This window comes from Sylvia atricapilla, chromosome 5, assembly GCF_009819655.1.
Source record: "Sylvia atricapilla isolate bSylAtr1 chromosome 5, bSylAtr1.pri, whole genome shotgun sequence".
In the NCBI taxonomy this organism is placed as follows: domain Eukaryota; kingdom Metazoa; phylum Chordata; class Aves; order Passeriformes; family Sylviidae; genus Sylvia; species Sylvia atricapilla.
Genome location: NC_089144.1, coordinates 19,747,545 through 19,803,101, shown reverse-complemented (window position 1 = coordinate 19,803,101; position 55,557 = coordinate 19,747,545). Strand labels below are relative to the sequence as shown.

General features: G+C 44.5%; 1 protein-coding gene and 1 long non-coding RNA gene across 2 annotated transcripts in view; one reads left to right on the top strand and one right to left on the bottom strand.

The window, feature by feature from the left end:
• Positions 1-1,109: 1,109 nt before the first annotated feature.
• ITIH5 (inter-alpha-trypsin inhibitor heavy chain 5) lies at positions 1,110-47,249 on the bottom strand. The gene is made up of 14 exons (XM_066318851.1): positions 47,049-47,249; positions 43,375-43,419; positions 38,670-38,833; positions 37,802-37,909; positions 35,382-35,632; positions 28,002-28,171; positions 26,866-26,982; positions 13,191-13,362; positions 10,368-10,677; positions 7,124-7,677; positions 6,705-6,755; positions 5,573-5,689; positions 3,871-4,248; positions 1,110-2,850 (listed from the first exon to the last, which is right to left on the bottom strand). Exons 1-14 carry the CDS (start codon positions 47,166-47,168, stop codon positions 2,552-2,554), a joined length of 2,856 nt encoding a protein of 951 aa, XP_066174948.1. The 5' UTR covers positions 47,169-47,249; the 3' UTR covers positions 1,110-2,551.
• A 7,024-nt stretch (positions 47,250-54,273) lies between these two features.
• Positions 54,274-55,557, top strand: part of LOC136361991 (uncharacterized) — a 6,833-nt gene continuing 5,549 nt past the window's right edge. The window contains exon 1 of the long non-coding RNA XR_010743715.1: positions 54,274-54,320. This is a non-coding gene — a long non-coding RNA (uncharacterized lncRNA). The remainder of the gene's footprint in view (positions 54,321-55,557) is intronic.

Sequence of the window (55,557 nt, the reverse complement as noted above, 5' to 3'; positions counted from 1 at the left end):
TGCTCTTGCCTCCTACCAAGTGTATAGAGACTAAAGAACATCAGTGACCTTTAATTTTGCACTGAAATTACTTTGGTTCCCAATTATTGTTAACTCATGAGTGGTTCTTTCAGTCATCTGGTAACATGAGCCTGTCCAGCAGCATAAAACACACACAACCTTAGCTTCAAAGCTTGTTTTATCTTTGCCAAATGAAAGCCTCACTGCAGCATTTACTGTAAGATATTTATTGTGAAATGGATAACTGGAGCCTTAAGGAGACCTTGAGTATATTGCTCCAGGTGCTTCATATGGCTGAGAAGTTGGACTTGATCATTGTTATCTTCAGGCCCCGAAAGAAATTTGTTTCCTTGGCTGGAGAGGGAGAAAGAGGAGCAATGATGCACCCGAATTATTAGCAGTAAGTGTGTGTCTATATATATTATATACATACCTATATACAGAGGAGATTAGGGGAGAGCCTAAGCCAATCACTCCCCTTAGCAATACACATGGACAGCACAATGTGGGAGGAGAGGGAAGGTTTCAGGAAGGACAATATGGAAATGCCTGCCAAACCCTGGGGTGTCTAGAAATCCACTGCCACTTCCCTGTTCTCTCTGTGCGGGGGAAAATGTTGGCTGTGGGTGATCTCCTTGGGCAGAGAAGTCAACTTCACAGCTGTTCTTCCTCACCTCTTTCTGGCCCACAAGCAAACTGCAGAGGATTAAACGTCTGTTATTATTGCACACTCAGGACTGTGCTGAAGGTCTTGCCTTCATGTCTCCCTCACAGGAGAGCTGTTTCTCAAGACAGCAGGGCCCAAAGCAGTAGTTTCTTCTTGACGTTCTGTTCCAAAGTACGAGTCTTGGCCTGAGTTTTGTGCTAATTGAGCTCTCTGTAAGGATCTTCCAGAGTGCAGTTAAATCTTGCTGGTTGCTTTTGGCTGTTTCAGGCAGCAGCACATGGTGTGAGTGAAGAAACCATGCATGTCACCTGCTCTGCTGCCACGGTGCTTGCAGCCCTAATGAGCTGATCAAGCAACTGGAAAATCACCACCTCAGCCCCAGCAGCTGGAGCTCCAACAGCAACAATATGATTTAAATGTAAAATATGGAGGGGGAAAAAAAAAAAAAAAAAAAAAAAAAAAAAAGCAAGATTTAACCTATTTCTGTAGGTCTCTGGCAACTGTTTTCTCTTAACACATGGAGATAATTTAATTCCTGGAGATGCTTCCACACCCAGCCTCCCTCCTTTTCAATTCTGGAAAGGCAGAGTATTCATGAGCTCAGTCTGGCTTTGCCATGTAAATGTCTTTGTGGTTGTCAAGTCCCCTTTGGACAAGTTGTCTGCTAAAACTCCCCTGTGGCTGATCTATAGCATTACTCAGTGATGCCTCACTTTAAAATACACCACAGCCTTTAAGTTTTGGGTTTGGAGCAGCACCTGCAGAGGGGGTGGCTGGCAGACCCTTCTGTAACCTCCTGCTGCCAAATTCCTGCTGCGCACAAATTCCTGCAGTGTAAGGAAGGAGAAGAAGCCAGGGGAAACCAGGATGAAATTTTTTTGACAATTTGGAATAAATAAAGACTTCCTCCGTGATTACAAAAGCAGCTAGAAATGTCTAGTCAAAATTCAAGAGGCTGCTTTTTAGGCTCACAGGCTGTGGTGGGTTCTGATTTGTCAATTAGGAAACTTTAATCTTTTCTGAGCAGAAGGGGTGTGATGCTCAAGGACATCAAGCCAGGTCTGTTGGAAGCTCATGGTGGAAGTTTGTTTCTGAGAGAGTTGAGACTTAGGAAATCACTATCCCTGCAATGTTATTTAAATTGAATTTTGTTGAATCAACTGCTCAATGGAATGGGAGCCTGCACCACTCCTGTTGCTGCTGAGGACAAGAGGTGCTTTTTAAGCACACAGCCCCTGCACCAAGACAGCAATAAACCCCAGCAAAGTTTTCACCACTGTTTTAAGGGTTTGTAGTGATTCAGGGAACATCATGTTTAGTGGCAAATCCAGACCTCATCCCACTAACTAGGAAAGCAATACCCTCCTGTGGCCTGTTGATTCAAGGTTTTGATTTTGTTTGATGCTAATGGGTCGCTGCAGATGAATATCCACTTGCCCTTCCTCTTTCTTTCTTTCCTTTCCCCACGGACCAAGGTTTGAGCAGGAGCTCCAAGTCACTTCTTTGCAAAGCCTATCACCTCAACAGGCACTGGGCTGTATGATCTGCCTTTTGTGGGGTGACTCACCAGCCCCAGGGGGTATTGCACAGATCCCTGCATGGGTTTATTTTAAGGCCAGCAGCCTCTGCACTGTTCACTGGCTTATTTCTCCCTCCCTTCCCACTGGGAGAGCATCAATAATGCTTTCAACCACGTCCTTTCCCCCAGCCTTCTTTTTCTTCATGAATTTGATGAACATTCATTTAGCATGAAAGAGAGACACTGATTTCCAAGGACAAAATCCTTGGTTTCTTTGGCACCAAAAATTAAGAAAATATTCATAAATTGCTTCAGAGGGGACCTGCTGTCACACGTGCTGCCACAACACATCATTGTGATGGGTCTTAAAGGCTGTTAATTGTTCCAAAGGTGCTCCCTGTGTCGAAAGGGTGAGAGGCCAAATAGTCCTTATAGCTCCCATCGATCAGTTTGTCTGCGTTGTTTTTGGCAAACCAGCAGTCGACTTCCTGCTGGCCATTGAAGATCCTCCTCTGCTTCCACACCACAGGAATGAGCCTCCCCTTCACCTGCAGGGTGTTTGTAGGGTTTGCCTTCAATGCCTCGGTTTTGTTCTGCCTGACCTCCTGACCACTTGTGTTTAGGGATTCCTGGAGAAGCTTAACTTCATGGCTCAGGAACTGACCTGCAAGGCAAGATAAAATAAGAGTCCGTGACTGGCTGATTTGTGCCTGTTTATAAATTTTTGTGGTTTGCTGGTTTGTTTGGTTTTGGTTTTTTTTTGGTAGGATGGATTTGAGGATTCTCAGGTTATGGATCTGTAAAGGGCTTCTCTGCAAGAGCAGGATGAATCTTGCTCCTGTGATTCATTTCTAAATCACACAAACATTGAGGTTAGAATAAAACCCTGTTTTTTTCCCCATGGGTCACTAGAGAGCTAAAGAGGTTTTTCAGCCTCCAGTAGTAAGTTCTCTTCTGTAGGACATGGTTACTAGAGGTTAATAACCCACACAATGTCCATCAGCAAGCAAAAAGTCCTATGCCTGATGATTCAAGTTCTGATCCCTTGCCTTCTTGGGAGAAAGTTCTTCTAGGCCAAACCTAAGTGTGGATTTAGAGGTTTGTCCATGAGAATGGCCTGAATCCAAACCCCCACTCCTAAGGGATGATCTCCTGCTTCACCTGGGGGCATCTGGGTGGCATAGAAACTATGGCAGAAGTTTTGGAGTTCTGCACCTGTACATGACCAAAAACATCAATACTTCTCATTGGCTGAAAGAACACAACCATCTGGTCATTAGCTGAGCCTACCTAAAGCCTCATTCCTTCAAAAGGTAGGGGTTGCTCTTCTTTCATTTCACATTTTAAAGAAAGGGGGCTGAAAAAGATCTCGTGGAATATTTGGTTTCTGTCTCTGTACTGGGAGCACCAAGCACGTGTATTCTAATAGTAACTGTACTGAACAATCATTATAAGAGTGGAAATGTGAAAACCAGGCACAGCTGGAACAGGAAGAGACAGCTCCTACAGGAGAAGAGAGGAGAGGAGTTGGAAGTGCTAGAAACAGAGAAGTTGTTTGAGAGAGGATGTGAAAGTCTCACCTGGGAACCTAATCCCCACCTGCCTTCTTCCTTCCCTCTTGTCTCTGCTCAGAAATATAATTTTGTCTGATTTACAGCTCTGAACCTGATAACCCGCCACCTACCCAGTAGCCCGTGGGAGTCAGAAGAGAGGCCTTTGCTGTTGGAGATGTAGAACCCCAGGTGATTCCTCTGGTATGGGGCTGGCTTCTTGTAGTGGTGGATGAGGATGACAAAGCTGATGGAGTCCCGGATGGTCACAGTGATGTTGGAGTAGGCAGAGATGGACACTTCAAGGCTCCTGCTTCTCACGACAGCACTCCTGCCACAGGACAAGACAAGCCTTTCCCCATCATCCAGGATGACCCTCTTGGGTGTGATCTCCAGGTAAGACCTCTCTGGTTTATTGCTGAGGATGGTGATGGTGCTGAAGTAAGTCCGATGCTTCTTGTGGCCGTTGGGGGGTGCGGGAGCTCCAATTAACTGCCCATTCACGGTTACACCTTGCAGGAAAACAATCAGTAAATGCAAGCTGGAACCCAGGATCACAGAATCACAGAGCAGTCTGAGTTGGAAGAGGCTCAGCAGGAACAGGTCTATTGTCTCAATGACACCAGCCTTGTGACTGAGAACATGCAGGCTCGCCACCTCGTGCTCAATTATTTCACTTAGCAGCATTCAAATGAGTACAATCAGTCTGTTATAAAATTACTACCTCATACAGAGCACATAAATTTACCCAAGCTCAGAAATACTGGCCCTCTCTGCAGGCAGGTGCCCCCAGCCCCATTAATCCTAACACAAGGTATGCAGTGCCACAAAAAAAACACCTACTTTTGAGTGTTCTAAGGTGCAGATCCCACTGAGTCAATTAAAGCCTAAATATCCACAGTAAGATTCCCAGTCATTTTAATAGTTTTTGTGACCTATTGTCCATAAGACAGTGACTCACTTCCCACAAGCCTCTGAACACCCACTGCAGAGCGACAATTAAGGAGGAGGCTTATTGCTAACCCAAGGTAATCCCAAGCCATTAACACTGAGATGAAATGTCTCTATATCCCATTATTCCTGATGGGATCTCTCACTTCTGTCTTCAAAGAGTCAGGGTTCTAGTGCTACAGAGTCTGTTTTCCTCAAGCTCATTCTGCATTTGAGCCACAAAATCATTCAAGCAGTAGCACAGTCTGTGAAAGAAGTGGAAGTGACACATTGCACGGAGCTGTATCTTACTAAGGCAGACATGAACACAGAAATAGGGGGGCTAGACCACTGCCACACAGAACAGAAACCTTACAACATTATTGTGGGGTTTTGTAAAACAAGCCTGTGAATTGTCTCTGGTTTTGACACCCCTTTCTCCCACTGTTGACCTGAGCAGGACATAATCTGCTTATTAGCAGCCCTGCTTAGAATTCCAGATTGGATCAGACCACACTTTGAGGCCCTGAGGCTCAGATTGGCTTGGGTAAAGCAGATCCTGGATCATGTGGGTTTTCTCAAGACTGTCATGACTCTCTAGCCAGTTTGGTGGTTTCTTGACTAAAAGAGCCGTGGTGCTTGGTGCATCTGTTTGGGTACTTTGCTCTGTCCTAAACCAAACAGTGCTGTGAGTAGAGAGGGAAATTCCCACAGCAGAGCAACTTTGGTGAGTCCGAACCTTTCATTTGCAAGCTGTGAGTTTGTGACTGAATGAAGCTGAACCATAGAAGAAACTTTTTCTAATTTCTTATCACTTTCTTGCCTGTGAGGCACCTTGGTGCTTGGTCTGTTGCAGGGCTGGCCTTACACTTTGATTTTCTTCTTCTACTTGACTTGGATGCTCACCAGATTCCTTGTGATCAGACACCAGCCTGAGAATGTCCCCTGGTTCTCCATCGATGTTGAAGCAGACAGAGAACTTGCTGGAGGGAAAATCAATGACGAAGTGAGGGTCCCCATCCGCTGGGAAGACATGGAAAAGAGGATAAATGTGAGAGGCTCACACAAAACTGCAGCGTCCAAGATTGCAACAAAACTGCTGTTTGTCCCTGTTTTTTTCTAAGTCCTCCTGGTTTGTTGTTTTTAGAGGGTCAGATGGAGTTTGCCAGGAAATGCCAAGTTTTGCTTTGTTTTTCTCAAAGATTGTTTTGTTTTTCTCACAGAAGAGGTTGCGTTTTCAATGAAAACTCAAGCCCCAAAACAGTCCAGATGAAAATCAGGACATTTTCTTCCCAGAATATAATTTTGGTGATTTATGGGAATTATCATGTAGGTGTTTTGAACTCCTCCATTCTTTCTTGGCAAGCTACATCCCTTACAGCACAGAGAAATGTACTTTCTGACCAAGGGCTGCTACATGGGTCCACCTCACACTGACCCCTCCTGGCCCTCAGTATGAGATCAGAACAGTCAGCAGCAGCTGTTGATCCCACAGTCGACAATCCTTGACCTATCATCAACTATCAGACCGCTGCCATTAATAAGGCACGCCAACAATGCTAGTTTCTAGGGTAAAATGGAGAGAAATTCAAGTCAGAATTCTTGATCTGGACTTATTCTTCAGTGTTTAATGTATGAAAGGTTAAGTAAAGGTGCAGGACCAACAGGAAAATTGTAAAATGCTATAGAGTTTTCTCTTTTTCCATCTTCAACAACTTTTTTATATTTTGGCCTTATTATTTATAAAAGGTTTTCTCATTATTTCTAGTACAGAATATGTTTCTCTTCTCTAACCTGCAGAAATCTCAAACATGATGATCAAGTGTTGCAGATCATCTGCTTTGCTCACATTCCTTCTCATTACTGATCCTCTCTGTATTTGGGTTCTGTTTTCATTTTCCTCCCTACTCTGTAGGTCTGACAAACAGAATTTCGGCTGGTCACTTGGATGGTTATTACCAAATGATATGCATCTGAGGGTTCCATAAATCAGCCACTATTATTTTGCATTATTAAAGTAATGAAAACAGGCACTGACCTGAAGTTTTGGAGACTTTAATTCTCTGTTTATCTTGCCCTCTGCGTATACCTAGAAGTGGGGAAGGAAGGCTGTTACAATTACTTACTGAGCAGCAGAAAGAGACATATTATAATAATGTTCCCCAGATATTATTCAGAGAGATTATGGAATATATTCCTGCAGCCACTTTAAGTTTCATGTAGAACACAAAGTTTTCTCCAATGGTTTCTACAGAGCAGTAAGTGCTCCAAGGGGGTGAGTGAGGGGCCTGAAAGGTTTGCTAAAGGTTACCCAGCCCACAATTAGCAAAAGTGGTATGAAAATCTCAGCTTTACCCCTCAGTTCACTGTCTAGATTGCCCCTGTGCCAAAGTCAGCCATGAGACGTTGCCCATGCAGGAAGATTTTTTGCCAGAACAGGTTATTCTTCTCTCGTACCTGGTGGGCCCTTGTGCCCCTGCAGGCTCTGCACCTTCTCCCCAATGCCATCAGTAGAAGGGCTGATAAACTCCTCCTGAGGTGGCTCTGAGTGGAGTCCAGCCTCTTTCATCTTCAGAACAGTGAAGGGGGTAACAAAATTATAAGCCAGGGCCATGGACTTGGCTTTTTCCATCAAATTGTCCTTTTCCTGGCTGTCATCACTCTTCAGCCGAGAGTTGAGCAATTCCTTGATGGTGAGGTAACTCCACGCCCTCTCGATGTAATTATTGTCACCTTTGCCATCCTCCAGGCCAGGGATACCTCTGATGTCATTCCTGCTGGGCAGGTCAATAGCCACATCTGTTTTGAGGAGTATGTACTTCTTGGAATTGCTGGCAGTCACCTCCACGTGGAGTTTATCCGAGGTGCGGTTGATGAGTTTGCCTGCTATGATAATTTCAGAGCCATTGAAGTAGTTGGGGAAGAAGTTCTGGGTGACCTGCTCCACATCATCCTCAGGGTAATCAACACGGATGTCAGAGAGAAGGGGTGTGCCTATTTCATCATAGAACCTTAAAGCAAGACACATTTTCCACCGTTAGCACTGTGTGAATGCACTCTTGCACTTGGACACCAACAAGGACACAGTCAGGTTATTCAAAATGGCTCCTAAGTCATCCAGGGCCAGTTTGAGCCATCAGGAACCAAACTGAACTACCATGTCCACTCAAACTTGGCCGAGAAAAACAGCTGAGTGGACAAAGCCCTGACAAACCTCACCTAAACTTGAAGTTAGCTCTTCTCAGAGCAGGAGGTTGAATTACAGGAACTCCAGAGGTCTCTATCAACTAGAATAATTCTCTGCCTCATTTTAGTCTTCACTGTTCCTTAGGCATCTAAACAGAGTCTCTTAAGTGTATTCAGAACTATCCCAGCATGGCCTGACAGTCACCTCCCCTCCACTATGATTCCAGATCTCTGCAAGGAGATATTTGTGACCACTTAAAAGTAAATTATTGGCTCCTCAAGATTCACAGAAAGCACTCCAAGCTATTAAAAAATGTACTTAGATGAGATGCTGCTGCCCACAGGTTTCTAGTGGTGTTACACATGATATTCCAGAATCAGAAACTGTAAGTCCAAAATGTTAGGTCCACCAAAGCTGAAGAAGTTCCAAACCAAAGCTTCTGAATCTCTGAAAGACCCCTAGATTGGGTTAGTCAGTGTAGGATAGGCAGGAATACAGTTTTCTGAGGGCCAGCAGAGAAAAAAAATGAAGAAGGAATCTCACCACGCCTCCCATAAATGATGGGCATTTCCAAGGAATGGAGGAACTCTATATAGAATTATGTATATAGGAGCTGCTGTATACAGGCACCCTGATACAAGAGAACTCCCTTCCTCATGGCTGATTTTCTGTTGGAGCAAGGCATGGCTTTGCTTTCATGGAATCAGGGAATTTAGGTTTAGTGCCTTGTTAATGTGATCAACCACACTTGTGAGAACACCTCACACAGGACTGCCCAGAAAATCTTCACAAGGCTCAAAGCCCAAGTTTACAATACTGTGTTTTCCCTACAGCAATGTGCTTTTGAAGGTTCCTCCCAAGCTGCTCCAAGAATACCATATTTCCCATTTAAATGTCAAACTGCTCATCTCTTGGCAAGCCATTTGAGTTTGATTTGGTAAATAAACAAAGAATTGGCCTCAGCCTGTTTTTTTAGTTCAAGCTGCATTTATTTGACACATCTGGTTAAACAGATTGTCTGGAAGCTAAAGTCACACTTTCTGCTTTATTTTCTCTCCAAGAGAACCCAAAGTCTGAATTGGTTGACTTTCTTTTAAAGTCTGTCTGAGCACTTATTGTCTTTCATGCTGAGACCTCAGGTTTTTTATACTCAGTTTTATCATAGATCTACCAGATTTAAAAACATGACTAAATTAAACTTGAGAACTCTCTGTAAATTAACTTCTGAGTTGTAACAAATGGTGGAGATACACAACTTGTCTTAAAGTACAATTCAAGGAAGTATCTGTATAAAAATACAACCTGTTGAGCATTTAAAAAAATTACACTGGCACCCATTTAGGTTTTCTCTCCAACTGAGGTTTGAATTGGCCTCCAGCAGTGATTGTGTTTTTCTGTGCAAATTTGGCACTAGATGCCAAAAGGGTTTGCCATGACTGAGCTTGATAAACAGTGAGCTGTTCATCAGAGAGAGGCGTTTGAACAAGTATTGCAGCACTGGGCTCCCGCAGCCCAATCAATCAGAACATCCTCTATTTGCCAGGGAATGCCACTTGCTATCCAAAATACGTGTCCTGAGGAGGAAATTATGTGGGTGGAGTGACAGATGGATCTACAGAATTTGGTTGAGAAGGAACTCTTGTCCCTGCATAACTGCCACAGAAGGCAGAGCCTTGCTGGAAAGTGCTGGATTTATTGCTCCAGAGGAGTTAGGTGTGAGCCAGGAGAGAGGTCAGTACTCAATAACTGTCTCTTTTTGGCTTCTGTGGTTAAAACACCAACATTTTGGGAGTGAATGCCAAACATTTTTATTTGGAAGCGCTGACGCTTTGCCAAATATTTTGGTCAGAGCTGTGGTCACGTATCTTTCTGCTGTTCCTTAGCAGGGTTTCCCCTTGGACTATAGCTCCATTATCACAGAAGAGGAACATAATTTCTGGCACTACTGAAAGATGAGGATTTCAGGAAACGAATGAGGAGTTTGGGTCACAAAGAATGAGGAAATTAAGTGGCTATATGGTTATCCCAGAAATGGTCTTAGTGTGTTTTTCAAAGTCAAATATTCTGAATCTTGGTCAAAAGGTTATCATTTCCCCCAAAAAAAGAAATAATTTTTTTGCTCCAAATTGGAATCTTCATTCCTGATTCCCTCCATGCTGTTTATGATGTTGATTTGATGTCTGAAATGCATCTTCTCCTCCCACCATCTACCTGTGAGGAGTTGGGATCTGTGCCCCCCAGTTCTATGAGTTTACGTATCCAAAACAATGGTCTGACTTAGGGAAACAAATGCCTTGTTGTGAGGGGCTGAGAAGCTCCAGCACATCTCAGGGGGTCTGCTAAGAAAAAGGAAATTTCTGGGTAGCCATTCAGAGTATCTGATCATACTCTGCCTCTCCCAAGCAGAGCTGAGCCTCAGGAAAACTCCAATTTCTTGCTGTGCCTCACTGAAGGACCTTCCATCCCAAAATGCTTTCCCAGAGAACCCAAAGAACAGAAAAAAGCAGAACAAACCCCTTGAGGTGGCTGGCTGCATCCTCATCCTCCTGGAAAAGCCTCGTCATGCCGCAGTTCTCCAGGGCCATCCTCTCCAGAAGCTTGTGGTCCACATCATTGCCAATGCCGATGGTGAAGAGACAGAATTTATCCCGGATGGCATCCTTGGTGTTGCTGAGGATTTTGGAGGACTGTGTCTCCCCGACAGTGGGCCTCCCATCCGTGAGAAAGATGATCAGGGACACGCTCCTGGCGTCAATGTCGTTCTGAGCAATGTAATCGTTCAGCAGCTTCGCCCCGGTCTGCAGAGCCTCATTAATATTAGTCCCTGGGAAGGTACCAGAATGGTTAGAGATCATTTCTCCTTCTAAAAGTGGTATGAATAATTTCCCTGAGCTCCCTTTAGTGAGGTGACAGCCTCTCTGGACATCAGCATGTCCCTTTTCTCCACATGAAGTTGCTCTAGCCCTTGAATTCAGTTCATCTCTGTTACTCAGCACCAGTTTGGCACAGCTGTTTATGGTCTCAATAATTGAATTATGAATTTCAGTGTCATGTGAAATTGCTGTTGAATGTCTCAATGTACAACAATCAGCCAGGTAAACAGTCATACTGTGTCTGGCTGGCACAAGCAAAAATTGTTAATTATGGGACTCTCCCAGATGATATCTGAACTAGGAAAAGTTCTGCTTTTTTTTTTTTTTTTTTTTTTTTTTTGTGAAGGGCACAACACTTGGAATCAGTAAAAAAGCCTTCAAATGGGAAAAGAAGTGGATGGGTTTGTTCTTCACACCCCAGGGGATACAAAGTTTAAAGGGAAGAGCTTGGTTAGCTGGAGAGTGCCTTTGCACAAAACAACTGGCTAGTGAAGAACAGAACTGCCTGAAGTGCGGTGGGAGGGAGAAAACAAAGTAAATGAGGGAACAGATGTACATGAGAATAGGCATGAAAAGGATCCAAGCCCATTGTGTGATCAAAAAAAAAAAAAAAAAAGAAAACAGGAAAATGAGTACAAGTATTCCCTTTCTCCATGTATTTCTAGTCAAAGCACAGAGGGATTGGCCTTGCAAAATCAGCACGTTCAGGTTAAAAACAGCTCTTAGAAAACAAAGCAGGTGAACTGGGTTAAGAGCCATACACAGCTGACTCAGGGAGGTGTGGAAAGGGAGATCTAGGAAAGTTATCAGCAGGATGTGCTAGAAAGGCAGCCCATTCTACAAACCAAGAAACTCAGTTTGCACAGCCCCAGTGACTGCAGCAAGACAAGGAACAGGAAAGCAGCAAGTACTTCTGGAAAGTCCTCAAAATCCTGACTCTTCTGCAAAATGTTTCTCTACTAAAAAACCTGCACCCAAATATCATAATACTCTCAACCTCCAGGCAGATCCAAAGTTTCAGAAAGAACTTTTTCCCCAAAACCAGAAGAAAACCATGTCACATAGCAGTGTGTAATTTTATACTCAATTGTATTAGAGAACTACCAAGCACTGAAAATTGCCTTTTGCCACATGCTCAGGCATTTAGCAGCAGGATTTTTCTCCTGTTTCTTTGGTGTGTAAGTACAACACAGGGGTGTAACCACACCATGTTCTTTTTGTGTGTGTTCATGTTCACTGGAAGGTACTCAAGGAATAGCACCTTTATAGGGAAAACACAGAGTTAGCCAAAAGTACTTCAGTACCTGTGGCGGAGAATCACTGCACCTTCCTGTTGAGCCACAGTCAACCATTTCCTTTTACTTCTGTTCTCTGGCAGGTTCACGGACAAATCCAGCTGGTTCCTGCACAGCTCTCTTGGCACTTCAGGAGTAAAAGGCTTTGTTCTCTGAGTTTAGTCCCACTATTGGTAATTGTTTAACTGGGCAGGTCCCTAAACCACTTCCTAAGCAATTCCTCTCACAACACAAAGAGCAGAGCCAACCATCCTGTTTGCTGTGTTTTTCCTCCAGAGGGTTTCCTCTGCTAGGAGTGGTCACTGCTCAGGGGCAGCCATGGGAAGGCCCTCCCTGACCTTCAGCCAGCTGTGACCACTTCCATGGGGAAGGATTTGAATAGGTCATTTTGCAGCTCTCTGGGCCAGCTGCTGCAATATGTTTGATTACAAACCTCACTGTAGCTGGAGATTTTTCATACTACTGTCCATAGCCTCACAGGAGGCCTATGAATCAAATTCAAACTCATGCCTGCACTCTGTCACTGTTCTGGGGTTTTCTCTGCTCACTTCCCTCCAGGCAACAAGGCACAAGCAAAAAAGAGCCAAGAAATTCTTAAATATCATTTTGGCTGCTCCTTAGCAGAGATAAGACAATGCTAGGTGAGAAACTAACTCCTGCAGGAGACAGTCTCACATCCCACAATGTGTGCTCCATCCATGGGGTTTACAGCCCAGACAAAATCATGAGTCTGCTTTCACAGAGCCTTTCAGAAACTACACAACACTGGCACTGTGTGTCCTTTGCCAGGCCATGTTTTCATCTGTGTCCTCAAGAAACAACCTTGGAAGCTTTCCCATTCCGAGGGTGTCACCAGATAAACAAGAGAATGGAACCAAATTTGGTTTAATTAAGAATATAGAACCACAGACTAGTTCTGGTTGGAAGGAACATTTAAAGGCCATCTTGTCCAAACCCCCTGCAATGGGCAGGATCTGAGGAAACCTTCCCACCATGTATGTTAATGAAGAACACATAACCCTGAGTGGAGGTGAAGGGACCCTCTTGTCCCATCACCTAAATCCCAATGTCTTTTTATTCCATATGCTCCAGGACCATTTTCACCACTCTCTGTTCTGCTGTAGTTAATTGGATAACACAGTTAATCCCATCTGTATCCCTGATCATACCTCCAGTAGGTGACATGTTATGGATGTACTTTTTGGCATCCCTGACGTTATTCGGGGTAACCGGCACCAGCCTGTCTTGCTGCCAGACCTTGATTCGGTTGGAAAAGCCAATGATATTGAAGTGGTCTTCAGGCCTTAGGTCCTGGAGAATTGTGAAGAGAGCTTCTTTGGTCTAAAAAGAGAAAAGAGAGCAGCAGATGCAGCTGTCAGTGTTTCAGTGGGAAAGAATTTAGTTTTAAAATGTTTACTGATCTTTTAGATATTCCTGCACTGCCCCTTTGGCTGATGAATAAAATTGGGATGTCCTTTTCCATCTTTAGGACTGATCTCTGTGTTGCCAGGGGCTTGGCAAATATTGAGATAAAAAACAACTCTTGACCAAAAGATCTTGTGAGGCACATCTAGACCTAACTAAGCTTAAAAATTTGGCATTACAATTAGGATAAAGGTCCCAGTGACTAGGAGAACCACACTCTGAATTAAGGGCCAGTGAATATTAATGACTAATAACAAACTCTTAGAATTTGTCTAACGCCCTCTAGACTGGCAGTAAGCTGCAAGTGGCATACATTTAAAACACATCACTTATAAATTAAAAAAACCCCTCTAAACATGTCAAAGGATGCACATTCTTTGTTCATAATTAGGATACTATTTGCTACATATACATTCTAATGAATAGTTTCACCAATTAATAAATGTTTAGGTTAATATATTCAATTAACTAGATATAAAAAGAAGCCCTGACTAGCCATTGAAGATTCTACCTGCCCATCAGTTTTGTCCAAGGCATATTATTTTTCATCAATATGCCAACTGTTCATCTTCCTATGTAAACACAGGCAACAGGGTGAGGAATGCTGATCACAAGATGAACTCTTAACAAAGGAGTTAAGGATCCTACATTCTGGGAAAGCCAGACCACTGAGGAAAAGGCAAGAGGAAGACTGCAGTGGTGTCCAGCTCCCCTCAGTGAGACCAGCTTGGATTTAGCAGCCATGCAGCTGCGTTCACATGGAGATGGACTTCAGCTGAGTAAGACTGAGAAGTTACCCAAAAGCAGCCTCTGTGCATGCAAACATACCCTACGTTTGGATGCAAAACACATGGGAGGAATATGAGGCAATATCTAAGCAGAGGAATCAGCAGATTCTCAGCTCAGCCCCTTCTTGGCCACCATTAAGCCTCCCAAATTCCAAGGAAAGCTACACAGGAAATAATATGGTGGGCTCACCAGCATTTAGAGGTTCCTCTCATGCCTGTCAGGAAAATATGTGAAAGGCTTATCCAGAAAAAATGTAGAAGTAATCCGCAGTGCTGGAAACCTCATAAGCCTAGGCCTGATGTTGCTATGCAAAGACAGTTTGGAAAAGGGCTCAAAGGACTGATCAAGCTGTGTCATCAATATCCCTCTGGATTCTGCATGGCAGATGATGATGCAATGATGCAACTGCAAACAAATCTAATCCTCACAGCTGGTGCCTTGGCTCCCAGTCCACCTGAAATTAAGGGGAATATTTCCCATAGCTTCAAATATTCTGGAGCCAGGTCTGGAAACTCTCCCTGCCTGTTTCTGTCCTCTGTACAAATCATTTTCCTCTGCAGGGATCTCAGGATTAATCCCTCCATTTGCTTAGTTGGAACATTCCTCCACGTTCCACTATCGTTTCACAGACAAGAATATTAAAGCAAATGCTGGTGGAAGAGATTATTTCAAAGAGAAGGAGAGAGCCCCACTAGGTTCACATCATGATGGGCACCAAACAAACCTTCACAAAGGTGAATTCCTGCCCCAAACGTGGAGGCTGTCTCCAGTCTAACAGTTCACAGAAACTGGCAAAATTGGGCTAAATAATCAGCTGTTTGAAAAAGAAGAGGAAGTTTTACTTTCTCTCATCTCCTCTTTCACAACACCCTTTGTATTGTAAAAATTCTTCAGATAACACAAGGCATCACCCTTCAGAGACACCTTCTGTCAGCATCCCATTTTACAGAGAGGAAAACCAGGCTACTTCTGTAATTATGTAAGGTCAGAAAGTGAGAGGTTCCCAAAACTTGGGGTTCATAGCCCACAGTTCAGTCAGTCAAACCATCCTACACGTGCACAGGCAGCAACCACGCAGCAGAGAAAAGGACTCTTGGATTTATTCCATGGTAACAAGGTTAGACTGAGTATTTATCCCTCAAAAAATGGATCGAAGTAAGCAGAAAGTGGAAATGGAGAACCTCTATCCTGTGTGTGAGCAGACCTCCGTGCCAAGCTCTGCTGAAGGGAATTAGGGCAGGGTGTTAAAGCAAGGAGCAACGAGACCACAACAGCTCCCTACACGCACATCCCCCCTCTACTCCCACAAATGAGAGAAACAGCAATTTCTTGAGGCAATGATTTGAAGAAAACCGCCCCAAATATCATTATCTATACTACAGCTCTGATTATAATTAGCATTGCTTGACCTCTCCCATTACAAAACCTCTCTTTTCAGTGTTTTTTTCCCAACTCTGTGAAACTGCACTTTTCTCAGAGGGATTTATTGGGCCCAAATAAGCTCTGCTGTTTTCTGTGAACAAGGCAAGAGGAGAAATAATCTTGCTTTAGCCTACTTGCAGAGAGGCTGCATCTCACTTTCCCTGTGCTCACAAATTCCTTTTGACATTCCTGCCTGTGTTCAGCCAAAAGAAAAGGAAAGAAAAAAGTAAAACAACACAGAGCAGACATAGCTTGGTGTACACAACATCCAAGCTAGAATTGCAGAGAGGATCAGGAGGGAACTGAAACAGACATTCCCAGGAAGCCCAGCACTTCCCCACACCCTCACACAGGGGCCAAATGTGGGGCTGGGACCATGTCTCTCCCTCCTTCCTTAATTTACTCTTTGCTTTTTGTCTCATTTCTGCCCCTCCGTGGAGTTTGAGTCAATTTTTCCCAGGAAAAACTTCTGCCATATTTTAATGGATATACACTGACAGCCTGGATTCTGGCATCTGCATCCTGTGCTTGCCTCTGCAATTTAAATTAAAACCCTTTGAATTTATGTAACATGCAGACAAACATATGTACAAGTGTGCGTGTGTGCACATGGTTTTGCTCCAAAGCAAACAGAGTGAGGAAGGCCATATGGTTCATTCTCCTGCAGCTTTTAAACTCCATCCATAGTAAAAATAAAGGGTGGGATTCAACTTTCCCCACTCAGTTATCAGAAAGCTGGGCATCACATCTAATCCTGCTTGAGGCAGGGAAAGCCACCTCCAGGGAATAATCCATCCCATCTGTTTTAGACAGGTTTTAGGATGGGCTGAGTCACTGGCAGGAAGTGTCTGTCTCCAGGCATTGCCTTCAAGCAGAAAAGGTGGGACTCACCTCAAGAACTAATCCTGCCCCATCCTGAGCATTCTGATTCTTGCTGGAGCCAAAAGGAGCTGAACTGTCTCCCCACCTCTCCCAGAGTGCTCTGAATCTCCTGTCTCTTCCCATTTCTATTTCTTTTCCCAGCTCATAAGAACTCCCAGGTATGTCCCAAAGAGTGCATTCCTCATGGGGTGGCAACAACATGCTTTGCTACCTACCAGCATTCCTCACCCACTAATGGTTTATGAGACACATCTGACTTCCCTCAGAGAGCTGAATATGATTCAGGAGCTGGCAGGCAAAACCAGCTTTTAATAAGGAAAATATCTTGGTAAAACTGCACTGCTTGACATCCTGAAGGATTCGGCTATGACCAAGTGCAGCTGGTGCCCAGCCCTCTCCTTCCATCTCCACCAGACCCCAGGCAAGGCTTTGCAAAGCTCTTCTGACTGCAGCTTCAGCTGGGACACAGCAGCAGGTTTCTGCTTCTGTCCTTGTAAGGCCACAGCTGGAACTTCTCCTGACTTCAAGGAGCCAAGGGCTGTGGCTGCCATGGGATTCCCAAACTGCTCTGCTGCCAATGGGGTTCTTGCAGTTCCACTCCCACCTGGCCCCAGTGAGTCATTCCACTGAAACTCCTGCCAAAGAGGCAGAAAATTAACCATTTCTACCCTGCTGAGGGCCAGGTCATTCCTGTCATTCCTCCACGGCTGTGCACATGACACTGGTTCATTTTGGAGATAAGCTGGACCCACTCACACTGAGGAAAAACAGTTTAGGGGTCCAGTGCCTCTGTGCCAGGTGCTGCAAAGTGAAATACTTTTCCCAACGTTGGCCTGGGTGGATGCATTTGAAGCAAGGCTTAAAGCAGGGGATGGTAGGAAGTAACAATACAGAACAACTGAATAAAAAGCTGGTTTTACCCTTTTGGAATGGTTTGTGCATGCCAGAGTCAAGTTTTAAATGAGGATTTAAAAGAGGATAACTTGGTGGGGAAGATTCCTCCGTAAGGAGGGGAGGGGAGATCACACTGTCTAAATGATTGATGTGCAAACAGTCTCTGCTCAAGCCTACAAGACTGGAGCCAAACCAGCTCCCAGCCACCACTCTGACCTTCCTTGTCACCTCTGCACTGACACCTGGACAAGTGACACAGCTTCTGCCTGTCTGGTTCTTGCTTGCTATATCACAGCCAGAGTGATTCAGAGCTGTACCAGCTCCAGGAACAGCAGGAGTAGCAGAACTCCCTCAGCTACACTCGAGTTTGGCTGTGATTTGTCATCCTTGTACCCAGACATGGAGTTAGCTGTGACAGACCTCATCTTACTGTAACACTGGTGGAGCAAAGCATGGGAAGATACGCACTCTTATGGGAAAGCTGAGAGCCTTCAGGTCTTTTTTGGGCCAAAGATCTGCCTCAGAGACATCTGGGATGATGTCAGACCATCTGGGCACCTTTTAGGAGGAATATGAGTCCTGGTGACATTTCTTTCACAGTCCCTTGTTTGTTTGGGGAGTAGGGTGAGGGTGAGGCCTGGCTACCCTGAGAGCTGTGCAGCTCACAGGGACACAATGTGTGGTTGTTAGCAGCTGTGGCACTGCCAGACACTGGCCCTGCTGGGCAGCAAGGGGAGAATTCAAACACCTCATTAAAATGCACATCCCAAGCCCACGTATTCACACTTTCCATCGCCTTAGGAGCACTTTGAAGTGTTTCATCCAGCCACCCTCGCAACAGCTGGGCAGCAGGACTTCATCAGCAGTGGCACAGCCTCTTCCAGCTCAGCCAGCACCAGGGAACTGCTTGGGCTCGGGATCAGGCAGTCTGGAGAGAACTGCTAACAGAGAGGAAAGCATTCCCAACCACAGCCTTTGGATAACAGGACACACTGACAGGAAGAGATGCACAAGAACAGCTTGCACAGAGCAGACCCGGGGCCATCTGCCTAAAAGATCCCACAGCTAGAACACAAAATTTTAGCACCCTTTGTCCTTCCACATCCCTGGTGAGAAACTAAATTTGACCAGAAAGGAGCTAAGGCACAAGACGTAAGCTCAGAGGGAATTAGGAAGCCACAGCTCTGTCCAGTAATGTGTCTGAGAGTGCAACAATACAGGGAAGGGCTCAGAAATGAGATCTCCTACAGCAAAAGGAGAAAAGTAAAATTGAATATATTGTTTGGCAAGAGATTGCAAGGAAATACAGGAAGAAAAACCAAAGGAGGTCCTTCCTCCCCTTCAAGATCCTCTGAGTTTCGGTTCTTCTCTTTCTCTTCCCAAACATGCAGAGGCAGCCAATAAAAAGGTCCAGAGCTGGGTTCTTCAAAGAGCAACAGCCAAAGCTCATTGAAGTCCCCATGGTCTGTCAGAAGGGTTAATTAGTGCAGTGACTTAAGGAAAAGCTGGCATCAAAGGCACACCTGACATGGTGCTAAGGTGGTCAGACAAGACGCTGCCATAGATTTGGGTTGGGGCCAGAGCCAAGGGGAAGGCAGTGGGAGCACCATTGCCACATTACAGGGAGCAGTCAAAGCACAAGAGAATGAAGTTTTGGGCAGTGCTGTTCCTGCTGAGATGTGAAGCCACATCATGTGAGTTTTGCTTTCCTCTGTGTCCCAGTGTCCTTTCTGCCCACATAATGCCGGTCACATGTGACCTGCCAGCAACAGGGATTTCTGTACCAAAACCAGGGGTTAACCCAGAAGTGTATCTTTGGATTGCTTTACCTCCTGCATCCCACTCTCAGAGAGGACAACTGGCCCTTTTTACCCCCACAGGGAATGTCCTGCAATTGAGGAACTGCAACTGCCCCTCTCCCTGTCAATGTATCTTTGTGCTTTCTTCCTGGCAGATGAGAATGGCGTAACCAGGGAAAACTCCTTCGCAATTCTGGACAAGAAGCATTTTGTTCACTGCTGACACAGGCCTGTGATGGGAAGGAGTTTGAATATAGACTTCTGGACAATAAAGGTCTGTCTCCAGTCCATGGTCCAGTCTCCCCCTCCTGAACATCCCAGATCCTTTGCTGGTCACTTGAACACTGCGGACTCCCTATATGGCCTTAAAAAAAGTTGCTTTGTAGTTTCCCAGGCTGAAAAACAACTATCCTTTAGAACAAATGTTTATTCCTATTGCCTTTTCTGAAAAAGATTTTCCACTTAACAGTGAGTGAAGCACTTAGCTCCACATCCATCCAGGACACTTAAGCATGGATTTTTAGCTCAGTGGATGATAATACTGTCTTCAAGGATGTGATCAGTTGGGGTAACTCACTTGCCTAGCACCCTTCAGCATGGTGAGGATAAATGTATAAAAAACTGATCTGATGATCAAAAGTTGATCTGATTTCTCAGGAACTGGAGTTCCATGGGTCTGGAGGGCAGAGTAGATGCTGAGTCTTTGCAATCCCACTGCAGCACTGAGGATATGAATAAATGCCAGTGTGAAGATTTAAGGAGGCGAGTTCTGGTCAGCACCAAGCATCATTACTTGAAGCCCTTACCCCAGCGCAGAACGGATTGCAGTTGGAGTAGTAAACAATTCCCTACAGTAAATAAGGCAAAGGGAAAAGCTTAAGGGCTGCCCCACAGTGCTACTGAAATAACCCCACTGGAAACAACAGGGCTGTGTGGGCACACAGCCAGACTGACACAGCAGTGTCTGAAGGCCACATTCTTCTCTTGTGCTTAGCTCATTTTAAGTGGAATCAGATCCCATAACATGCCCATCAGACAGTCAAACCCCCACCCTGTCAGCATGACGAAAAATTTCCATGGAGATAGCAGCAGAAAGGTCAGCACCAAGGGAAAAATGCCCCATGCCCTCAATGCAGAGCTTGACATATCGCCTTCTGCCCATCCTCAGAAGATGGAGTTCATCCCAGGGCATGAAAACTGTTCCAATAATTGGGTACTGTAATTTTCTGTCACACAGATCAGCCCAAACTCAATGCTAAGAAGAGCTGGCATGCCCAAAAGCTGTCCACAACACATCTCCTCAATTTCAGTAATCACCAACTGCTGTGTTACAGAGCAGGAATTGAGCTGAGACACAGCTCATCATGCTCTTCGTACTGATTATTCCCATCCTTCATCATGTAGCCACTCTCACAGAGTGGATGCCACAGCAGCCAGAAACCTGCCAGGTTTGAAGCTTTCCAGCTCCTACTCAGAACATCCCATCCATGGGTGTAACCTGCTAGGAGAGATGTGCTGCTCCTCCCCTGTGACTTCTCCATTTTAATTTGTTTTTACAGGACATGTGGTAGGGACTTTACAAGAGAATCCTAATGATAGGACAAGAGAGAGTGGCATTAAACTAAAAGAGGAGATATTTAGATTGGATATTGGGAAGAAATTCCACCCTGTGAGGGTGGTGAGGCCCTGGCACAGGCTGTCCAGAGAAGCTGTGGCTGCCCCTGGATCCCTGGAAGTGTCCAAAGCCAGGTTGGCCAGGGCTTGAAGCAACCTGATCTAGTGGAAGGTGTCCTTGTCCCTGGCAGGGGATTGGAACTGGATGATCTTTAAGGTCCTTTCCAATCCACAAAATTCTAGGATTCTCTGATCTCCAGTGAGTGAGGGATGGTGATAATGGTTTGTTGGTTGAAGCAAAGACCCAGCACTTTTGCTCAGAGTTAGCATTATGCAATGCAAGAGCACTAAACAGTTCCTTACAAAAGCAAAATTACCAGTTTTCTCACCTAAAAGTCTGCCACAGGGCCTTCACAGTCCTCCAACAGTTGCCCCCATCCAATTTTCCCCATTTCCAAACCCCATTGGCATCTCCAGCTCCAGGATCCCTACTCCCTCCTGCATATCTCTGCCTCCAGCCCTTCCCTTGCCAATTTCCATCCTAAGCCACCGCCTCAGGCATGGCAAGAAGCCAATTCTTCAACAAAAACTCTGCAGAGAAGAGAGCAGATGTTTTGGAGAAAATTATGTCACTGCATCAGGGGTGACTATCCAAGCAAAAGCTCTCATGACACAGCATCATATCCCTCACTCCTAAGGGACCTCCGATTACATCACGTGGACCACAGAGCTCCCTGTGAACACCGTTTGATGAAAAGAATACAACATGGAAGACCTCACTCCAGCAGGATTCCACATGAGGTGCCACAAGCACGTCTGAGCTTCAGCTGCTCTCCACAGCCAGAAACAAATGGTCCCAGTTGAGCAATGTGTGGGACACACCCTGATTTAGGGTGAAGGGGCATTTGCTTGGCAATAGCAGTGTTGCTGCAAACAGTGCTAATCTAATAACTTCAGTCTTGACAAAGATCTGGTGCCTTTTAGGCTTGAGGGATCTTTGTACAGCCATAAGTCCAGACATGGGTTTGCCAGCTAAAGAGACAAGACTCTGCAAAAAGACAAGCACAGGCAAAGAAAATAACCTACATAAATTCACATAACAGATCCATGATGAAAACACACGCAGAAGCCAGGTTTGGTTTCCAGGTGTTGCTCCAGCAGCTGGAAAAAAAACCTTAATTCCAGCTTGGAAAGGACTACTAAAGAAAGATCTTTCACTTCACTGACTTTTATGCATTTGCCAGGGCCTCGAGGATACCAAGAGGGTTTAATGGCTCTTCCCAGCCCTAGCTGGGGCCTCCGCCCACTCTCCTGCCCTGTTAAGCACCAGCCTGGGCCTTAATCCCAGTCTCAGACCAAGAGCTGTGCTGTCTGTTGCTCTGGTACATAAACCTCAGTGACCCCAATCCATAGACTGTCTCCCCTAGCTTTATCTAACCACTTCCATTTCACTACAGCTTTGTCTGGTGGTCATTGGGCGGTGTCTGGCAAATCAGCAGCACCTGTTCCCAGTTCATCCTTTGATGAACCCAGTGATGGTCCAATTGAAATGTTTGGGACAGCTCTCAGTGTCTTTATGAGGTTTTCAGTTCAAGTCTCAGCAGCATTTCCATGCAAACTCTACTCTCACCTTTGCCTCCTATTTACTCCAAACTTAGTTAGAGGACTTGCACTTTATAGGTGGTCTGGGATCTTCCTGAGGAATTTTGTCTCTGCTTCTACTGCCTCAGCTTGAAGTAAAATTGGCTGTTAGTCCTAAGACCAGAAAGCAGATGCTCCCTTCCTGAATAGCTGAGAGCACCTTTCTCTGAAGGTTGCTTGTTTCTCTGCATGACCCTGTCATTATTTTAAAATTTTAGCATTAGGAAGATTATTTTTCTGCATGACAAATATTTGCATTTCTCTTGGAAGAGAAATTTTATTTTTATTTTCTTGGAGCAAATAAGGTCAACATGGATCTGATGTCTTATTTACTGTAATATTTCTTACATCCCATATTCACACCTCCAGAGAAGACAGAGATAACAGTGCTGTGGGGTATTCCTGAGCAGGAGGCAGCTGCATGGGGTTTTTGGTGCTGCAGACAGCTCTTCCGTGTTCTCTTGGGTTGTCTCTTTCCAACAGAAATGGAAAACCTGACAAAACTTTCCTTGACACAGTAGTTTTGAATGCTCTGAGGGCTGTAATTAGAATTAGCATTTTTTCCAAAGTTCCCTGGCGATTTAAGGTTGTTCTCCTGGGCAGCAGCTGTTATTTGGACCAACAGTCAACAGGCTCTCAGCCAGTTCTGCAGCAACCAGCAGAAGTCAGAGGAGTTTAGAATGAGAACACTGAGTGCTGAGGTGCTTGTCTGCCCCTTCACCACCCTGGAACTCCTGGGGATGCCTGTGCTGAGGCACAGAGGTCCAGGGGTTGGGCACACAGGGCCCTCTGACAGGCTCCAGTAGTGTGGGTGACTCAAGGGTACCAACTGTGTCCCTTGGACAGGAAAAATGGACTGAGGCCCTTGCTAATCCCCAGCAGGTCCCAGTTTCAGCCGGGTTCCTCCTAGAGCAATTAACCTCAGAGAAAATTACAGTCTGGCACACGATCACTGACACGTTGCCAGGCTTGTGGTGAAGCCAACTGCTTAACTGAGTGTGTGGTATTTATTGCCTGTGGGAAAGGTAAGGTGAAACAAATATGTGGTTGAAACAACTCTATTTCACCATACATCTTCAAAATACCTGCAAATTCATCCTCTTGTGGGCATAGTCACAGCTTGGAATGTTCTTGTTCTGTCACAAGGGTCCTTCTTCACCATGTTCAGTGAAGCTGGGTGCAGTGATGATTATCACAAGGTGATAAGTTTGTGAACTTATAACTGGCCCCTTTTTCTCCTGGTTATACCCATGTAAAACTGCTATATCCCGTCCTACCTAGCCAAAGGTACCATAAAATCAGCAGGCTAGACTACTCAAAGGGCAAATCATTTTGCTTCCCAGTAAACCCTGCAGATATAACCTCTTCCCCAGGCTCTCCTGGCTGTTAAAAGCAACTATTCCACACAGAACTTGCTGTCTCTTTGCAAACGAAGCAATAAAGTTCATGGGGATTTTCCTTGCCAGTGGGACAGCAGTAATGATGTGCAAAGCCTTGAGCACATTAATATTTTTCTCTCATCATGCTCAAGAATTTTCTATTCCTGAACTTTATTTCCTTGCCAGTGCTAATAAAAGGAGACTGTAGCAAAGGCTCAGGTTCTCAGAGGGGTTTGACTGCAACACATCTGAGTCTGCTGGACATCACCAGAGCTCAGAGGCTGTGAAAACTGAGGAGAAATACCTTACCCTCAAAGCATCTCTGAGTGATGTGAAGGGAATGTTTCAAGGGTCTTAATCACAAAACCAAAGAACTGTTAGAGCTGGAAAAGACCTCTAAGATCACCAAGTCCAATTATTAACACAGCACCACTGTGTTCACCACTGAACAATCTCTCCAAGTGCCACATCCAAACCTTTTTAAAACACCTCCAATGATTTGATTCAAGCTGATCAACCAGTCTCATTCTATGTGTTTGCAATGGGACATTTGCTGCTTCAAAGACTGAGATATCTTAGGAAAAAAAGGATGGCACGAACAGATAAAAATTCATGTTGGAAAAAGAAAACCTTGGAGAGGAAAAGCTAAATGACTCACAATTGGGTTGTGGGAACTGTAGGATGAAGTGGGAACTGCATGAAATCCTGACACCACTTGAGTCTCTTTGCCATTTACTTTGTGAAGGCAGGTGACTGAAGAGTACAAAATCTCCTCCAGTTGCTGCAGAAAAAGGTGCACAGCTGACGTTTCCCATCCTTGCTTATACAGTCCTAAAAGCTGTCCTTTGCCATAGTCACTGCAGCTGACCCACAAGAGCACTCTTTACAATTGCTGACTGTATTTTTAGCTGACCTTGCATGTGACTCAGTAGAAAGAAATGAGGAAAGATAGTCCCATGGGATTTCCCAGCTCTCTACACACAACCCCAGATCACCACAGCTGTGAGAGTCCAAGAGAAAAGACAAAAAGGAGACATTTCCTCTGCTCAGATGTATCCTGCCACCAGAGAATCTGTTTGTAATTTAACAAACATCTTAATGACATCAACAACTGGGTAAAAAGAACACTGAGCAGACACAGCTGTGATTGATCACACTTTCCTAGAGAACCAAGAGAGGTTTATTTTTCAGCTAGTCCTAGATTTTTGTCTTTTCTTGATCAATCTATGTGGGGGTTTTAGGGTTTTGATCTTTAATCCATAAAGTTCTATTTTTTTGGAGCAGCTGGAATCAAAGGAAGATAACTGCTTCCATCCCATAGCACTCCTCCATACTGTACCAGTGGTTCTCCATAAACAAAATACATTGAGATAAAAGACAAAAAGTTGGGTGCAGCCTCAACAAACGTTCTGGGTAGACACTTCTCTCACTTCAGGCTCAAGAGGAACCTCTCTGTAGCTAATCCAGGTTTAGCAGCACCAGCTGCCTAGGCTATCAAGTAAACCTTTAGGGGTTAATGGCTGTGTTGTTTTCAGTAGGTGTAATGAAAAGAAACTCTGATACTCAGGAGGAGAATAAAAGCTTTCATAGTGCAAGGCTAATCTGCCGAGTACTCGTGCAGCTCACAAAAGCACCAAAGCCCTTTGGAGTTTAATCTCCCTGGTTCACTGGCTGCATGCTTCCACCCTGCAGGACTGGGGGAATTTGTGCCAGAACTATTAATTCTGAGAGGCAGGGTGGTCGTTTTTCAGCAGGAAGATAACAGAAAGACAAGAGCCAGGCTCTGTCCACAGGACTTTTTACAGATTCAAAGGCATCTTGATTTGAGACCTCATTCTGCACAGGACTAAGGTTGCTTGTTAATAACTCTCTTGATGAGTCATCTTCTTCCCCAGTCACTGGGGAAGATAATGTGGATCCAAAGAATCCATATTCCATTCATATTTGATGTGCCCTTCAGCTTGGTATGGTGGCTCACATTAAGGTCTGTGCCCTGGAAAAAATGTCTGAGATTTGTTCTGAAAGACTCAGATTCTCAAAAAGGACAAAATTACTTTTCTTTCAGGAGAACCTCTTGAGTTATACTTCACTCAGCGTTTTGCCAAGGTAATTTAAAGGCAGAAGTGTCTTCTCTGTGCTGTTAGACTGGATACAAGAGTCTGCTGAATGCACTTTGCTGGGAATTCTGCCTGATCTGCCTCTCTTCAAACTGCTCAGAACAGAACTACCCCAGACAATCCAATGCTCAATTTTGGCAGCACTGACCTTCATAGGCTGATGAATCCTTCTGCATTCCTTGTTCTCATCCCATTCCCACTAACATGACCATTTCTCATTGCAGGTATCTTCAGAGCCATCTCTCACCTCAGACACAGCCATCATTTTACAGAAGAATCACAGAATCACAGAATGATTAAGTTGGAAGAGACCTCCAAGACCATTGAGTCCAACCCAGCCCTAACACCTCAACTAAACCATGGCACCAAGTGCCACATCCAGTCTTCCTTTAAACACATCCAGGGATGGTGACTCCACCACCTCCCCAGGCAGACTATTCCTTATTATTCTTTCTGTAAAAAACTTTTTTTTCCTAATATCCAATCTGTATTTCCCTTGGCACAGCTTGAGGCTGTGTCGTCTTGTTCTGTCAATTGCTGCCTGGAGAAAGAGACCAACCCCACCTGACCACATCCACCTTTCAGGGAGTTGTGGAGAGTGATATGGTCACCTCTGAGTCTCCTTTTCTCCACGACAAACAACCCTAGCTCCTGCAGCTGTTCGTCACAAGGTTTGTGTTCCAAGTCCCTCACCAGCCTCGTCCTCCTCTGGACGTGCTCAGGCATCTCAATGTCCTTCCCAAACTGAGGGGCCAGAGCTGGACACAGCACTCAATGTCCTTTCTAAACTGAGGGGCCAGAACTGGACACAGTGAGACAAAGCCTGAACCAGGCTTTACCAACTCAGAGCTGAGCAGTCTGGAACAGACACAAGGAGCTCACCTGCTTCAGCTTTGTCCCCACCATGGAAGCGCTGCTGTCCAGCACGAACACCACGTTCTTGGGCAAGGGAGGAAGATCTGTGGGAGCAAAGTAGTGCACGAAATATCCATTGAGGATCTGTGAAAGAGCAAGGGAGTCATAGGTGAGGTCATGGTGCAATGTTCTACACACATCATTATGGGATATTTGGATATTTGGGTGCTTTCAGTGATTCTGTCCACACTGGAGGGTATGAATGCTCCTTGGTATTGATGCCTTGAGAAGGCTGACCTGGAACAAAGGCTGGATAGAGGTAGAGAATAAAGCAGATATTTATTAAAAGGCCTTTAAGGGTGCACCATGGGCAGGACAAAAGCATGGCCAGGGCTACACCTGAGGTGGACCCAAAATGATCACAAAATGGACAACTGGTCATGAGGCTTCACACTTTGATAAGTTTTGATCCATTTGCATATTGAGGTTTAATTGTCCAGTTACAGCTTCAGGTCGTGAGGTCCCATCCTTCTTGTTTTCTCTCTTCAGTCCACCATTGTTTGTGCTTTTGGGCCTGAACACTTGTTACAGTTGTCCTTGGTCTTCAGCAGGAAAGGATTTCTTTTGTCACCCTGTTCTGTGAGGAGAGCTGACTGACACTTAATATGAGGCCCAGAACTGAACCCCTGGGCAGCACAGAATCCGAAAATTATGAAAGCTAAAATTTAAGGCATCAGTATCCTTCTCAATTCTGTTCCTCTGTTTATCCAGACTGCATAAGCCAACTGGAGCTGTCCACATCTCCTTCCATGGCTGACACTGGGGTTGCCTTCCAAATGCAGGAAGGATATAATATGTGTGCCCACAGATCAGAACTACAACATGCACTTGAGGAACTGGCCTTATATCCAGATATGTACAGCCAGTATATTGAGAAACTAAGAAGCAGACACAAAAAAGAAGCTCAGTTGGGGTTTAAGTCCATCTTAAATAAGTCCATCTTGTGGCTGCTAATTGACTGGTTTTATTTTGGATAGTTCTTGCAAGACAGAGGAGCAGCCTTCACTCAGAAAGCATTTTCTAGGAATTAGGAGCAGGCAAAACCATTGAAGCATCTCAGGTACAGTTAATAAAACAGAAAAGATGAATCATGTGTACAGTACCTGAACATCCCCAACACTCAGCTCCCTGTTGACATCGTATCTAATTATGAAGTCTCCCAAAATTCCATTTCGGGCGATCCTGGTTTGCTCAACAACACTGGGATTGAATGTAACCTTAGCTAAGGTTTTGGTGTGCCCAATGACAGTAGAGGGAGGAGGAGACACATCACCTGTTGAGATAAAAACACAATATTACAGGTTTTTTCCATTGCCTTACAGATGTCAAAGCACAGCACAGGTGGTATTGCTATGGAGCCAAGTCAGCCAGAGTGACTTACTGGGATTGAAGATTCAGCTCTCCAGTGACTAAAAAAGAGAGATTAAAAAAAAGTAACCCCTCTCCTCTAACTTTAAAATGAAACCCATCTTGCAATGCTCTCAGGGATATAAATGTTTGTAGAAAGTTCCTGTACGCAGTTCTGTTTGGCCGAACACACAACCTCAGACATGCACATGCTGTTCATTCCAGCCAGCTCTAGACATCCAGGATACAGATCCTACATCTGAGATCCTGACAGTTGATGCAGGTATGATTCATTTGACCTGTTTAAACATTTCTTCCAGGATTAGATGAATCACATTGTAGATTTTTCCTTATTGATTATAAAGAATTATTGAGGTGGCATGTTCAGACATATTGCAGGCATGTGAGGTGGGATTGATGTGAGTGACTGAACCCTTGATCTGACAAGTGTCATATGTGTAATGTCTACATTTTAAGAAGTCACCTTAGATGCCTTTATGTTCAGCAAAAGTTTATCATTACAGTCACTGCAATTTCAGTCCAGCTAATTCAGACAAAATCCAACGCTGCCAGTGCAGTCACACTAATTGCATACCTAAGATGGAACTCATCCTTAACTCTGAAAATCCTTCCTGAATCAATAAAGAGGGATGTGCCTGGCAGAGGGCACCTCAGATAAAGACATTTAGGTCTGAGTCACCCTGCAGGAAACTCTCCTTGTATTGTTATCTGCGCTCATTCGCTAAAAGCTGAGGGATGTGGAAGTTCCCTGTTGCCTCTCTATGTAAACAAAATCCCACCTTACCCTCTTTTGGTTTGCCAACTGTTCTTTCCCTCTGAGCTCCATTTGGACCCTTATATGAGACTACTTTAGCTCCTGAACTTCTCCAGATTTTGAGGGCTTTCCCCTTTTTCCTAACTGGCTTCTTGAAAACACAAAAACAGATTATCAGCTGAAGTTGTTCTTGGGTGCTTTAGCTCTCAAAATGATTATTCCAACACTCCTCTGAAGCACAGAATTTCTGTTATGTCTGCTCCTGGGCTGGTTAGAATTGGTTGGAATCAGCTGCTTAATTATACTGTGAGATGAAATCTCAAATCTTTGCCAAAAATGCCCAAAAACTCTGTAGTATGACAGGGAAATTAGGGATGGGAGAGCTTCAGTTCCAGTTTAGGTGTACACAATGCAAACACCTACATCTAAACTTATTTTCTAGGCTAGAGTATGATACATCTGGCCAGACAGACATCTGCTTTATGATAATTTTCATTAAAAATAAATTATCACTACTGATCTAAATGATAAGATTTAGGCAGTCTGGAAAAGCTTCATTCTGGGGAGTCCAACAATTCTGTTTATGTAATGAGCAGTGGCACTTCACCTTTGTAAAGGGCTTTGAGCAGCATTAGGGAAAGGCAATGTGACATCTGTGAGCTACAATGAACACAATCTCACATCCAGACCCCACAGTGATTTACAAAACCAGAAATATGAGATTATGTCCTGTTAACAAATAGGAAAATGGAGGCATGGGGTGGTTACCTAACTTACCTCATTTCCCAGAGGGCAAAGTCCATAGAAATGCCAGGATTAGGGTCCTGGTGGGTTTATGAAATGATTAGTCAAATCTGTAACTTTTACTCTGAAGTGCCATGTACAATCTAGGTTCCTCCAGGAGAAGGAATGAGAGTGAGAGTCACAAATCAATAGCACTCTAGGATGTTACTTCCAGGATGATTTTGCTTTGCTTTCACAGCAAGTAAAACCCTGTGAGTGCATTTTAAAAGACAAGGCCCAAGACTGTTCTACTGAGATAGGGAAGAGTTTTATCATAGGCCAAATTTTACACAAGCAAATTACAGTTAGAGCACCTGGACTGTAAAACAAACTCCTCAGCAAAAGACTTGTCCAAGGAGACTGAATGACAGATATAACTCAATTTCACTAAAATCAAGAACTGACTCTGCATCTCAGCTTCTCATGCTGTGAGAGCTCCAGTCCATTCATCCTGATGGAAACAGAAAGGGAGGTCCCAGCCAGTAAACTGAAATCACCTAAGGACATTAGTTTTGTATCTTAGAGGGGGCTTGTAAAATGATTACCCAGAGCTTTGACATTTTTTTCTAAAATCTATGTACAGTTCAGATTTCTCCTGGCAAAGAAAAGTTATAAATCAACATTGCTATAAGATTTTACCTCAGTCTTGATCTGTTTTTATTTTTGTAGCTGCCCTTTGATCTGATGAATCAACAGATACAGTATGTTTTTAATAAATAATGCATCAGATTTGCTTGTATCTGCCTTCTTGAATTTTCCATCTCTATTCTATTGCTTCCAGAAATCCCATTTAACTGCCAGTATGTGAGAAAAGCCTAGAATATATAGAAATGGCTTTAAATTTAATTTATAATTTCTGGTCTGGGGGTTTCACATTACTTCTCCTCAACTGAAAGGAAAGGCTGCTGTGGATTAGGCTGCCTGGTCATATCACACCAGGGTCAGTGAGAATCAGTCAGAAGCTCCCTCCTTATTCCTTCTGCATGTCCATGTCCTTGGCCTTCAGGCAGCACTTCCATGTTCCTCTGCCATAAATTTCAATGATGGGTGAGGACAAGATGCTGCACCACAACAGCACGAGCTCCAGTCTTAACATTTCTATGGACCATTGGAAATCAGCTTAATTAGGTAGCAACTCCATGCCTCAGTTTCCCCACTTGTCAAATAAACATAAACACATGTAACCCACTTTTTCAAGCAATGTGGAATCTAGGTGGAGCATGTGGATCACATTGTCTCCCTCTATTGATCCTCCAAACACTCTCTGGAGGTGATAAATGTCACCCTTTCTAGCACAGACAGTGCTTTAGGGATCTATGGAGAGGAAGTTTCCCAGGTTGTCTCATACAGACATTTTAAGTGACAAGAACTGCTGAGGAATCTCTCCCATCCACTTCATAGCCACTCATCTTATCCCTGGGAACAAAGTTAAAAACAAAAAAATGGTCTGATAGAAAAGGTCCTGATAAAAAGAAAACTTTTCCTGGAATAACAAAAATCAGGTCTGGAAGGTAACTACTCATCAAATTCATCCCATGTTCTGAGACCGAATCCTTTCCTACTGTTTTTTGATACAATCAGGAAACATTCCAGACCTCCAGTAATGGAAACTCAGCTACTGCACTTGCCAGTCCTTTCCAGAGCTTCACTTTTTTCACTGTTAGATGTTTTCAATGTCTAATTTACATTTTTTTTCTTGTGGATTATAAACCCATGACTTTTGGGGGCTTTTTGTATCCTTTTCCTCCTTGCAGTAGCATTTTATATTTTTGAATACAGTTCCTAGATCTTCCCCCAGGTTTCTTTTTTAGGCAGCATTTCGTATCTGGATCACCATTACTCTCCTCTGTTTATTGGCTTTGTTATTTTTAAACAAGTGACAGAGAAAGAAAAGTCTATGAGATATTTCAGAGTCCAGAGCATGGAAGAGCTCCAAATGCTTGGGCTGTTTTGTGCTCACACTGAGGGAGTTAGTAGAGCCTTCAGACAAACTTTCCACTAAATTCAGCTGAAGAAGTAAACAGAGCAGGAAAAAGCATTTTCCAGATGAAACTGTTGTCCTTACAAGAGGAACAGTTAAACCTAAATTATTTTGGAGTCTGGCAGATTCTGGATTAGATCTCAAATGCAAAGTTCATCCTCTGCTAACACGTGGAAACTTCCAGACAGCTGTTATAAGAAATTAAAAGCTTTCTGAGACCTTTGACTTCAGCAAGAAAAAGTCATCCTCGAGCAGCCTAGTGTCTCCTGGCCAAGCCCATGGCTAGTTCTCACACAGCTACACTGGAGGACTGAGATGAGGACAGCATCCGGGTCATCATTCAGAAAGTGTCTCCATTCTGAGGTCACCAGAAAGGTCAGGATCTTTGACCTCAATGCCTCCTGTTTTGGGGTCTGTATGTCACGTAAGACAACACCTGCACATGCCAAAAGATCGTTTTCCAAAACTCACATGCCTAATGCCTTCCTCTGGGAAAAATACAACTCCCAGATGGAGCCATGTGTGCAGGAGTTACTGTACAAGGAAATACCTTAGAAAGACCTGTCATCACATTGTCTCTGCTGCCCATTCAGAGAGGATAGATGCAGGACTTTCTAAGAGACAAGAAAAGGACATATCCACAAATGGGACTGGAAGAGACACTGGGATGCTGGTGGATCAAACACTCAGAGGAAGCTGCTGATGGGCAAAGCATTCACCCAGGGGCCAGCACAGCCCAGCTCGGGCTGCAGCTGTTGTTGGACCAGATAAGGAAAGAGCCCTGGGAGGTGGGAACTTCGTCTCTGTGCTTCTCCAGTGACCTCAGCTGTGATAACTCCCCTGCCCAAGGGACATTCACACAGAGCCAGAAGGTGTTCATGCTGCTAATGGGCCATGATGGGACATAATTGACATCAGTGCTAATTTAATAGGCAGCTGTATCTTCTGAGAAGGTGTCAAAGACTCCTGAAGTGTCCCATGATCCACAACATTCCATCATTCAGGTGTCCTTGATCCACAGCATTCCAACAACCATTACAAGCTCCCCATCCCTGGGCAGGTACCTGGGCATTCCCACCTGAACCTGAGTGAATACAAACCAAATGGATCATGCCTTCTGTGGTTTCCCTAGGATTTCCTTCACTACATGATGGATCTAGCCTGTGACCACCACTTTGAGCAACAGACATTAAAATTGCAACAACCAAATCTCATCACAAGTCTTTCAGGTGGAGATATCTTTCTACTCTTATACATTTTCTTATATTATATTTTTCTGGTCTTATAATGCCAAATAAGGTAGATAATATAGATATTATTATTCTTACAGATAATAAGAACCAAAACATATCTGTTTTCCTGTGAAACCAGGTTGTTCTAAAACAAACCCTACATGTGTGTACTTACGAACATTGATGAATCACTGTTGTTTCAAGAACTTGGTTTACCTCCACCTTTTGGGGTGGGTTGTAACAGCTTGATGGCACAACATATTTTTCATCCACTACTCTCAAGGTAATTTATTAATACTTATCAAAATCTCATATTTTATAATTAACTCTGAGATAGTTTAGACATAGGAAATAGAGGAAGAGAGCTTTCATGACATATTCAGCCTCAAACCAGTCAGGCAGTGCCATTTTCCAATGTTCCAATGTCCAGCCAAGTGGACTGAAGAGTTTTAAGCCATGAGAATCCAAGAGAGAACAGATACTTTTTTCTGGTTTACTGCCAGTATATAGACTGTGTGCCAAGCAGCCCCTCTTTAAATGTGAGATTCACAATTCACCTGTCTTTCACTTAAAAACTCACAGCCTTCCCTGGACATCTCACTGGATGTGGAGATCCCACACTTTTTGGGTGTCATATGAGCAAGAAGGCTTCACAGGGAGCAACTAATGGCTCTGATGGTTTGTTTTTGGATCCATCTTGAGAAAGGACATTCAGCTGGAATATAGTGGACAACCACATAAAGAAAGGGTCTGTAATTTAATTCTGGACACAGATAAAGCACAGGGAATCTGAGCTTCAGTTGCATTACCCATCCTGCAATGGAACCCTTATTTTATATACATTTTACTGGCTAGGGAGGATTACAGAATCCAACAGCTCAGGCCCATTTCTATATGAGCTCTTTGAAATCTGAAGCACAATGCCAAGAATGTCAGTGCTCCCAGATTGCCATTTGGATAGTGAGTTACATGAGTTTTCCCTGTATGTCATTCACATGTAGGAATTTCCATACTGTGCTGGACCAACAGTGTGTCTGCTCTGCTTAGCCTGTCTCTACCATTGATCAGTGCCAGATGTCTTGAAGGAAACCACGTGCCAACAATGCACTGTGATATTCCCTGATAGGTGAAAAAGTCTTCCTGCCTCTCCTGATGAGGAGCAGAGCACATTTATCACTTGGCACATGGATGTATGACACAGAGAGCAATGAGGCTTGACCTGAAGACAGTCCAAGTCACTGAGAGCCTTGATTTCATTGTGATTTGGATGAAATCAGTAGGATCTCCCTGAGCAAGCAGTTTAACTCCAGTTTATGTGCATTAGGATCTTTCTGTGGCAGATATGGATAGCTCCACTGATCTTGCTGAGATTTCAGCTGAAATTTTCTCACCAAGCAAATTATTTTATGCTTGTTTACATGATTTTGCTTGCACTGTGTTGCTTGGAGTGACTGAGGGTCAAGTCCCAAAAGACTCTGCATCATCCTTCCATCCTTATTTTTGGTGGTTTTTGACAACATGAAGCAATCACAGTATCCTGAGATGTTGGTTTATGCCAGAAAAAATTACATTTACACTGTCTGAACAGTGAGCAAGGACAGTTAGGGGTAAGAGCAGATGCTCAGATACTTTGCAAAGCACTTAGTGCTTTGGCAAAGTATGGATTTTTCTCTTGGCATTTCCCATGTTCTGAAGTGCAGGATTTCCTATCTTCCTTGGCATGTATGGATGGAAAAAAACAATTCACTTGAATGAATAAAATAAATAGTTCCCAGGAGATGTGGAGGCCAGGGAAGAGCCTGCTCCAGTGCTGAGCACAAGGCCTGAAGGCCCAGTTCAAAGCTCTTAAAGACAATAGCAAAAAAACCCAACCCGATTAAGATGAATGGGATCAGCCCTTTACTCATGAAGCTTCAAAGTCCTCACAGGCTTAGGCACAGATACCACACAGACACAGACATCCAGAGAAGACAGATCCAACTCTGCCAGGCCACTTCTTGAGAAGTGATCAAGGCCTCAGAAATAACAGGGACACAAAAGAACAAGCAGGCAGTAGAAAAGTCAGCAGGAAAGCTCTCTACTCCATTTTTTTTTACTCCATCTTATATACACTTTATACACATCTTACATACACTTATATACATCAGAAGGCAAAAGATTGGCTACACAGGTAGCCACCTCTTTGACCTCGTTGGTGAACATCACCATCAATCATCTTTCTCCTCCCAGAGGAGAAATATGTAAACAAAATAGTTAAGTTCTAAAAATATACACAGTTTTCTTGAAGCTGCGTGAGAATAAAGTACAAACCATGAAAAGCAGACAAACTTGGGGCGACACTACAGGTCAGAAAACCTCTCCTTACCTTCAGCTTTCCCGTTGCCTTTCTGCTTGCTGTTTCGGAGGGGAGGCACCTCCAGGTTCACTATCCCTGAGTTCTCCAGGATGTTCACCTCCACTCGCAGCCTCCCCACCAGCTGCTGGGGCCGGATGCTGACCATGTATTCGTACTTCCCCAGCCGCCTTTGCAGGAGCTCTTCATAGTGCAGGATGAACCTGCCCTGCATCTTGCGAGGAATGAAGACAGAGGCCTTGAATGTCTCATAGCCGTTCTCCCTGCAAGGAAAATCCAAAGACACCTTCACGTCCCATACACGTCACACATAACCTCCTTCCCCTCCTCCATGACAGTTTTGCCTCACACTATTCCCTGTTAATTATCAACTAAACCTTCCCATCGGATCTTGTTGAATATTAGAGAGTGGTTTCCTCTGGGAAGAAGAAAAAACTTGGCTTAATGCCCTGGTGTCGCCCCAAGTTTGCCTGCTTTTCATTGTTTGTACTTTATTCTCAGGCAGCTTCAAGAAAACTGTGTATATTTTTAGAACTTATCTACTTTGTTTACGTATTTCTCCTCTGGGAGGAGAAAGATGATTGATGGTGATGTTCACCAATGAGGTTGAAGAGGTGGCTACCTGTATAGCCAATCTTTTGCCTTCTGATCAAAGTGTATATAAGATGAAGTCAGAAAATTAAAGACAAAACTTTCTTGCTGACCGTTCTGCTGCCTGCTCGTTCTTTTGTGTCCCTAACAGCAACACCCTGGTGTAGTAAAGCATCCCCGACACCCCCAGCAGCTGCCTCCAAATAGGGAAAGAGTTTCAGTTTACCTCTAGACATTTTAGGAAGCTTACCTAGGTTTTTCCATACCCTTCTAGCAGTAATTGGCTCAGAGCCAAGAGATAAGCAGGTACTAGGCCTTGTCACCATTCTTCAAACCCTGTGTCTCTCTCTATTGGCTGCAAGTCAGGTTGTCTCTCCCAAAACATTTAGTATTTAAGAAAAAACACAAAAGAAAGAAAAAAGCTTTTCAGAGTGTTTCTAGCAGGGTATCAGAGGTTTCTCAGACACCTGTGTGCAGCTTATCTTTTGTTTTCTGTAATGTTTGTTGTTTTAATATTTTTCGTTATTAAACCTTTTACTTTACAAAACACCTCTGAAAAGCAGTCTCGCTAATTAATTTTAGCCACTTCTCTGCAAAGGCTGGACCCTCAGAGATTGACACATTTACACATGGTTTGTTATGCTTTGACCATGTGCTAACCTGTATCACCCTGGGAAACCCCTTTCTAAGTATAGCAAACAAGAGGCTTGCTCCCATGTTCCGTCAGTTCAAGTATGCAAATCATTGCTAGAAGGTTCCTAGTTCTTTGTGTTATCATAGCTTGATTTTTGGTGCAGAAATTTTTGCCTTTTTCCTCTCCAAATATAGTGTGCACCTTCTTATTTGTTATTTTTGCATTATTAAAATTCCATTTCTGGACAATTGGATCAAGGCTGCCTCTCTACTATTGGATTATGCCCTTTTCTGATCAAGAGATGGGGCAACTGAGAGGTGTTTTAAAAACTTTTTTTCTATTTTCAGTTTCATGTGAAGAGTGAGACAGTATAGATGTTATAATTCACACCATCACAATCAGAAGCCAAACTATTTCCTAATTACAATACATTATAAGATTTCTTGCCCTATCAACTTCTGCCACACAAGGCTGCAAACGCCTTAAAACCAATAATCTAAAATTACCCCTCGTGAGTCCTACCACAATGCACCTTTCATAGTTCTATTTCTCCAAAGTATCTTGTCTTATTTGCAAGGCCATCCTTTGAAACTGGTTTCTAGTTCCATTTCTCAAGAATATCTGTTCTATTCCACAGCATTTCTAAGTCAGCATTTCTCATCTCAAAGTTTGCATATAGATGTATACTATGTGAGCCTTCTGTCAAGATTTAAAAATTCTCTACAAATCCATTTCCCACACTCTACCAAGTCACCATTGGGGCAGAGACCCGAGGAAACTCAAAGGGTTCTGATCATCTAGGCTTGGACCCACAGGAGTTTCAAACACCTGTTGCATTTACCATTGAACTTTGTTGATTTACTGTTTTATATAAATAAAGTGTATTCTTGCTTCCCTCTTGAGTGAAGTGGATGACTCTATCCATGACAGCACTCTAATTTTCCTTTCTGTTATTACGAGAATTCTTTCCCCCAGTAATACACCCTGAAGTATCTTGGAATTTAAAAAGTTTTGTGACAGGGTTGGAAAAGGCCACACAGAATTTTTCATGGTTTGGAGTACAGGAATGACACCAAGCAGTGCAGATAACTTTGAGTTTAGTTGCTCCTTCCAATAAATCCATGGATAGGCATGCCAAGGCAGCCAAGATAAAGATGGCAGGAGAGTGCATCACTTCCCAGAACACAGGCAAATGCACAACACTCACCTTCCTTCAGTGGGGCTTGGAGTTTTCTTGTGCCTTTCTTTGTCATTGGTGCTATTTTTCTTTTCTTTTCCCGTGACCTCTCCATAGTAAGTCTTGTTGCCAATGCTCCTGGAGAGATCAGAGATGTCAGCATGGTCACTCTGCACCCAAGTACAGTGACAGGTGTACATTTGCTGCAGGTGTGTTCACACACCTTGATGTGAGAAGAATCTCAGAGTGCTGCTGGTGTCACTCTCCTGAGTCCTCACAAGTCTCTAGGATAGAAGCCAACTCAGAAATTACTGGCTGTAATTACCAGCCTAGTACAAATGCAAAAGTCTCTTGTTCTTCCTATTCACTCTGGATGGAAGTATTTTTTAAAGAGTGGGTCCCCTGTCCCCTTTGGTCAAGTCTGAAGCTGTGGCCACAATACCTATATGCAGAGAGGATCAGATCATGATCAAACCAAATATGTATGAGACCAAAAGTTTAATTTTTTAGTCATTTCACTATGAGGTTTCTCTCTATTTGGTTTATCATTCACACCTCCAGCAGCCACTGAACCTATCTGCTGGTTGGAGTTGACTTCTGCTCCCTTGACAATGTGGAGAACATGAAATAAATAACAAGAAGGTTCTTACGAATTACAGTCAGACAAGTGAGATAAATATATCTGCCAGTGTTGCTGAAACTCTCTCTGGAAAGATTGTGGAGGTCTCGAAGAGAGTTTCCTCATTCAAGTCAGAGAGAGGAGAAGAAGTGATTAGAAGACACTCAGATGGCAAATAGAGAAATAGATGGGAAACATAGTTTCCCTCCCTGTTTACACTGAGGATTTGAATTTAGTGTCATGGCATGCATAGACTTGGTCTGTGCATTACTTACTTACATGGTAAAGTTGGAGATGAAAGCTGCAGCTGGGATCTGCATCTCAAACACTGCCTCCCGTGCCTCGGAGCCGCTGTTCACCATGGTGCAGGACACAGTGGTGAAAGCGTACCGGGAAATGATTGTGGACCTCACCTGGAACTCGGACATCCGAGGCCTGGTTTCCTGTGGGAATCAAAAAATCACCTCTAAACCTTCAGCTGGATAACTCACCCCTTCAGTGTTTCAATGGATCTGATATTTAATATGGACTAGCAAACTCTCACCCAATGAGTATTAGGCCTCCTGACACCAACAGGCAAGCTGGGCTTGTCCTTGAAATTTCAGGAGAGCTGGAAACAGTAAATCAGGAATGTGGTACTACTTTTGTTCATGCACAGGGGACACAGACACTGTCCAGTGCTTGGGAAAGGTCTCAGAGCTCTCCTTATGCCAGCCTTTAAGCTGTGAAACATCCTGATAAAATCCATCTGGGTCCTAAACTGAAGCTTTCAACTCTGACTCTGTGAGAGGATGAGGATTATTCCCTTGTGGCCTGGGAAGAGAAGCCCAAAATATGTCCCCATGGAGTCCAGAACTGTGTCACAGACCCTGCCCTGTGCACAGTGTACAAGAGCAGATGGAAAACTTCTTGAAAGACTGACATCACCATTTTATGAAGCAGCACCTTCAAATTCATCCAATCAGATCCCTAACTTATGTAAACAGAGAAACTGCTGTCAACTGAGTTCTCCTCTGCTGAGAATCCATCCTGGAAATCTGTACCAATAGATACAGAGTCTTAATTAAAAACACTGACACTGTGACATCTCAAGCAAAATATTTTAAGCTTTCTAGCCCACACTGGACTCCTTCCAGCAGAGAAGCAGTGAATGATGTAGCAATGGAAGCTGAAAGCCTATTTCTGCTTCTTGGGAATGTGTTTTCGTGCACAAGTCCTGAGTTGGAGTATTTCTCCAGACTAATGTGTTTTTTGACAGCAACATCTCCATGGAGCTCAAATGTTTTCTTCCTGGAATACTTCAGTGTACTTAACTGTAAGCAGCCTTTGAAAAAGAAAAATCTCTTTGTCGACTTACATAATCAAAGACCAAACCCTCAAAAGCAGAAAGGAGATAAAGGGTAAAACACACTGTAAATACCGAGCAACCTCACAAAGCCAAATACAGTGAGACTCTTCCTACTGAGGTTGGTAAAAACTCACAGTCACGTAAGAGTTGTGAGGACAAGAACAGGCTCTTCAGCTGCATGTCCAGGCTTTCTTTCAGAACAAAAATAATTTTGGCAAACAGCTCACGAAAGGGAGCAAATGTTTGTCTGAGTATGAAACAAGAACATTTCTGCAGTAGCTGATGGCATCAGAAGTAACTGAGCATCCAACTAACCAAGCTGCTGGGCTCGTGGATACCAGGCAAATGGGAGAACGAGGATCCACTGGAAACACAGATCTACCAACAGATTTGGCATAAAATCCTGCCTGTCTACACTTGCAAAGACTGATAATGTGTGTCAGATGAACCTAGTCATGATAGATTATCTTTAACTGGGGAATGTGCTCTGTGTCCAGGATCCTGCTCAGCCCACGTAGAGCACAATGGCGAGAGATCAGAACTCCCAGGGTAGGATTCACCTCACTGATTTTAGGCAGATCAGTGCAGTGGATCTGTGGCTCTAGGCTAGAACACCCCTGCACAGATTTAATGTCCTACCCTTAGATCACTGCTTAATTAACTGCTATTAATTAGAACTAGATCGGGCTGTTCTTAGGACCTTCCCTGATACGTAGGCATGGCTTTCCAGCCTCATTATCCTGAAGGTGGAGGAGGAGATGGGGAATTTTGATTGAAGCAGGGTTGTAGGAATGTTTTCAGATATAATGAGCTAATGTTTCATCAAGTCTTCCATGCCACTAATTGCCTGTGGCATAGTACAGAGAGGTATTAATAGGAACAGAGAGGATTTAATAAGAGAAATTATAGAAAGAATCAGAAACTACAGAAAATTCTTTGGTGTCAGCCCTTCTGCATTCACCCCCATGTGCTGCAGTTCATCAGAAACTGTGGGTTTATATGTAGCTGACAGATGATCAGCAAAAGAAGACCAAGCCCTTTGCCTTTCACTTGAGATACAAGTGGCTCTGCAGTGACCTGCCTGACACTGTGAATGCACTGATGGATTCACGGGAACTCATAAAGGCTTTCAAATGTGACAGAGAGCATGAACTTGCCATTGCTAGGACAACAACAGCAGAATGTTGTGTTGTGTGAGAAAGAAGCAGTTCTAACCCTGTAGCATGTCACTGGCAGAGACCAACACCACATGCTTAGAGGAAAGTGTAAAATCACTGATACTACCCAGAAATATTCTCTTAATTTTCAGTAATTTGTGGCTGAAGGAACTCCTGAGTCAAGGGTGGTATTTTTGTGGTATATTTGTATTCTGTGGATTTCTCTTCTACTGCTTTACACAGTAATAGATGCTTTTTGAATCCATGTAAAATTTTAGCATCTGCAACATCCTGCTGCAAGGAGTTCCAGAGTTCAATGGTATTTCATATGGGGAAAAAAGTCGCTTAGGAGTTTTTTTGCTAAATCCACTCTTTGCTGATCATTCAGCTGATCTCTGTTATAGAATCACAGAATGGTTTGGGTTGGAAGGGACCTTAAAGCCCATCCAGTTCTAACCCCCTGCCACGTGCAGGGACACCTTCCACTAGACCAGGTTGCTCCAAGCTCCATCCAACCTGGCTTTGGACACTTCCAAAGTGGGATGGGGCAACTATCTCTATCCCACTGAAGAAGCTCCAGTTCTGATATCCTTACAATCTGAGAAAAAAAAAAAAAAAAAAAAATACATTCAATATCCCTCCTTCCTGGTGGATGTGAGTTGCTGCTGGGGAAATCAAACACTGAATAAGGGCATAAAAGAATTGGTTCACCTTCCCATCCCTGGAAGGGATCTGCTATTCCCTGTATATAGAAAATATAAATGGTGGGGGCACAGGCCATTTCCAAACAGGTTGCTCAGTCAGGCTGGGCAGGAAGCCCAAGTTCCACTCTGCGATTCCTGTGCTGCATTCCCTGGAGCTCTTGCACAATCCATCAGTGCCTGGTGCTCTGACTTACAGCTGAACAAACGCCTGTTTGTTTTCTGCACTTTTTATTGAGGTCTTCAGAAGATGAGAGGCAGCTCAAAGAAAAAGAAAAAAAAAAAAACAAAAAGGCAAAACAAACCATTTGTTTAATGTTATTATTACTGTGATGTATCATCCCTATTAAAAATCAAGTGAGGGAATGCCAAGGCAGCAGATTAGCACACTGCTATGAGGCAGGTTGGCTGGATGCTTTTTGGAGGTGTCCTGGTTATGATGGTGTAATGGCAGCAGAAATGAGATTTTTCTCACCAAATTCCTTTATGCTTGTTTACATGAAATATTTGGAAGGACAGAAAAAGAGCTGAATATAAATGAAATCCATTCCTTATTTTTGCCTTTATCAATTACTTTCATCAAAACAAATTGACTGTCTCTGAGATTAGGTGTAATCAACTGGTAATAAGCCTGAGAGTTTCTCTCTAGGCTGGTGATTCCAACCTGTCAAAGATGAAGGGGACCAGAAGTTGCTGAGGTGATGGCTGCTCAGTGTGGGAAATGAGTTCCACCAGTTCTCAACTGAGAAGTCTCAGAGAAAAGCCAGAAAAATAACTGGCCATGAACAGCAATTCCACTGGCTGCCTCTCTACATCTAAATTTTAGATTTCTGTGCTGAAAGAAGGATATTGGCTTCCTTTTTTTCTTCCTTTCTCTGGTAGACTTTGTCAGAGAAAAACAGATCTTCAAATTTCAAAGCAAACTCACTTTCTCTTCAAACTCAATGAGATTTCATCAGGCTTATGTTCACTGTGGTGTTAAGTTTTGTAACATTTGAAGCTCTTTCTCTAATCTGGGTTTGAAAAGATGGATTGGGAAATATTAGAAGAACCTGTACCTGTTGCATTTTGTTACTTTTTTTTTCATTACCCAGAATCTCACTCTACCATCAAATAATTCATTCCTGGGTGTTGCTTTTTATCTTCTTTTCCGTTATAGTTGGATTAAGTGCTTGAGACCGTATTTTGTGTCTGGACTCAGATGTTTATTAATTCTTATCTATAGCACAGTCTCACAAGTTGTGAGTTCTAGCTAAAAAATGACTCTATCTCCATCTCTCTACAAGGACTTTTAAGGATAAATTTTCCAATTGAGAAATGACATCTAATTTTTTTTTTACTTTTAACTCAATAACCAACCACCTGTGGCCTGCAATGTGGACTTTTCTATCCAATTACAAAATATTACCCAGAGCCATGGAGAAGAAGCTGAAAGAAGGACTCAGCCTCTAAATCCTCCACCTTGCTTTAGATATATATTACTATATTCTAAAACCTTAAACTGCAAGTTTTCCACCATGTGATATTACACACTTCTCTTCAAACTACACTCTCATAATCCCAGTTCTATCATTCAATTTTGGAAGCCTTTTCCACAGCCTCAGGTCAAATGCAGTGTTTGCTTGGGGGTCAGTGCCTGTCAGCACAGAAAGTCTGAAACTGTCAGTACCCAGGGTTCCAACACCTGGGCACAGGGATGCACACACACACACAAATCTAGGGAAAGTGTAAAATCTATTTTACCATGAGGTAAAATAAAGATGGGGTGTGATACGTACCAGCCTCTGCAGGAACTTGGCCTGTCTTGGGACACGGCGAGCGACCTGAAAAGAGTTAAGGGAGTGAGTGGATTCTGTTCAGCTCACAGCAGACACGTCACTTGTTTAATCCCAGACATGGGGCTGTGTGACTGATCACCCGTGGCCAGGTTCAAATGTTCCTCTGGTTAAAATTAAAACCTGAGTCTCTTCTGCATTAACAGACCCACTGATCAAAGCTCAGCAGTGGAATGTAGCTGTCTCAGGCAAGGAGGTGCTGGGTGTTTTGCAAATGGTGCTTGGCAAAGGACCCTCTATATGATGGCAGAAAGGTCAGCCTTTAGCCCTGGCCCTGGATGCTAAGAACATCCCTGGAAGTATTGAAGGCCAGGCTGGATGGGGTTTTGAGCAGCCTGGTCTAGTGGAAGATGTCCCTGCTCATGGCAAGGCTTTGGAACTGGATGCTCTTCAAGGTCCCCTCCAACCCAAATCATTCTATGGTTCTATAACTAGTTTAAATTAAAGCTAGAGCTTAAGCTGTATAAATATTAGCTCTAGAGCAGATCTGCTGCCTAAATACTCTCCACAGGTATTGTGTATTTATTGTGCAGTGACAGAAAAGCACTAGTTATGTGCAAAGCAGGAATAAAGATATTTTAATTCAGCCACAGACTTTATGATGAAACAAAGTGCTTCACCTGTGACTGTGCAATTGTACTCACTATCTCACCCTTCTCATCAACTCCTCTGAGTTCTCATATAGTGTGAGACTCAGCTCAACATCTCCAAACCAAGTCCCTTCCAAAAGCAAGTCTCTTGTCAATGAGGGAAGCCAAATGCCATCTTAAAATGTCAGTGGAACCCCACAGAGCAGAAGAATGCAACAGTATTTTTTTACCTGATTTGCCCTTTTAGTTGATTTACTCTGAAATAGCAGCAGCCCTTGCCAAAGAGATGATTTTATGTCTGTTCATATTGTACATTGAAAAGCTCAGGAATTCCCAAAGGGGAAATTAAAGTTTCATCCAAGGGAATCTTTACCATTTCCTTCAGCATTACTTTAGTCAACATCTCATAAAATTAGAACCAAGAGAAAACAGCTCCTTTGGGAAAGAGAGGAGAGGAGAGGAGAGGAGAGGAGAGGAGAGGAGAGGAGAGGAGAGGAGAGGAGAGGAGAGGAGAGGAGAGGAGAGGAGAGGAGAGGAGAGGAGAGGAAGAGGAGAGGAGAGGAGAGGAGAGGAGAGGAGAGGAGAGGAGAGGAGAGGAGAGGAGAGGAGAGGAGAGGAGAGGAGAGGAGAGGAGAGGAGAGGAGAGGAGAGGAGAGGAGAGGAGAGGAGGAGGAGGGAGAGGAGAGGAGAGGAGAGGAGAGGAGAGGAGAGGAGAGGAGAGGAGAGGAGAGGAGAGGAGAGGAGAGGAGAGGAGAGGAGAGGAGAGGAGAGGAGAGGAGAGGAGAGGAGAGGAGAGGAATTGTTTGCATCTTGAGTTTTGGAAGAAACTTTCTGTGTGGGTCTGTTATCTCAGACAAATAAAACCCATCAGGTGCCTGCTGCGAGAGGCTGCACAGTCTCCATCTCTGCAGGTTCTTCAGAACAAGACATATAAATGTCTGTGAAGTTTGCCCTGCTTGGAGCAGAGGCAGGGATGAGACATCAATAGCCCTCAGTATTTTTTTACTGAAGGTTTACCTTCTGGAACCAATCCACCTGTTGCTCTGTATGGGATGGTCACAGAGATTTTTAAAGACTAATCAGTGAAACTGGAAACTTGGTACCTGTTTTTATCTTTACCCACCAAAACCCATTTTGTTTGCTTGTGTAAGAAGGCTCTGTGTGACTTGGCTCCTGAAAGAACCACCTTCTAAAGTCTTGGGGATACCCATGGACATCAGTGAGGACCTAAGGATCACCAGATAGCAGTATCCTGTTTTCTAGGACTTCATGACTAGTGCCAAAACACTGCTGCAGGGTTTGTTATCAGTCCATTGGACTGTTCCAATCAAGCAGCTTCACTGGCATCATCCAGTGGAAGCACTTCCAAATTACCGTCAACCTTTAGCTTTGAAGTTTTCCAATGCACTCATTAAAGCCAGATAATTGCTACTAGTGACCCCGTAACTTATTGCCATCTGTTAGTCCCACCATGCTATATGAGACATAAGCTGTGCAGTGGATTTGTTTCTAGTGCAGTATCTCAATCTAAGGGAGCACCTGCCTGTTCTCAGCCTGGCTCAGGTGTTCAGTGAGGACAGACAGATGTCCTCCTCTAGATCTGACTGTCACAGGCCACCAGGTCACCTATTTACACATCTCTGCTTCTCTGGTGGAAGTGGCTGCTGCCACTGACCTGCCACCAACACAGCTCCTGTGGAAACATCCTCATGTGCCTCTAGCAACATCCACCAGGTCACTTCAGCACTGTGAGCCAGTTCTTTGAGCTTTGCAGCTGATTTTGCCCCTAAAGCACGTGAGTGATCCCAGATACCACTCCACTGGCAGTGGTGGAGATGTTCTCTTCCACTTGGACAGGTGGGTTTGTAAAACAGTGTTGGTTTGTGCCCAAATTCCCCCAAAAAGAATATGCATCCATAATAATCAGGACTGATAACAAAGCTTTTGGTGTCCCTGTCCCCACAAGGGAGAGATGTGGATGCCTCTGGAGAGAGATTCTTTCTATCCTAGGTGGGATAGATACAGATACACATGGAGTCTCACTCCTCCCATCTGCTGCATGGCAGAGGATGCCAAATACAGACAAAAACTGAAATTTTAGACAAACTAGATTATCCCGCCTGACCTCCAGCAAGGCACAGGTATTCCATAGTCCCTGCAGTGTATCTGTCATTCCCACATGGGTGCCTCAGATCTGATCAAATTTAGATAAATGACTGACGCCCTAAGCGACCCAAAGTCACACGTGGTATTTCTTACGGACTTGATAGATGTGAGCACAGACCTGAAGCTCAGAATTTTATAGAATCCAAGTGGTTTGAATTGGAAGGAACCTTAAAGATCATCTAATTCCAACCTCTCTGCCATGGGCAGGGACACTTTCCACTTTAAATGGGTCACAGCCTCCCAAACCACCACTTCAACTCTTGCAAAAAGTTCATTGCTCTTTCAATCCCATTTCCTCAGAAAATCAAACCCACGCAATAACACAACATACTAGCCCTCACTAGTAGAATATATATTTTTTTTCCCTTTCATTGTCAAGAAACGTTTTAGAAGCTGGAATTCAGGTGGTTTGTTTCATCCAGCACGAGTTAAAAATCAAGTATAGTAAGACCATAGGCAGAAAAAAGAAAAGAAAAAACAAAAAAACAAAACAACACCACCACACCAAAACTATCCCCCGAGCTTGAAATACTCGGAATTACTCAGACTGGAGCGTGGCCAGCACACGGCGTTAACTCCCTTGTCCCTGTGAAATGCCTCGTCAGCCCAGCCTGGGGATGGAGGTCAGACCGAACCTGTCCCGGCCAGCAGCTCCACCTCGGGAGGGTCATCTCCTGCCTCAGCACCTCCAGCACAGCTCCGTGCTGGCTCTAGCACCTCCCACGGAGCTGAGCCGCACGCATAGGTGGAATAAATGCATTTTTATCACACTGCCCCGCTCGTCAATACTGCTGGTGAAGCGGGGACAAGCCACCCGCGGCCACCTGATGCTCCCGAACAACCCACCGCCTCCAAACCTACCTGCTCCACGATGCTGTAATCCGCCAGCAGCTGTTCCTCCAGGTACCTGGCCATCAGCTCGGAGTCGGGCTGTCCCGCCGCGGGGGAGAAGCCCCAGCAGAGGCAGAGCCAGAGGATCATGGTGCAGAGGAGCGCCGGGGCTCCTGCCCCGCCGTGAGCGCACAGCCAGCCCCGCCGGCTTTTCGCTGCCGGCAGCCCGACAGGAGACACAGCGGCCCACCCTCCCCGCCTCCTCCCCAGCCCGGGACCGGCCCCTTTTCCCCGCGGGGCGGCCTCCTGTGCTGCGGGGAGCGCTGGCCGGGGCCGCGGCCCTCAGCGCTCCGCGGGAGCCGCGCCGTGCCCCGCGCTCCCCCTCAGGCCCCTCGTGTCTCCTGCGGGACAGGGCCGGTGCTGGGGGTCCCCGAGGAGCTGCCACTTATCATTTCGGCACCTACAGCCCCTCTCAGCTCAGGAGACAGTTCCTGCACCCGGCTGGGTGCCGAGGAATGGGGCCCGGGTGGTGTCTCCTACCCACGCCCTTAGGGAGCACAAGCCCAGCAGATCCTTCAAGGTTGGGGCTTTCCTAAGGGGGGGTAAAACCCTCTGATTCCACCCTCCGTGAAGGGAAAGCTGCTCTTACTCCCCACTGGAGAGCCCTGGCTGGTTTAGAAAAGCTGCCCCCAGGGCAGGGCAGGGCTCCCTCCGCACCCTCAACTTGGCAGCTGCCCGACAGCGAAGGTGGCCAAGACACGTAATTTCACCTTCCTCTTGCTATCCAGATTGCGTTTCCATCTGGACAAAGCCGGGGTGACCTCCTGCTCTTCCCTTCATTTCCCAAAGGCGTTGCTTCTGCTGCCAGAGAGGCCCCGGGTGAAGGTGGACACTTGTGGGACAGGCTGGATTCTGCCTGGCAGCTGCCAGGGACCTTCCTGGGGATGACTCTGCCAGCTGGCACCGACCCGGCAGCCCTCACCTCCAGGCACTGGGGAATTCGTATCTGCAGTGCTCAGCTCACGCCAAATCAGGCATATTTGCTACTCTATTTTTCTGTGACAGCAGTAACTTCTTTAATCTGGCAGACCCAAGCTTCCTTTATTTGTTTGGTGGGTTGATTTGTTTGTTTTGCGGTTTTTTGTTTGTTTGTTTTGTTTTTTGGTTGGTGGTCTCCTCTCTCCCTCTCCTCTCCTCTCCTCTCCTCTCCTCTCCTCTCCTCTCCTCTCCTCTCCTCTCCTCTCCTCTCCTCTCCTCTCCTCTCCTCTCCTCTCCTCCTCCTCTCCTCTCCTCTCCTCTCCTCTCCTCTCCTCTCCTCTCCTCTCCTCTCCTCTCCTCTCCTCTCCTCTCCTCTCCTCTCCTCTCCTCTCCTCTCCTCTCCTCTCCTCTCCCTCCTCTCCTCTCTCTCCTCCTCCTCTCCTCTCCTCTCCTCTCCTCTCCTCTCCTCTCCTCCCTCTCCTCTCCTCCTTCCTCTCTCTCTCTCCTCTCCTATACTCTTCCATCTCTCTCTCCTCTCCTCTCCTCTCTTTCCCAAGGGAGCTGTTTTCCATTGGTACTAATTTTATGAGATGTTGACTAAAGTAATGCCGAAGGAAATGGTAAAGATTCTCTTGGATGAAACTTTAATTTCCCCATTGGGCATTCCTGAACTTTTCAATGCACAATATAAGTCTCTGGCTTTTCTGAAGCCTTGTGTCCTCCAAATCTCACATGTGTTTTTGAGATGCTCCCCTTTCAAAAGGGAAGAGGGCAGCTGGAGATGGAGCAAAGGGAAGGTTATGGTCAGCATCTTTGGAACTCCTTATCAGCAAATTCATGGATCACACTGAGGCTGAGGTGGCACCATGTTCACACACGGGGCCCTGCTGGCATTGCCACCAGGGGGAAGGAGTCAAAAACCTGTCCAGTCCTTTTCCCACTGGGACCACTGTCAGGCACAGAGGCTTCTGTAGTGGCCACATCCTCAATGAGAGCTGCAGAACCAGGCAGCACTGCAGGAAATTATGAAAGGCTGATGTGGATGGGGAAGAGAAGATGCTGGCAGAAAGCTGGAGGGAGGCTGGGACAGGGTGCCTCAGGCCCCAAGGGACACCCCAGGTGATTCCTCTGATTTGATCCCTGCCAGAAGACAGTTGAAGCATTTTGTTCAGCTCCTCACCATTTCAAAGTGTGGTGGAAGAGGTCTCAACCATCCATTTGGGAATCAGTGAAGACACTGCAATGGTTGAGGCTGAGATCTGGCTTAAGAACACACCAAATAAATGGTTGTAAGTATTTTTAATCTGTGTCCAGTTAGTTTCCACATTTCTTGCCTAGCTCAGACAGAGAAGTGAATGGGAGCAGCATGAGAAATAGGACGGCAGCCTCCTGTGCACTTTCTACTGACTTTAGGATGGTCTCAGCCTGCTCTGTGTTTCACTCTGGGGACACAGATGTGTAAAAGTCTTACAGCATATGTTTAGAAATGCTGAAAACAGGCATCCAAATGAGTACATATAGCATGATTTTCCTCCTGTTCTGGAAAACCAAAAGGGAACCAAGACACCTGTAAAAGCAAGTCAAAAGTAGCCTGCTAACCCTAGGGGTAACAGTAGTTTCTGGTCAGGAAGGGAGATATTTGCCAGTTTGAAATGACCATTGCACAGTCAGGAGGCATTTGGAACACCATCCAAAACAGATCTCACCAGCTGCAGCATTTGGCCACTCTGCATCTCCCACTGCCCAGGTGGGGATCTGAGGGCCAGGGTGTATCAGAACAGTGAAACTCTGAAAAGATGCTGCAATAAAGCTGAGCCTAAGCACACCTGGTGAAAGGAGGGTATTCAAGCCAGAACAGGATCCTCCAAGTACAGGATAACCAGCAGGAATGAGCTGGGAAAAGCGCTGCCCTTCCTAAAGGGATTAGGAACAGCCAGTTCTGCTTATGGTCCCCTCAGCAAGGGCACGCGAGGACACAGCACGTGGGGAACACTAAGGTGTGTTTTAATGTGGTTCAGATGCAGTTAGGTTTGCTGAATGAGCATTGAGCCTGGGGTCTTGATTGTTCACATTATTCCCTCTTCCTCCTCCTTGGAATACATTCTCCTGGTTTGGGGTGTGGACATGGCAGGCACAGTTCGGGGGATGCTGCTGAAGTCTGAGACAAGCAGTTACTCAGGTGTGTTCACATCAGACGTGTTCAATGCTGACTTTTGCAGACTTAGCAAGATGAGCAGCTGTTCTTTGGATGGGAGCTCAGCAAATTAAATTTCCTGCCGTGCCTGCAGCCAGCATGAGCAGAGACAGCACAGAGAGAGGCATGATCCAACAGCTGAGCTTTTGTACACATTTCACCTGAAACAGATCATTTTATATCAAGGAGGGATTCTGTGTTGATACACAAACACGGGCGCCTTGGTGACCTCATGCAGGGTTAAATGCCCAACCAGAAGTGCCTGAACCAGCAAATAAATGTACCCAAAGCTCCAATAAACTGTACCATTTAGTGGCATTCAAAACCAGCAATTGGATCAAGAAATTGGCACGAGTCCCAAAGAGTTACACAGGTGTAGTCATAGATAAATATCCAGAGGTAAAATTAATTACCATGAAGTTCAGGGAATTGCATTCCAAATTTTCCTTCAGGTCTTAATCTAAGCAATCTCCTCTGAAACATCTGGATGGGATCTGCTGGTCCCCAATTCTGACACTACTGTAAGGTGCCTGTGTTCCTGAAAGAATCACAGAATAGTTTGGGTTGGAAAGGAGCATAAAGATCATCTAGTTCCAGCCACCCTGCCATAAGCAAGGATGCCACCAGGTTGCTCCAGCCTGGATTTGCACACTTCCAGGGATGGGGCATCCACACCTTCTTTGGGGAACCTGTTCTAGTGCCTCACCACCATCTTCAAGAACAATTTCTTTCTAGTATCTAATCTTAACATCTCCTCTTTTGGTTCAAAACTGCTACCCCTTGTCCTGTCACTAGATGTCCGGGTAAAAAGTCAGTCTCCCTCTGTTTTATAAGCTCCCTGTAAGTATTGAAAGGCTGCAATAAGGTGTCTCCAGAGCCTTTCTTCTCCAGGCTAAACCCCCCCCAGCTCTCCCAGCCTGTCTCCATAGCAAAGGTTCTCCAGCCCTCAGAGCATCTTTGTGGCCTCCTCTGGACTTGCACCAACACATTTTTGTCATGTTGAAGATTCCAAACCTGGATGAAGCCCCCCAGGTAGGGTTCCACAGGGCAGAGAAGAGTAGAAAGGTGTTTTCTGGGCTCCCAGGGTCTGCTGATCTCCCTGTTGCCATTAGCTGTGCACACTGTGGCCCAGCAAAGCATTTCAGATCTTCCAAATCTGGTATTATTCTGATGAAAATCACCAAAAGCCTCTGCCAAAGGGCCTTGGTGCTGAGGTTGATTGACTGTGTCTGGGGCACTGCTGTACATCCATATATATAATTCCCCAGAATGGCTGCTGTGTGATGGGATTAATGTCAGGGCATTCACACCAAGTTTGTTCCTTGCAGGTACACCCTGTTCTCATCTGGATCACTGGAAATTTCCAGATATGGAATTCAGTACGGGAAGAGGATGTTGGCTATCTCATCAGACACAGAAATGGGGACATTTCTCCCCAGGTGCAAGCCAAGCTGGCCAAATTTAATTATTATGAGGGGCAGGATCTGCACAGCACTCATTCAGGTGATTCAGGCCAGAACAGCGCATGAAAACTTTTTGTTCCAGAGGAATCCCAGCCAATGAGAGGACAACTCATGGAACAGCCCAATAGACACATATCACAGAACATCTTACTGAGATCCTGTCCTCTTCATGAAATCCTGGGGAGGTTCATCTAAACTCATGGTAGAGCTCTGAGCATCCTCAGCACCTGTTTCTCTCGTATATTGTCTGTAAATTGAGAGGTTTCGGGTTTTTGGGCTCTTTTGGGCAGTATATTTGAGCAGTTTGTGCCATCTAGTGGTCATACTAATTTCCCAATCTTAGTATTTTTCCCAGAAAACCCCACTAAGCCACATTTAGTGGTTGAGAGAGGACTGAATTAAGTAGTTACAAACTTTTTTTTAAAATTAACTTTGTTCTAAAAGGATTTTTGTAACCTCTTCAGGGCACCAGTGACTTGCTTCGTGGTCCAAAGGCTCAGATGACTCCAGAACAGCTTTAAGTTTCTGATGAGACAGGACTGATCACTCTGAACTAGGGGCACATGTGTGAACAAAAATCAGTTTATATACAAATTCAAGGTATAGCCTTGGCTAAACTAGGTTTAGCCAAACAAAGGCCAGTTGCCCTGTCCTGCTGCTCTTGCAGCCCTGGAGAAGTCCTGTCAGCCATAGCTCCCATGACACCTATGGAGGGTTTTCCTAAGTTAACTTTGAGGTAGTTAACTTAAACACTGCCAGACTGTACCACAAATAATGGGGTCAGTAGGACAGGGCAGTGACCAGCCCCCAGAATTTGTCAGTGGTGAGGCTACAACTTGAATCCTGGGTACAGTTTTGGGCCCCTCACTACAAAAAGGAAATTGAAGCGCTGGAATGTGTCCAGAGAAAGGAACAGACCTGGGGAAGGGTCTGGAGCACAATAAGGGAGCTGGAGGAGCTCAGCATGGAGAAAAGGAGGCTCAGGGGTGAAGTTCTCACTCTCTACAACTCCCTGACAGGAGGGGACAGACAGACTGGAGTCGATCTCTTCTCCCGGGTAATCAGCAGTAGGATGAGAGGAAATGGCCTCAAGCTGCACCAGGGGATATCCAGGTTGTACATTCGGGAAAATTTCTTCACCAGAAGTGGTGTCAAGCACTGGAGCAGGCTGCTCAGGGCAGTGGTGACATCACCACACCTGGAAGTACTTAAAAAACACATGGATGTGGAACTTGGGGACCACTGTGGTGGGCATGGCAGTGACAGGTTAATGGTTGGACCACATGGCCTTGAAGGCCTGTTCCAACCTAAATTATTCTATGATTATTGAAAAACGCTGCTCCCATCCTCTCTAGTCCCCTCCTGTACACTCCCCTCCTCTAAACACATCACTGCTCTCACCTCTTTTACCTGGCAGAGAGCTGAAAAGCTCTGCTGCCATTCCTTGTGAAATTCTGGGTGCAAGTTCAGGGCCCAGGCTGAGAAACCATCTGTGGAAGAGATGGAGAAAGGATGAGTAACAGCAGACTTGTGCCACAGAAATCTTTTACTGAAACCTCGAAGTGTAACATAGCATAAGGGAAGATGACAGAATATTATTAGTATTGTATAGTGAATATCATATAACACAATACAGTATACGAGAAAATGTCATGTACTGTAATGGGATATAAGAATAGAATAGAATAGAATAGAATAGAATAGAATAGAATAGAATAGAATAGAATTAATAGTATATATTTGACAGCTGTTTTGTCCCAGAGTTCACAGTTCATTCTGTCATCTGCACTGAAGCTGCTCAGATGTCTCCAGCAATCCTTCTTGTGGAAAAGTGGAAGGGATGCCCCAACAACTTTTTCCAAAAGACGTCTTCCTCCCTTCTTTCCCCCCTTTTGCTTTGCTCTTTTTATCTCATCATTTTAAGCACCCAAAGAATCAGGGAGGCAAAAACCTGCTTCAGAAGCACCCAGGAGCATAAAACGTGCACCTGAAAATATCATCAAATGTTCTCATGTGACTAATTTTGGAAAATTGGAACTATCACATAATCAGCTATTATTTTCCCCAGCAGAATGGAAAAAAGGGTATTTGTGTGGGTCAGGATCCAACCCCAAGGCCTCTGCCAGCCCCTGTGGGTTGGCTGGGTGGGAGGGCCCTTGGAGAAGCCCAACGCTGCTGCCTCCATCACGCTGAGAACCAAACTTCTCCTTGTTGCTATAAACAGAGAAGCTGGAGTTCTCAGTAAGATCTTTTGAAGTTTTTGGATACTGCGAGCTCTGTGCCTAGCAGGAAATTAGTCAAACATCACGGGAGAGCTACAAAAGCAAGGAGTGAGCCTATCCAAGCCAGGGGCTGTTATCGAGGGCAGAGGCAAATGAAGACACTATTTGGATAACCCTTGCTCAGGCACCACAGCTCAGGCTTGCGTTGCAGGCTAATATTTACCTATGGCCTAAACAAAGTCAGCATTTCAGAACTTTGCTCAAAATGCTGCACAAACCTGGCTTGTTTCCTTGAACTTGTCTCAGAGAAGGGAGGAACTTGTGTCTGTACCTGTGCAGGCTGCTCTCAGGAGGGAAGGAAAATGAAACATCTGAGCAGATTCCTGGTTTTGTCCTCATTTCTGGAGTCGGTGGCTTTGATCTGGTTATCGACGACATCCCAGATGTGAGTATTTGGAGGCAGGGCCCAGGTCTCCCTCCCTTGCTGAGACAGTAGGGGCAGAACTGGGTCACTGCGTCACAATTCCCTTCTACTTTTAGCTGTAAATTTTTCAGATAATCAGTCTTCATTCGTAATGTTGGGGTTTTTAATGTTATGAAAGCTTATAATTATTATTTAATATTATTAAAGGGAGAGTGTGAGCATAAGTCCAAATTTCATTCCGAGCAGGTTTCATGTTTTTACTTCAGTGTTGCCTTTTCTGGTGTGGTTTTAACCTTTAAACATTTAAGTGGCTTCTATACTCCAATCTTCAGAATGTTTTTTACCCTGTTTCCCTGGAGTAAGCAGAACCAGGGCACCCAAACATCTCTGTGGATGGAGCCTCCTGTGTGGGACACTATGAACTTCAGCAAGGCTTTGTATGGAATTGGGTTTTTGTTAACAGGAATTCTAATACAGAGTGAATATCCTATTGACCTTACATTCCTCAGCAGAGGGATGAGAGAATTTATAAGAGACCATCATTTCTTGGGATAATACAATGATGAAAAGGAGGATAGTTATATCTTTGACTCTGAAACTGAGTCTAAATTTAAATCTCCAGGCTCGAGTGAACTTTGATTTGGTGTCTACACCCATTTCCACATTTGAAATATTTCTATGAAGTCAGCAGGGTTGATATGAGGCTTTCTTCTTCTTTGTAGGTTTAATAAAAATCTTCAGTGAGTTGAGATATCCTATTTTTCTTTATTTTTACAGCCATTTTCTTGACTCAATGAGATTTTAAAACTGGGTTTGTAATTCCCATGAAAAAATATTCCAGAGATGTGGTTCTTTCTAATTATAGGTGCCTTATCAATTTAAGATCAATGTGCTTAAACAATTTAAATTAGTTTTGTGCAGACCTTTGTGTGTATGCTATCACATAAGTTGGAAAGTAATTCATGCACTTAAACTTCTTTATTGCCATAAATTAAACTCATAACAAAATTTAATTAAGAGTATTGCTGTGGTGTGGCCCACACTTCTAAATGAATCAGTGCAACTTTGTACTTGGAAAAGATCTGATGTTCTTTTTCTGTCATTGAGGGGAATTTAGTTTTCAGGTATATTAGTGTAAGCCAGAGACTATTTCTATTGGTTTGAGCAGAAATTCTCTGAATTTGCTTTGAGTGAGGTCTGTAGTTTTCATGGGTAGACCCATCCTGATGATAATCATCTGCCTCTTGCTCTTTGTGGT

Bases quoted from the DNA above. Each gene is read 5' to 3' on its own strand.
- ITIH5 (XM_066318851.1), bottom strand. From the start codon at position 47,168: ATGATCCTCTGGCTCTGCCTCTGCTGGGGCTTCTCCCCCGCGGCGGGA. The intron at 7,678-10,367 runs GTTTGTTCTGCT...TCTTGCTTTAAG, and splicing joins GCAGCCAGCCACCTCAAGGG to GTTCTATGATGAAATAGGCA. The intron at 4,249-5,572 runs GTGAGCATCCAA...TTTTCCTGCAAG, and splicing joins GTCTGATCACAAGGAATCTG to GTGTAACCGTGAATGGGCAG.